Raw genomic sequence first — 72,089 nt, forward strand, 5'->3', positions numbered from 1 at the left:
GTGGAAAAATAACCAATTGTTTTATCGTTTTAATCGATTGTTTGACACTTAGTGTTTTTGAAACAGGATTGACAAAGCTTAAATTAGTTGACTTTGTTGTCAAGACAATTCAATATGTTGTTTCGATAATTCAACCGATTGTTTTTGAAAACTCTTAACAAAATCTGTTAAGTTGGTTAAATCTGTTTTAATTAATTCAAAACTGTTTTGGCTCCTTCATTAAATGCTTTTAACTGCCTTTTGGAGTTTAAATATAGTGTTTTAACGCTCTTGGCTAAGAGGATCTGAGATTAATCTTTTGAAAATAGTTTCCTTCAAGATTTACATCAAGCTTTGTTTGAAATTGCTAAGAGTGGAATAGGACTGCTATGTAATCTTTTGTGATTTAATCTGTATCAGGTGTGATCTTTTCTTATTCTCTCTTGATTTGTATTTTTGTAAAGAACTATGTTTCACAGAGTCAAAGGTTGTTCTGATCTACGGTGTGTTGTATTGCCAAATGAAGTGAGTGTTCTTGAAGGGTTCAAGATCACTTCTTTGGTGTGCGTGTGGTTATAATTTGTGGTTGATTACATAGTGGAATACCCAGTGGTTTATAGGGACTAGATGTAGCTCTTGGTGTAAGAGTGAACCAGTATAAATTTGTTTGTGTGATTCTCTCTTTCCCTAATCTCAATTATATTTCTTTTAAGTTGTTTTCATAAACTGCTAATAAAAACAATCGGTTGAATCGCATAAACAACCGATTGATTTCCTGGAAATCAACTAAAACAAATTTGTAACTTGAGCACTTTCATTCCCTTGGCTTTGATTCTTCATTGGCTCCCCCCCCCCCCAAATCTTGTTTTAGGCCTAACAATTCTAACACTATATATTCATGTTAATTAGATATTGCTTGTTTTACTTTTATTTTATTATATATGGGTAAAAATTAAGAATGTTACAAAGAATCTTCTTAGCGTGTCAAAGTTCTGTCGTGATAACAATGTTCTTTTTTGAATTTTCTTCTAACAATTGTTATGTTCTTGATCAAGAAACGAAACATATTGTTCTACAAGGTTGCCTTAAAGATGGATTGTATATTTTTTCCTGATCTTCATACCTTGCCTTCTTGTTTTGTTCATTCAATGTCTTTAACTATTGCACACGATACTATAAATCAATGGCATGAACGATTTGGACATTGTAGTTTTAAAGTTCTCAAAAAAGATTCTTACATCCTGTGATATACCTACTTCAAATAATAATATTGTGTTTTGCTCTGCCTGTGTGTGTGGTGAACTTCCCTTTTATAGTTTTGAGCATACCTATTCTCGTCCCTTAGAATTAGTTTACACTGATGTGTAGGCTCTTTCTTCTGTTTTGGCTTGTTGAATCAAGTGTGTTCAAGCTTTGAAGAATCCAATCCCTTTGAAGGTTGATGAAAGGCAGGATGTGCTTGCTGTTGCTGAGCTGTCTTTGGATAGGATCTGGGGTAGATTAATTGTATATATCCACTCTTGATTGAATCCAAAGCATAAGCATTCTCAAACCTTTTAATTGAAAAGTGTTTTTCAAACTAAGTGAAAAAAAACCTGTTGTTTTGTCGAAACAACCGATTGTTTTATACTTAGGTGTTTTTAAAAAGGTTGAAAACTGTTTTTGATGGTTGACTTGCTGTCAAACCAAAACAACCGATTGATTCGTGGAAACAACCGATTGTTTGTTTTGGGACCATAACATAAAACTGTTTTGTGCTTTGATTGAGCATTAAATGATTTTACTACTATTTACTCTCCAGTTTTTAATGCTTTGACCAATCTTTAAATGCAATTAATAGTTTGTTAAGATTATGCAACAAACAAATTTGTTTTAATACAGAAAAACAGATTTGAGTTTTTCAATAGATTTTGAGCATTTGAAAAAGTTGAGAATTGCTTAGAGATTGCATTGATCAAAGAGTGTGAGATAGGATTTTCATTTTGTATTAATTTCAGATCTTTTCTGTAACAAGTGTAATCCTTTGTACTTTGAAAGAAACTCTGTGTGTATAGCTGAGAAGTGTTGTGTGTTCTTGAGGGGATCAAGATCAGCATTCTTAGTGGTATTGTGCTAGACCAAAGGAAGTGTGTGTCTTGAGGGGATCAAGGTCACTTCTTTGGTTGTGTTGTAAGTAATCTAGGGTTGATTGCTTAGTGGATTCCCCAGTGGTTTCTGGGAAGACCGAATGTAGATCTGGGTTAAGAGTGAACTAGTATAAATCTCTGTGTGCATTCTCTCTATCATTAATCTCTTTAAATTCAGTTTTTATATTTGTGAACTGGTATAAACAACCGATTGTTTCTGCGAAACAACCGATTGTTTTTCTGGTGTTGTGCTTATTTGCTTTGTGTTTTGGCAAACTGAATTCTGATTCAAGTGTTTCTCGAAGTAATTTCATTCTTGGCTTAAAAGTTTGCGAAAAAACTCTTTAAACCATTCACCCCCCTCTAGTTTAAAGCCATACTTTTTAACATGGTTTTCAATGGAGCTCGTTATTATATCTCGTTTGTTGATGTTTATACCAAAATTACTTGGATATATCTTATACATCATAAGTCTCAAGTTAAAAATGTTTTTAAATTTTTTAAAAACCTTCTTGAAAATCAAATTGGATACAAGATTAATGTTGTACAATCTGACAATGCAAAAGAATATCTCTCTTTAACCTCTTATCTTCAAGAATGTGGTATTCAACATCGTCTCTCATGTCCATATACACATGAGTAGAATGGTTTAATAGAAAGGAAACACTGTCATATTATCGATATGGGGATCACCTTACTCACCACAACCTTTCTTCCTCTTAAATTTTGGGTTGAAGCCTTTGTTGTTGTTGTCCATACCATCAGTGTTCTTCCTACAGATGTTCTTAAAGGTGACAACCCGTATAATATGTTGTTTAAATGCAAACCTGACTACAAACAATTAAAGGTTTTTGGTTGTGTATGTTATCCTAACTTGTGTCCATATAATCAGTGTAAATTTACTTTTCGCTCTGCATGTTGCATGTTTCTTGGATATAGTATTCGTCATACAGGTTACATCTGTCTTACTCAAGAAGGAAAGACAATTGTCTCCCGTCATGTTGTGATTAATGAAAAATCTTTTCCCTACAAAGATCATACGGATAATTTTTTTGTTCCATCAGGTAATGCTAAGGTACACACCAATTTTACTCCCACTGTTACTCTTATTCATTCACCAAATACTGCTAATAGTTTATCTCTTAACAATCCTGCTTTTATCCCTCATGCTCCCTCCATTACTTCTTCTTTGTTGTCCTGTAACTCATCCACTATCCTTTCTTCTGAACCTTCTACAACTCCCACTAACACTACACCTGAACCTTCTCTTCCTATGATTCCTCATACAACTAATTCTCATCCTATGATCACTTGTGCCAAAGTAGGTACCCATAAACCCAAAGTGTATCATGCTTCAGTTGATTCTATTCCCCTTATACCCACTTCAGTTAAAGATGCTCCTTTATCTCCTGTTTGGCTCAAATTTATGCGTGAAGAATACAATGCTCTTCTTTTAAACAAGACATTGACCTTAACCTATCTTCCATCAGGATCACCTCTTATTGGTTGTAAATGGATTTTTAAAACAAAGCTTAATGCAGATGGTTTTCTACAACGGTCCAATGCTCGCCTAGTTTCCAAGGGATCCAATCAAACATCTGGAGTTGATTATGCAGAAACATTCAGTCTGGTTGTTCGTCACACCACAATTCGGCTTATTCTAGCGCATGTTGTGTCCTCTCGATGGTCTATTCACCATATTGAATTCAATAATGCCTTTCTAAATGGTGACCTCCAAGAATGTGTCTTCATGCAACAACCGCTAGGTTTCAACATTGTTGCACCTCACCTTGTCTATCGACTTAACAAAGCCATTTATGGGTTGAAACAAGCGCTTCGATCTTGGTTTCTTAAGTTAAGTACTACTCTCCTTTATTTTTGTACCGCCCAGGTAGTCGAAAGTGGCCAGCGCCACGTAGATCGACAGTGATGTGACCTCTTAGTCTTTTCGCTGGACAAGTCTTCGCTTAAGACTGGGGGGCTTGTGTACCGCCCAGGTAGTCGGAAATGATGACGTGGCATCGAGCTGTAATATAGGCGTGTTGAACGGGACACCTGGCTGGCAGAAGGGAAGGAAGTCGGGGGGCTCGTGTAGTCGCCGATCGTTAAGTTGGCGTGCCCCGATCCCTAGCATACCTAAACCGGCGGTCACCAAGTTCGTGTCATTGTCGCCGGATGCAAACCTAGGCGACCAAGTGATCAGAGATCGCCGAGAGGAGGACATCGCCGAAAGATCAGGAAAGCTTGTTCAAGGCTTTCGAGGGGCATGAGTACGAAGAATGAAGTTATTAGAAGATCATTCCCTAGCCAGAGGTTGAGGCCAGGGGACAGTTTGTCAGGACATGCGCAATAAAGCAAGTGAAGCAGATCATGATGGCGGCCGGCGAGACCATAGGGAAGGTGTGTGTGATGACACCCGTACTCGCCACACAGAAGAGATCGCGCTCCAAGGCAGCTATACATCGAGTTACTTCCTGCATGGGTAACTTAGTCAAACAGCCTGAGGAGTAAGAAGTGACGCTCAAGCAGAGGATGCTCTAGATGGTGACACGTGTACAGCTGGATGCGAGCCACGTGTTCAGATGTGTAACTGCCAGGAGAGAGAAGGTGCACAGGTATATAAGGGATTCTAACGAACTTCTGAGGTACGCGCGTTTAGAATACTTCTTTACGCTTGTGAGAACTTGAGCACGCTGAGAGAGAACATTGCACGGTTCCTGAAGTTCTTAGTTTTCCTCTTAGTATTTCGGTGGTTCAGTCGCTGACTTGGGCGTCGGAGCGCGATCGGCCGCAGCGGCGCCATTCTGTCTTTTGCAGGTTCTTGAGGTGAATCGAGGTGAAGGACGAAAGCTTGCGTGGTGCAAAGTCGATTCAGAGGAAGAACACCTTCGACGAGGTGAGGCTCTTGCGTTCTGGTCAACAGGCAGGATCATCAGGCGCCCACCGTGGGGCCGTGAAAAACCTGTCCCCATCCACAGCGTGAGGTCTTGGAGTTTCTGTAGTCTCTGTGTGGTTGTGTGCTGGTGCAATCATTTTCCGCCGTTCATTCAAGCTTTTGTTCGGTGAATTTGTGTTTTCCACCGTTCGTTCGAGGTTTCTACCGTTCGTTTGGGTTTTAATCGGTAGAGTGAGGTTTTCCACCGTTCGTTGAAGTTTTCGATCGGTTTTCTTGGAGTTTCTTGCTGTTCGCGTGGTTTTCAATCGGTTGTTCGGTGCTTTTCCCGTTCGATTGCGTTTCTGGTCAGTGCATCGGGAGCTTGCTGGAGAAGCGGTAGTTTCATGGTGAAGTTGCAGGTTTCTGTGAAGGTTTCGACGTTCGAATCTATCGGCGGGCTGTTGCAATTGCTTTTGCAGAGGTTCTTGGGAGTTTGAGAGTTTCTAACCGGTTGATTGCTGGATCGATCGTTGCTGGAGGAGGTTTTGTCCGTTGAATTTCGTTTCTCTAAGTTTTCATGAGAAAAATGAGAAGCAACCGTTCAAGTCCCGTTGTGCCAGTTGCTGCAGAAGGCACCATGACCATAGCACAGATGACGGAGATCATGCGTGCGCTGCAGGCGAATGTGGAGGCCTCGCGCATAGAGCAGGCAAAGATGCATGAGGACCTGGTCGCCTCTCAGGCCAGGAATGAAGAGCTCAGCAAAGTGACTGAGGAGTTGCGTCAAGCTCTTCAGGAGCAGAGAGGACGCCCGGTCGCTAAAGAGGTCGCACCGTCGTCGCCACCTCACGTTTTCCCTATGCCGTTTGCTCAGGCGATCACAGACACGCCTATCCCTGCGAGCGTAGTACCTGTGAAGGCTACTTTCACCGGCGTGGAGGACCCTGAGGCACATCTCACCATGTACCACACGTAGATGATGCTATCGGGAGGCTCGGATGCTGTATATTGCAAAATGTTTGTGAGCACGCTCCAGGGAACAGCGCTGAAATGGTTTGTGAGCTTGCCTACAGGTCACATAACCAATTTCCAGAAGTTTTCGAAGCTTTTCGTCGAGCAGTACATTGTGAACAAGGCGCCGCCCAGGGTGTCTTATGACCTGTTCGACATAAGGCAATACCAGGGAGAGTCCCTCAGGGACTATTTGAATCGTTTTGGAGCACAGATGGTCCGCTCGCCTGCGAAAGGCGAGGAGATGCTGGTATACGCCTTCAAAAAGGGCGTGCTGCCGGGTCCTTTCTGTGAGGCGCTAATTAGGGCTCACCCCGCCACGTTTGCTGAGGCTAGGCGACTCGCGGTGGCCCACATCGCCGACGAGAGCGAAGTCGTCGAGAAGAGAGGAAGCGTGGCCCCTGCTAGGCCACGTGCCCAGACCAGAATCCAGCCACAGAGGGTGTTGGAGACGGCGGCGGCCAAGAGGGATCAAAGGACTCGCCATTCTTATGATCTAAGAAAAAACAAGGGAAGGGGCCCAGGACGCCCCAGGGAGTACAATCGCCCGCCAAAGCATAAGTTTGTCATGCGGTTGGCGGATCTGATCGTCATTCCCAACATAGCAGCCAGGCTTATTGCACCTAAAAAAGTGGGCGACAAGGTGTTAGGACCAAAACCAGACGCCTGGTGCGAGTTCCACCAGAGTTTTGATCACACCGTTGATTCGTGTTTGGCACTGGGGTACCAGCTCGACGACCTAGTCAAGAGCGGTTTCTTGAATGATTACCTACTGGACAGGAGGACGGGGGGCGCGTCGAGCTCCTAGCCGACGGGTGGTGAGGCTCAGCAGCATGAGATGCCCACGCATGGAGAGATCCACACCATCGCTGGAGGCTTGTCGGGTGGTGGACAGAGGAAGAAATATGCAAGGTCTGTGATGACGGTGGACATGTTCGAGGACCACTCGCCAGATGTGGACATCATGTTCACGAAAGAAGATCTCAGAGACGTTGTGCCTCACGACAACGATCCCATAGTTATCTCGCTTGTCACGGCGGGAAGGAAGGTTCACCGGGTACTGGTGGACCAAGGAAGCTCTACAGATGTGATGTTCTGGCCGACTTTCACACAACTGCAATTACCCTTTGACCAGCTGAGGCCCTATGGAGGGTGCTTGTATGGGTTTGCTGGCGATCAGGTGGAGGTTAGGGGGTATATCGAGGTAAGAACTACATTCACGGATGAAGCGGGCTCGAGGACGGAGAAAATCAAGTACCTCGTCGTGAATGCCCCCTCAGCATATAACATTCTGTTGGGAAGACCAACACTCAACAGAATAGGAGTTGTGCCCTCGACCAGGCACATGAAGGTGAAGTTGCCGTCTATGGAGGGGGTGGTGATCACCATCAAATCTGACCAGAAGGAAGCAAAGAAGTGCTATGAGAATAGCTTGAAGAATAAGAGGTCAGTAAGTTACATCACGACCACCCCGCCTCCCGGTGTGAAGCCCAGGTCGACGGCGATGGAGGCGACCGCCAGCAGCGATGTCGCCATGGTAGATGCTGAAGCAAGGGGAGAGAACATCGATCGGGAAGAAGAGGCGAGGAACCGTCCAGAGGAAGCGAGGGAACTGGGAATCGCCAGGGCGGTGATCGCCAGGGAAACCAGATCTAAACCCGTCGAGGAGTGGCTCAAAAGGGAGATCGGGAGAAAGGTCTTCAAGCTGGGAAGATTTTTGGAGGCTGAGCTCCAAGACCAGATCGCCAAGGTGATAGAGCGGCATCTGGATGCTTTTGCATGGTCTGCTTCAGACATGCCGGGAATTGACCCCGACTTCTTACGCCATCATCTAGCAATGGACAACCAGGTCAAATAAGTGCGACAGAGAAGAAGGAAGTTTAACGAGGAGAGGAGGCAGGCGATCAGGGATGAAACACAGAAGCTCCTCGCCACAGGCCATATCAGGGAAGTCTAGTACCCTGAATGGTTGGCCAATGTCGTGCTGGTGAAGAAAAGCAATGGGAAGTGGCGCATGTGCGTTGACTTCACTAACCTGAACAAGGCTTGCCCGAAGGACTCGTATCCTTTGCCAAGCATAGACGCCTTGGTCGACAGCGCTACAGGGTGTAAGTTGCTGAGTTTTCTGGACGCCTTCTCGGAGTACAACCAGATAAAGATGCATCCCATGGATGAAGAGAAGACCGCCTTCATGACCGAGAGATCGTGCTACTGCTACAAGGTGATGCCCTTTGGGCAGAAGAACGCGGGCGCCACGTACCAAAGATTGATGGATAGGGTACTTGCACCAATGCTGGGAAGGAATGTGCAAGAATACGTGGATGATATGGTCGTGACCTCGCCGGAAAAGAGCAAGCACGTTGCGGACCTGGAGGAGTTGTTCACCACAATCGCCAAAATCAAGTTAAAGCTGAACCCCGAGAAGTGCATTTTTGGCTTGGAGGTAGGGAAGTTCTTGGGATTCCTCTTAACTGAAAGAGGAATAGAGGCAAATCCTGATAAGTGCGCTGCCATTTTGGCGATGAGGAGCCCGACTACTGTGAAGGAGGTGCAGCAACTTACAGGTCGGATGGTCGCCCTGTCTCGTTTCGTATCAGCTAGCGGAGAGAAAGGCCATCCGTACTTCCAGTGTTTAAGGCGAAACAATAAGTTTACCTGGACGAAGAAGTGCGAAGAGGCCTTCGTCAAGCTTAAAGAGTACCTGGCGAGCCCGCCGGTTTTGTGCAAACCCCTGGCAGGAACCCCTCTCAAGTTGTATTTTGCTGTGACTGAGAGGGCGGTGAGTGCGGTGCTCACCCAAGACCAAGACTAGGATCAGAAGCCTATTTATTTCGTCAGCAAGGTGTTGCAAGGCCCAGAGGTGAGGTATCAGGCTTTGGAGAAAGCTGCACTGGCTGTGGTATTTTCGGCGAGGAGGTTGCACCACTATTTTCACAGTTTTACAGTACTGGTGATGACCAACCTGCCCATCCAGAAAGTTCTGAAGAAGCCTGATGTAGCTGGGAGGATGGTGAAATGGGCGGTGGAACTGTCGGAGTTCGACATCAAGTATGAGCCCCGAGGTCCGATCAAGGGGCAGATTTTCGCCGATTTTGTGGTCGAACTCTCGTCAGAAGCAGCACGAGTTGAAGGGGATGATTTTCGTTGGGTGCTCTCGGTGGACGGATCGTCGAACCAGTAGGGTAGCGGTGCTGGAGTCATTCTGGAAGGGCCCAACGGCATGCTGATAGAACAGTACCTGAGGTTTGCCTTCAAAGCCAGCAACAATCAAGCAGAGTACGAGGCGTTGATCGCCGGAATCTTGTTGGCCAAGGAGATGGGGGCTAGGGTGCTGATGGCTAAGAGTGACTCGTTATTAGTCACGGGACAAGTAACAGGCGAGTTCCAGGTCAAGGATCCACAAATGGCGGCTTACCTTGAGTATGTGCATGAGTTGAAGGGTTCCTTTGTCTCGTTTGAAGTGGTGCATGTGCCCAGAGAGCAGAATGCCCGAGCAGACTTGCTAGCTAAGCTCGCCAGTTCGGGCAAGGGGGGTAGGCAGAGGACGGTGATCCAAGAAACTCTGAAGACGCCTAGAGCATTTGTGGCAGACCACCTGGTTCTTCAGATAAGCAAGTCGACGGAGAAAGCGGCGAAGAGTCACAGGTCCTTGACTCAGGAGACCTTGAGATCGCCGAGAATAAGAGCATGTCGGGGGGAGAGGGTGAACATGACGCAAGTCTGTGCCACGCATGAGCCAGACACATGGATAACCTAGTACCAGCGCTGCCTGGCAGATGGCCTTCTCCCGCTGGATCCGACGGAAGCTAGGAAGATAAAGAAGAACTCCAGCAAGTTCACGATGATTGATGGCGAGTTGTATAGGTTTGGGTTCACACACTCACTCCTGGAATGTATGCACGGGGAAAAATGTACAAGAATTATGGCCGAGCTCCATGAAGGGATATGTGGAAGTCAAGTCGGGGGTTGAGCCTTGGCTGCAAGAACTCTCCGTGCAGGGTACTACTGGCCAACAATGAGGGAGGACTGCAAGAAGTATGCACAGTGTTGCATACAATGTCAGCAGCACGCCGATTGGCACAAAGCGCCTCCCGAAGAGTTGAAGTCTGTTTACAGCCTTTGGCCGTTTCATACGTGGGGAATTGACATCCTGGACCTTTCCCATTGGCGATCAGGCAGATGAAGTACTTGGTGGTGGCGATTGAATATTTCACCAAGTGGATCGAAGCAGAACCAGTAGCCCAGATCACCGCACACAAGATCGAGAGTTTTGTATGGAAGAACATCGTGTGCCGGTTTGGTGTGCCTAAGCGCCTGGTGTCAGACAACGGGACTCAGTTTGCAAGTCACCTGCTGAAGAAACTGTGCGAAGAGGTGGGAATTCAGCAGGTGTTTGCATCCGTCGAGCAGCCTCAGACAAACGGCCAAGTAGAGTCCGCCAATCGGGTGTTGCTAAGAGGCTTGAAGAGAAGGCTAGAAAAAGCCAAGGGATCGTGGGCTGAGGAGGTACCCCGCATAGTTTGGGCGTACCACACCACCGAGCAGTCGGGAACCCATGAGACCCCGTTCAGCTTGGTCTATGGATGTGATGCAATGATTCCAGTGGAAATCCAGGAGAGCTCGCCGAGATTTTAGAACTTTGTAGCGGAAAACTCGAATGAAGAAAGAAAGTTGAATCTGGATTTGCTAGATGAGGTCAGGGAGGAGGCGAGAGTAAAAGTCGAGGCAGTGAAAAGGAGGATCGAACGAAGATACAACTCGAAGGTGATGCCAAGGCAGTTTAAAGAGGGCGACCTGGTGATGAGGAAGGCCCACCAGTACGAGATGGAAAACAAGTTATCGCCTAAGTGGGCAGGACCGTTCAGAATAACCGAGGCGCTCAGGAACGGCGCCTACCGCCTAGAGACATTGGAAGGAGGGGCGATTCCTCGCACTTGGAATGCCACACACCTCAAGTTATATTACAGTTAAAGCTTTGTAAGTAGAAACGAACATGAAAGGATTTGCAAGCTTTCTGTTAAAACAATTTAAAGGGGGCACTATTTTTTCCCTAAGGAGGGTTTTTAATGAGGCCACCCAATAAAAGAAGAGTTTTCAAGCTTAAGTTTTTGAGTTTGCATGCATGTTTGTGTTGAAAGCTTGAAGGAAAGTGCATGCTCTCAGTTAAAGTTTTAAAGTCCTCATCGTCTTTCGGCAATCGGAGGCACCAACAATGATTAAAGACCTCAACGCCCTCGCACGTCTTGAGGCGAGAAAGAGATAAAAGACCTCCTCGACTTAGTGCGAGTGCAGGCGAGAACAGATTAAAAGTCCTCAGTGCATCCAGGGAAAAGGAGATGTAATCCCTGGGCAAAGTAGAGGCACCAGGTAAAGACCTCCTCGACTTTGTGCGAGCGCAGGCGAGATCAGATTAAAAAGACCTCTCTGCACCCGCAGATAGAGGCAAGATTAAAAGTCCTCAGTGCATCCGGGGAAGAGGAGATGTAAACCTTGGGCAAAGTAGAGGCACTAGATAAAGTCCTTCTCGCCGTTGAGCGAGTTCAGGCAAGATGAGCTGAAAAGTCAGGGGTGTTTATGACCTTAAGTGGTGGGAAAGGAAGGAAATGCCTTTTCCCCTTTAAGCGAAACATCAATATTGATCCAGTAAGACCAGATCATTGTTCTGAAACTCAAGGAGGTAGAGAAGGATCCGAAAGGCGTCTCTACCTCCAGATGAGGGAACAATGATCAAGTTACGAAGATGAGAGGGGCCACACCGCCAGAATACAACGACGATCAGAAGAACCACAGGCGATGACAGGAGTAAGGGCCCACTTCAATGAAGCGGATCAGGTGAACTGTATCTTAAATATCAGTTTGGTTTGAAACTTGTTGTTTAGTAAGTAGTTTCACGCTGAAGTCCTTACCTTAAGTTCACGAGTTATTAAAATGTCATCGTTTGAGAGTTGATAAGTTGTTCAAGCTTTACTACGAGTTAACAGTTTGATGAGCTGTTATGAGGTTGATGGTTTGCTGAAGTTCAAAGTGCGAGCAAGAAGGCATATGAAGGTTGAAGAATGCAGAGTAAACAGAAAGACGAGGTGCAAAAGCAGAAGAAGTTATAATAGAAGCGGTACCAGTTCGAATGCAAAGGAAAGAAAATTACAAGTAAAGATCGTGCAAAAAGAAATAGGCGCTAAATCTCAGGAAATAAGTGATGGAGGGAAGCGATTAATCTTCAGAAGGCACGATCTTCCCATCCACCAATTCGTTGCATATTGACACCATGGAGAGGTCGAGCTCGGGGTACTGGCAAGCGACTTGTTGCAGGGCGGCGTCGAACCCGGCGGCAAGGACTTGGGCGGAGCTTTGCTCGAGCTCTTCGGTTTGTTGCTTGAGCTCCTCGGTTTGTTGCTTCAGCTCGTCAGCTCGTTTCTTCAGTTTCTCCACGAGCTTGAGCAAGACTTTCAGCAACCTTTTTGCCTTCGTCCCGCGCCTGGGCCAGCTCTGCAGCAGTTTTCTTGTTTTCCTCTCGAGCCTTGGCGAACTCAGCCACGGCATCGTCCCTCTCCTTCTCGACCTTTCCGAGGAGGACCTCCCGATCAGCCGACCTTTTTTCAAGGTTCTCCACCTTGGCTGCATCCTCTTTGATTGATGCCTCCAAGTTGGCCACCTTGAGCCTGTAGGGAACCAGCTTACTCTCCAGCTCGATTTTCTCTTGAGCTAGGAGGTGCAGTTTCTGGCGTAGATCGGAGGCCTCCTTGCGTGCAACCCTTAGCTCAGCACTCATGGCGTCCTCCACCCTTGAGTGATCGATTTCTGCCATCATCAGATTGCAAGACAGTTTTTCTGCCTCAATCCTTCTCAGGCAATTCTCCTCCTGGAGCGTTGAGATCTCGTCCTGAAGCCTCATGCTTGAGCACTTCACAACCTTTGTTATGATCGACGGGAGGTCCTCGGCCATCATCTTAGTTTAGCTGTGAAGGGCCACCAGAACTCTTCGATCGGGGGGGGGGGGAAGGCTTGCAGCTGTTGTTGGTGAAGGTGCTGAAGGAGCCTGGTGCTGACTTTCACCAGCACCCTCTTGAATTGGTAGAGCGAGGGGGGCTTCTTGGCGTGGTGGTGAAGTGGGAGATTCGGTTATGAGAATTGGTGAGTTGTGGGCACCTTCATCTCTACCTGGCGCGACCCCAGAATAGAGGAGGTTGAAGGAGGACCCTCTCCAGCAGATACAAACGGCGTAGAGGCGCTTGGAGGGTTCTCTATGAAATTGGGCTCGCTGCCTTCAACCACAGGGAGCGTGACCGCCAAGGGTGTTGCTTGGATTGGCGGTGTTGGAGCTGGAGGAGAGGGCGGTGTTGGTGTTGGGAGAGCGGGTGGTGAAAAAGGTGCCACCCTTTTTCTTTTGGTGACAAGGCCGTCCTCAGTCGCCTCGTCATCCTCATCCTCATCCTCTTGAACCACTTGAGGGCTTTTCCTCTTTGGCTTTCTCAAGACGAGCTTTTTTCGTTAGGGGCCGGCAGTGTTTCCGAAGGAGTTGGACCTTGGGGAGGAGATCTGCCCTAAGCAGCGGCGATCTCCACCACCGAGTTAGGCACGGTTTGGGAACCTGTCGCCAACTTATGGATTCGGGCGATCACCCTCAGTTCAGCTAGCTTGCCTTTGCCCAACATAAGGTCTGCACAGGGTAAAAGATAGATGAGTAAGCACAAAGCAAAATGTACGAGTATATGCACGAATAATGCAAACAAGTGGCACATAACTTAAAAAACCAAGACCAGTACGCAATAAACAAGACGCCCAACGATAGATGACAGAAATGCGAAATCAATCCCAACACAAAACGAAAACCTAAGTGTCGAGGTGAAGGCTAACCTATATGAGCTTCAAGTTGGCCCTCGAAGAACTCGAAGGAGATTATTGAGGAGGTGGGGAAGGTAATGTTGGCGGCTGCTACTTTCTTCCAGAAAAGGCATAAATCTTTGTTTAGCTCACCCATGGTGTCAGGACTTCGGGGCCTCCTAAAGCTCTCTTTGGCATCTTTGTTCCCCTTGTGTACCCAGTACAAGGGGAAGCCGTCAAGCAGAGAAGGATCTTGATCGTTGGCGCACACCTTCACAAATTTTCCCTTCCAATCTTTGTAAGATTGCTGGAAGATCGAGAGGATTAACCTCCCAGCAATCCCGTTTAGGCTAATCCAGAGGCGGTCTCCTGGATTCTTAGCTTCGAAGAGGAAGAGGAAAATGTCAACCGCAGCTGGCAGTCCCAAGTGTGCGCACATGATCTGGAACGCCCTTAAGAACGCCCTTAAGAACGCCCAGCTGTTGGGATGAAGCTGGGCGAGGGCGATATCGAGCTCGGTTAACAACTCCCTCTCGAAGCGAGTGAAGGGAAGTCGGAGTTTCACCTTCTTGAAGAATGTCGCGTAGAGGAAGCAGAACAGCTCGCCGTTGTTCGCTTTATCGTCGGCGCAGATCGGCTCACCGGGGAGGCAAGGCAGCACGGCCATTTTGTTATCATGCTCCTTATGGAATGAGAGCTCAGATTGGTCCCCTTTCCTCAGTCAGTGAACGCCCAACTCCGTGTTTATGGAAGAAGTTTCTTTCAACAAAGCTGAGGTAGCCCAAGGGTAGAGTTTTTTGTAGTCTTTTGGAGGTAGGGAAGCACCTCCGGTGACTGGCGGAGTTGCCTGAGCAGGGTTCGCGTGAGAAGTTGCGGGCCTCTCAGCCTGGGAAGAAGGGGCGCCAGATGCTCGTGTTGGGTCACGCGTCAGTAGAGGATTTGCCCCCGGAGCAACCCTGCGCGCTTGGGGTGGAGGGTTTCGCGATGAAGAAGGGGGGTTCGCGGTGGACTTTGTATGAGCCATCGCAGGAACTGCAAAGGAAAAAGGAAAAAGGATGAACAAAGGTTACAAAGAACGACTCGATTGAGGACGAAGAAAGGAAAGCGAACGAACGGGAGTTCGTTGGGACGAACACAATGGAAGACGAAGCCCTAAGTTACGCGAGGGAAGAAAAGGAGAAAACAACCCACAACGTATGCACCAGACAGATAATGGATGATGCGAATCGGTTAAAATGCAGCAAATATCAACAGAAGAAGTAAAAGAGGTACCTTTTGATGATCAGATGAGCGTTGAAGGGAGTTGGAGATTGAGAGAGTTGAGGAGCGTCGTGGGTTCGCAGAAAAAACTCATAGCGTTTGAGAATGCAGAGAGATGATGAAACAGTGAAAATGAAAGGGTTTAAGGGTTTTTCAAACATTTTTGGAAGCGCAAACGGCAGCTGAAGATGACCGTTGATGAAGCCACGTGTCGAGCGATTGGAAAAAGGGGTTTGGTGGAGCGTCAAAAAAGCAGAGGGTACGAATGTTTGGAATTTCGTGCCAGCGCCAAGTAGATCGGCAGTGATGTGACCTCTTAGTCTTTTCGCTGGACAAGTCTTCGCTTAAGACTGGGGGGCTTGTGTACCGCCCAGGTAGTCGGAAGTGATGACGTGGCATCGAGCTGTAATATAGGCGTGTTGAACGGGACACCTGGCTGGCAGAAGGGAAGGAAGTCGGGGGGCTCGTGTAGTCGCCGATCGTTATGTTGGCGTGCCCCGATCCCTAGCATACCTAAACCGGCGGTCACCAAGTTCGTGTCATTGTCGCCGGATGCGAACCTAGGCGACCAAGTGATCAGAGATCGCCGAGAGGAGGACATCGCCGAAAGATCAGGAAAGCTTGTTCAAGGCTTTCGAGGGGCATGAGTACGAAGAATGAAGTTATTAGAAGATCATTCCCTAGCCAGAGGTTGAGGCCAGGGGACAGTTTGTCAGGACATGCGCAATAAAGCAAGTGAAGCAGATCATGATGGCGGCCGGCGAGACCACAGGGAAGGTGTGTGTGATGACACTCGTACTCGCCACACAGAAGAGATCGCGCTCCAAGGCAGCTATACATCGAGTTACTTCCTGCATGGGTAACTTAGTCAAACAGCCTGAGGAGTAAGAAGTGACGCTCAAGCAGAGGATTCTCCAGATGGTGACACGTGTACAGCTGGATGCGAGCCACGTGTTCAGATGTGTAACTGTCAGGAGAGAGAAGGTGCACAGGTATATAAGGGATTCTAACGAACTTCTGAGGTACGCGCGTTTAGAATACTTCTTTACGCTTGTGAGAACTTGAGCACGCTGAGAGAGAACATTGCACAGTTCCTGAAGTTCTTAGTTTTCCTCTTAGTATTTCGGTGGTTTAGTCGCTGACTTGGACGTCGGAGCGCGATCGGCCGCAGCGGCGCCATTCTGTCTTTTGCAGGTTCTTGAGGTGAATCGAGGTGAAGGGTGGAAGCTTGAGTGGTGCAAAGCCGATCCAGAGGAAGAACACCTTCAACGAGGTGAGGCTCTTGCGTTCTGGTAAACAGGCAGGATCAATTTTGGTTTTAAATCCACCAAGAGTGATATATCTCTCTTTGTAAAATACACTCCTATTTTTTCTCTTTTTTTATTAGTCTATGTTGATGATATTCTAATCACTGGTTCATCTGACACTGAAATTTCATCTCTATTACTCAACTTCATTCTTATTTCATTCTTATTTCATATAAGATCGCAATGCAATCTTATATGATTCATGAATATAGCTAACATGTAAAAAATCCTGCAACTCAAGAAGATTGTTTCCAGCTTCTCATTGAGAAATTAAAAATTAAGGGTTCAAGGTGAGTGTGAACATATAATTAAAAAGGGAAGAAAGTTGTTTCTAATATCCCTCTCCAGATACATAGTATGGAAGTGTCTACTATACACTTTCTTTATAGTATTGTCATGATTTCAACCTATTTGTATATCTTCATAAATTAAATAAAATCTATAAAAAAATTCCTTCTATTCCAAAGTGGAATTTGATTTTGCCAAATATTCACACGCTGACTTGGTTAATCATTTCCAGATGGTTAGTTTTTGGAGTCAAATATAAATTTCTAAAGCGTTTAATTAATTGAGATAGAGTCTCTATCTAAGTACGAATAATATTTATGAAAAAAATGACTCTTGTGTGCACTGGTGCATCTAGATCATTGACTATCTTCAATTCTCAATATTAGAAGTGACATAAAGAGAGAGAAAAATTAAAAAGAGGATATAGAAATGGTAGAAAAAATAATAAATTAAAAATACGTAAAACTTAAATGAATATTAAAAAAAATGAAAACATTTTATTTGCTTGTATATATGAATGGAAGAGTGAGTGAAAATAAAAAAATAAATTGTATATTAATTGAGAATGAAATTTTTTATGGTATTTTTTTTCTTATCGTAAATATCATTCATTGTTTTTATTTTTAAAATACTTAATTTAAAAAAATTAAGATAACACTATATTTTGTCTTTTCAATTTCATGTCACTATGTTAGTGAAATCTTTTATATAAATGAGATTTAGTAAGAGAATATATTTCTTTATTTTCTCTTGAATAAATTATGAAAAATAATATATTTTTACTTCATTTTATTTTATTTTCTTCATTTATTTATTTTTTTAGAGAAAAGATAAAGTATAGGTGAAAAAAAGAGTAGAGAAGAAATAAGGCATATGATAATTTATGTGTACTTTCATTAATATGTTATCTATTATCTATATGTATAAAATGTATATCGATATTATTTTTATTCAAATTAAGAGTATGTTTATTGTGACTAATAAAATAAATACTAGCTTATATCACTTAAGAATATGTTTATTGTGACTAATCAAATAAATTAATTTATCAATTCAAAATTTATAATCAAAAGTTCATTCACTACCAACTTATTATCTATCCAAAAAAATATTTTGTCATCTTATTTATCAATTACTCGCTAATTTATGAATTACAAATTAATTTTGCTCAACATAACGTAAATATACGTCAGAAAAATTATAATCAAAGGGAAAGGGCGTTCTAGAAGCAAATAATTTACTAATTTGAAAAGAAAAGTGTTTTTGTCGTTTATTTTATAGTTTACTCTGACTTTTTTTATTTCTAGGTAGTTCCATTATTGTCCTTAATTTTTGTAAAGTCTAAAGTCACTGGGCAATATAATGTATGTTGAACTGGTTTTCTTTTTTTCGAAGGAGATTATTAACATTTTATAGTTAAAAAAAGTCAAATAAGATTAACATTTGTCCATAAAAAGATACTTATTTTAATAAAATAATACCATTTTAATGAAATAATACTATTTTTAATAATTTAATTATATTCATTTAAAAAAGGAATAACCCAATACGATTCAATATATAAAGTATGATTTTTTAGAAAATTGTACTCTTATACAGATTATTTCGACCGACCCATCAAGCTCACTTAATTAATCTAACCAATAACTCATTAATTTGTATTGATTTAATCTAATAACAATAATTAAGGACAATATTTGAGCAAATACTATAAATTCATATTTAATAAGAGCAAAGTTATCATTTTAAGTGGGTAGACGAATAAAAGACAATAAATAATCTTAAAATTAAATAAATATCTGGATTTTTAGTCTCTTATTATAAAACTTTAAAAGTTTCCAAAATTATGACATAAAAGAAAAACTTATTAGGCATATATAAGATAATAGCCTAACAAAAACTAGTATTTATAAACCAAAAAATAAGGTTTTTTCTTACACTAATTTTATTGATTCCACAACATTGATCAAATATAAAGATTTAACATTATTTATACATTGATAATAGTTTGTTACAAAAGTCAAAGATAAAGCTCCACTAAATTAAAGTAGAATTAAGATATTCAATTTATAATTATTTATAAAAATTATTAATCTTATTAGCAAACTACTCAATTATTGAGTGAGCCAAGAATTTTTAATCATAAATTAAGACATTTATATTATATTATATATATATATATAATTTTTTATTTTTTTTAACATTCATTCACCTGTCTTATTTATACCTTCCTTCGTTTCTAAATTTTTTTCCAGCCATTTTTTATGTTTCAGCTTTTTGAATTTTGTTTCCAGATTTTTTACGTTTTCCAATTTATAAGTAATAAGTATTTATAAGTCTCATTATTTTTTTGTCCATAAATACAGTTACTGATGAGAATCAAATAAAGGAGGCTTTTATTAATGGAGGAAGAGGACATCCACCCTCACATTTGAAGTTCTTCCTTCTAGTCTTCTCAAAATTAAAAGAAGACATAAAATATAGATGAGGCCCAAGCCCAAAGCCCAAGCCCAAGCCCAAGAAGGCCAAAGCCCAAAGAGCCCAAGTCCATCCCATGAGGGGCAAGGCCAAGCTTTGAAATACTCTTGTATAGTTTTAGGAGGTGTGGTTATTAAATAAAGGAGGGTGAAAATGTAAAATAAAGTCATATTACCCATGTGACTTAGGAGAGTGGTGTAGGTGTAGTTTTTGGGAGGTGTCATAGTAGAAAAAGGTCACACCTCCCATGTGACTTGTTTTTTGTGGGAATTTCAAATGAGTTTATTTGAAATTTCCCACCTATTTTTCAGCACCTTAGGCTATAAATAGAGGTGCTTCCTTTGTAAAATTCAGATTGGAATTAATCTAAGAAAACTCTACTCAAATTTTGAGTGAACTTTGGAGAGCTTTGAGCCTTCTTCTCTAGTCTTATCTTGATGGATCAATGGAGTCCTCAAGTGGCGGCATCACTCTCATCTAGGAGCATTCCAAACTTCTAGTGGCGAGATCATTCATCCTCCTTCCATCTTCATGAGCATTTCTTCTCTCCTTCCTTTCTCCTCTTTCTATTGTTTGTGTTAGCTTGTGTTCTTGAGTTTTGGTTAGATGTTCTTGCTGTTTTTATGAGTTTTTGGTTCGGCAGTTTTATATTTCTGTCCATTCATCTTGTTCCTTTGCTTTTCTTGCTCATTTGTTCGGTTCAATTTGACTACAATTGGTTCATCCAAATGAGTTTGGGATTTGGTACTAGTTTTTGGTGAGTTCTTGTCTTAGAACAATGATCCAACTCTAAGAAAAGTGCCTCTATAATGTCCAACTCAAGGTGATTCCTAAAAAGGTCAAGAACCTTTCTCTATATGGCTAGTGGAATCACATCATGTGGTATCATGAGTCTTAGGTTCTTCTTGTTTAATTGTTGAGTTGTGTGCACTTTAATTTCAAGAGCTCTTTAATTTTCTTGCAATTTAAGTTTCTGTTTTAGGTGTTAATTGAGTTTTCTTGCTGTTTTTCTTTTGTTACACCAAGTGCTTGTGAAAAGGTTTATGGCACTCATTATTCATATGAGTATGGTTGCTCTTTTGGAATGACATTCTCCTTCCTAGAGTTTACCTTAAACTTCCTTTCACTTGTTGTTAAAATTTGTGAAGTGTCTTTTAATTTTGTAATCATGTCAAGTTTTGTCTTAGTCATGTTATTCCATAATTGTCATTACTTCTAGTAGTACTTTTCTTGTTTTGATTGTTTCTTGCTTTAGTGTCATATAATTTTCTGAATTGATATTGATCCTTTGTGCATTTTCTTTTTAGATTTGAGTTCATACTTGTATTCTAGACCTATACAAGTTCCAATACATCATTTTCTATTATGTCTTTGCTAGTTCATAATCCTGTTTTTTATTCCTATTAGGATTCCTCTGTTTCTGAAAAAAGTGCTTACTGTTTTTCCTTATTGCAATTGATTTACTTACTGGAAAATTCTGAAATTCTGGATTTGAGATATTCAAAGTGTTAGAAAAGAATAGAAAAAAGAATCATTCAAAAATTCAAAGTACACAAAAAATGATAAATAAAATAAAAAAAGTGTACAATTCTGCCGAAAAGAATACGGTAATCTGGCAGCGATTTTTAAAAATTTATTTCTCTCAATTGGCTTACTGTTTTTACTTCGTTCCAGTGCCATTTTTGAGTTAACATCTTGAAGTTTCTGTGGTTTAAATTTCATAATCCAGTTCGCTCTACATCATTCCAGTTAAATCGGTGAATATCAAGCACAGTTTGCATTTTTAAAAAAAAAAATTCCAGTAGCTAATTTTTTTGTTTTCTTCATCTACTCTAGTGCTTTTCCTTAAGTATTCTTTTGTGTGCCTACTTTCTCATTGAGTTCTTTATTTTCTTGCTTGTCTTTCATTCTTACTTTTTGAGTTTGTCTTACATATAGTTTTCCTTTTGCAATTCCCTTTCCTTGCTTATACCTTTTCTTGTTTGTCTTTATTGTTTCATTGGTTTTGTGGTGGTTGCTTTTGAGATTGGTGTGCTTGCTTTGACATCTTTCATTTGAGGATTCCAAGGCCTCAAGATCAGATTGGTGCAAGGACATTATTTCTTTGAGAGTGACCTCTTTTTTCTGCCTCCATTCACTTCGGCAATTTCATTGCCAAGCTCACTGTTTTTGCTAATTTTGTTTCTTAACTTGTTTGCTGTTTTTGTGTGTTTGCTGTTTTTTATTTGCAAAATGGCTGTCTATTCAAGTGGTGCATCTTACAAACAGCATTCTCCTTCCAAAGCTTCAGTCCTTGGTGAAGAAGAACATAGAAGAAGGAGGCATCACCATCATTCTCATGAAGAGAGCTATAACCGTGACCAAAGATATCACCAAGTGTTCAACATTGCTTGTAAAAAAGTCCCTAGTTTTAATGGTGATAGTGATGCTAATGTGTATTTAGATTGGGAGACTAAGGTTGACCATTATTTTCATGTGTATAGGGTCCAAGATGACGATAAACTTAGGATAGTTTCTTCATCCTTTTTGGGCTATGCCAAAGAATGGTGGCATAAAATTGTAATGGACATTATATATCGCAAGAAACCTCCCGTGGTTTCTTGGAATGCTTTGAAAGAGTGTATGCGCGCGAGGTTTGTTCCTCCTTCTAGGAAGGAACACTTGTTGAAGTTCCAAAGGCTTCCTCAAGGACATAGGATGGTAGAAGAATACATTAAAGATTTTGAAACAACTTTGACTAAAATGAATATGCATGCTAATGAAGAGTCAAAGCTAAAATGGTTTGTACGTGGTTTGAGAAGAGATATTAGAGAAATTGTAGAATTAAATGAGTACTCTTCTTTAAAGAAAGTGTTTCGCCAAGCCATCAAGGTAGAATCCTATCTTTTGAAAACAACTTTCAAAAATACTCATGATTATAATTTCTACAACTCTTCTAGGAAGGATGCCAACAAAATGTCTACTCAAAATTGTCCTTCCAATTTTTCCAAACAAACCATGTTTCCAAAGAAAGTTTCTACTACAAATCCTTCTAATCCTAAGTCACCTACCCAACCTTCAAATATCAAATGTTTTAAATGTTTAGGTTTTGGGCACATAGCTCTTCATTGTCCACAAAAGCAAATCTTAATGATGAAAAAGGTAAAACAAGACCTACCTCACCCACCTACCACAAGTAAAAAAGAAAAAGACAAAGAAGGCCAAGTTGACATGGATCTAATCCTTTCACCTCCAAGGTGTTTTCCTTCCTTATCTTTTTCCTTACCCAAGGTTCCTATTTCACCACCATCTTGGTTAAAAACTGTTAGGGATAATTTGTTCATACCTCCTAATGGTTGTCACCATTTAAGAGGTCTTTTTCCAAAACATCACATCATTCCCAAACAAATTTTTCCAACTTGGTCGATTTATAGAACCTCCTTTTCTGAAATCCCATTATTTACAAATGCTAAGTCATGTTTACATTTTTCTTCCACTTTTAATTGTAAAACTAAACTGACTTTGATATATGCAGGGATTCAGAATTCGTGGACGAATTCTCTCCAACTCGAGGAGTATGATGAGAATCAAATAAAGGAGGCTTTTATTAATGGAGGAAGAGGACATCCACCCTCACATTTGAAGTTCTTCCTTCTAGTCTTCTCAAAATTAAAAGAAGACATAAAATATAGATGAGGCCCAAGCCCAAAGCCCAAGCCCAAGCCCAAGCCCAAGAAGGCCAAAGCCCAAAGAGCCCAAGTCCATCCCATGAGGGGCAAGGCCAAGCTTTGAAATACTCTTGTATAGTTTTAGGAGGTGTGGTTATTAAATAAAGGAGGGTGAAAATGTAAAATAAAGTCACATTACCCATGTGACTTAGGAGAGTGGTGTAGGTGTAGTTTTTGGGAGGTGTCATAGTAGAAAAAGGTCACACCTCCCATGTGACTTGTTTTTTGTGGGAATTTCAAATGAGTTTATTTGAAATTTCCCACCTATTTTTCAGCACCTTAGGCTATAAATAGAGGTGCTTCCTTTGTAAAATTCAGATTGGAATTAATCTAAGAAAACTCTACTCAAATTTTGAGTGAACTTTGGAGAGCTTTGAGCCTTCTTCTCTAGTCTTATCTTGATGGATCAATGGAGTCCTCAAGTGGCGGCATCACTCTCATCTAGGAGCATTCCAAACTTCTAGTGGCGAGATCATCCATCCTCCTTCCATCTTCATGAGCATTTCTTCTCTCCTTCCTTTCTCCTCTTTCTATTGTTTGTGTTAGCTTGTGTTCTTGAGTTTTGGTTAGATGTTCTTGCTGTTTTTATGAGTTTTTGGTTCGGCAGTTTTATATTTCTGTCCATTCATCTTGTTCCTTTGCTTTTCTTGCTCATTTGTTCGGTTCAATTTGACTACAATTGGTTCATCCAAATGAGTTTGGGATTTGGTACTAGTTTTTGGTGAGTTCTTGTCTTAGAACAATGATCCAACTCTAAGAAAAGTGCCTCTATAATGTCCAACTCAAGGTGATTCCTAAGAAGGTCAAGAACCTTACATAAGTATATTTTATACTAAATATATATATATATATATATATATATTTAATAATAATGAATTTATTTAAACATTGTGTAATAACATTAATATCATAAGTTTAAAATGGATAGGGTGCATACTTATGACCCAAAGATACAAAAATATATTTGAAAGACAAAAGCAACCTAAAAACAAAACTTCGGCCCAAATTTACAAAAAGCAGATTAAAATTATGTTAAACCAATCAGTTCAGGCCAATTCTTCATGCAACTCCATACTTCTTCCCTGCACCTTGATAGATTCAACTAAATGACCATTATACCTTTAATGGAAAAAATTAAAGTAATCTCACACCTATCTTCCTCATAGCCGCACATCTTCTTCTTCCTCCCAACATCTTCTTCTTCCTCGCCACGACCAGTCTTTCTCTTTTGAAAGTTCCTTTCCATTTTTCTCTTCTCAAGAGCAATATCCCATCTTACAACGCAATTATATAGAATTTGGAAGGTATTTTCTAGATTCTATAATTTAAAATATGTTTCTTAAAAAATATATTACGAATTATAGAATTTATAAGCTATTTTTGAATTTATAAATACTTTTCAGATTTTACAGTTTGAAATGTAGTTTTTAGGATTAAATTGTCTTTTCGCTTGTCCATGGGTGACAAAAGAACTATGGAAGTGTAGGAAGAAAATTATATTTAAGTTTAAACATTAGTATGATTGTTTGTTGATAGCTATTTTAAAGAGAAAAGATATATTTATATTAATTTTTTAGTAATTTATAAAATAAACACATTTAATATTTTTAAAATAGAAATATATAAAATTTACTATACAACTAAATATTATTCGACATACATTTGAATATATACATATTTATACCTATAAGTTGGAATAGGAGTAAACAACAACTAAGATTGGTATTGTAAGTGAGACAAGATAATGATGTGTTAATGTATGAAACAATTTGGAAACATGTTTTTAAATTGTAAAAAGTTGGAAATACATTTGTGTTTTCTATTTTGGATTGTTGTCAAGTTGAATGAATACATTATTATCGTTTAAGTAAGACCCAATGTGTGTGTAATAATTACACCCACTAATTATCATTGCTCGAGTGACATTGTGAGTGCTCAAACAATGGAGTATATCAATAAAGTCATATTGGAAATCTCTTTGTGTTTTCTATTTTGGGGTGCTTTAAGTTTGAATATTTTCGAATGACATGTTGTCACGTAAGTGAGACTCGTGTGGTGTGTAATCATTACAATCACTACTTATCATCACTAAAGCGACATTGTGAGTGCTCAAACGATAGAGCGTATCACTCAAGTTGTAGCTTGTAGTCTGAGCGAGGAAGAGGCAGTCACAACTCTCTTTCCTCTAGGAGCATATCAATCAAGTATTAAGTTGAACGCTCAAGCAATTTGCATGATTCTCAAGAATTGTGTTGAATGCTTAAGCGAGAAATTTGGCGATATGCATGGGTTTTAAATGCTTGGAGAACCATGCAACCTTTTTTAGGTGTTCATGAAATGTTCTATCACTTAAGCACTTGTGAAACACATGGAAAAACTTTATAATATATTAGAAGTATGACACCATGTGTACATTGCTCAAACATTAACATGACTTTCAAATGATGGACACTAAAGTGGTGAGTTAAGTGTTATAGTGAGGAGAGTACAACCTTAAACTCTACTCTCTGGTTGTATCTCGTTGTAGCTATGAGTGATCACTTAAAGAAGATGACTTATTCCTAATATGAGATGTGAGATTGCGCAAGTGAGAAGAACTCACTTAAGTGATGTAATACAGTGAAAATGCATATATATTGTTGTTATGCATGTGTTATAATATTAATTATTGTCGAGTATGTTGTATATAAATTGATGGATTAATTATTTATATTTGAAATATATATATATATACATATATATATATATACATATATATATATACATATATATATACATATATATATATACATATATATATATACATATATATATATACATATATATATATACATATATATATACATACATGTGTATGTTGTACATTGGAAATGTGACTAAGGATTTTGACATCTTATTCATGATGTTTCGTTTAAGTTGTTATTGATGGATACATTTATCTTAATAATATAATAGTGTAATTCACATGTTGTGGTGTATAAACAATATGTTAGATTGAATCGCTTAAAGTATATTACCTTTGTTTGGTTTCTGAATGAGTTATGATTTTAATTGTAATTATGAACGTAATTATTATGTAGACAATGATTTTTAAGATAATTTATAATTAGTGTTATAAATCTATATATTATAAAAAAATCTAACTATCACCTAACACAAATTTTTGTTCATAAATACTTAATATTTATAGATGAATATATGAAGTGAGCAAGTCACATGTTAAAAACCCTCCATGTTTAAAAAAAAAAGTGATTTCATTTTTCATAGGAACAAGCATTTACATACAAAATGAGTACATTTTTATAACTCATAGTATAACATTTTCCATAAGTATAAATTTGGTGGGAAACTTAAGAAAAGTGTAAGTAAATGTGAATGAAAAAAAGTAAATATTTTTCTTCACTCACATATACTTACATATACTTATTTCACAGTGAATCTTTACTACTTAGATATTAACAAGAGTCTCTCTTTACTTAAATTTAGGCTTTAGTATTCGATTTATAAAATCATTATGTTACATTTTTCATACATTTTATAAAATTTGTTTTATACATGTAATATAAACTATACATTAAATAATATATTGAATCATATAATTTAAGTTATACACTACCTGGTGGATCAGTTGTCCTCACACTTACTATATTTTAATATATTATTTATTGAATTAACACATAGATTGTGAGAGAAAATTTGAGCACATATCTCCTCACAATTTCTTTACATTTCTCCTTAGTTTACACAATCAAACTCCACTCTTCTTCACCATTAAATATTAGTGAATCCTTTTTAATAATTACGCATTGATCTCGAGTACAATTAAAATATCTCACGCGAAAAATATGTGAGATAGGGAAGGATGTAAAGTAAGCGGAGGGACATCTTGGTCATTTCGCCAAACAGCCAATCCCTCATTTCTTTAAAACCAGCCAATAGCGACAGCAAAAAAAGAAAAAAAAAACCATACTCAGAGATGGCGCGGTTGTTGCTACTGGTTTTCGCGTTCTGCGCCGTTGTCATCGCCGTCGCAGGCTCCACCTTCGACGAGTCAAACATTATCCGGCTGGCGTCGGACTTGAACTCGCGCGTGCTCGACGTAATCGGACAGAGCCGCAACGCTCTCTCCTTCGCGCGCTTCGCTCGACGCCACGGCAAGAACTACCACTCCGCCGACGAGATCCGGCACCGGTTTCAGATCTTCTCCGATAATATCCGACTCATCAGATCCACCAACAAGAGGCCTCTCACTTATACGCTCGGCGTAAATCGTATGTTGCTAACTGATTCACTATTTCACTCTCTTCTCTTTCCTCCTTTTCTCTCCTCGATTACAACTTGAAGCGAGATTGTAAATTCTGAACTCGCAGATTTTGCTGACTGGACTTGGGAGGAGTTCACTAGACACAGACTCGGCGCTGCTCAGAACTGCTCCGCCACACTCAAAGGCAACCACAGGCTTACGGATGCTGCTCCTCCTGAAGAGGTAGTTTCGCCAACTGTAACTGTTGCTGATTTTTAACTTCATTTCGTGAAATTAATTAACGAGTTAATCATCATATGAAATTAATATAGTGCCTACTAAATCATGCGAGCATCTGCGTACACAGAGACTGTGTACAGAGGAGAATGTGGCATAGTTTAACCTAAGAATTTGTTGCCTTGATTGATGTTTTATTTGGAATCGGAGGGTATGATGAAAAATTAGGAAAAGAGAAAGAAGTGGGAAATAAAAGAAGAGAAAATTGATAATATGTTCGTAAAACTAAGAGTTATTTAAAAAATTATAAGAGATAAGAAAAATATTTTTTATTTGATATTTTATTATTTATGTATTATTATTATATTAAAAGATACAAATTAATCAGATAATTAATTATATAATCTCATAATCTATTATATAACTTTAATTGTGAAATGATTTAACGAAATATATAATAAAAACAACATAATAAGTTATATTATGTTATTTAAATTTTAACAAATTTCATTTTACATTTACATTAAAAATCTCACACATTACTTTTTTTTTTCAAATTTCAAACTTTCTACTTTCTTCCATAAAAAGTAACAAGTGACACCCTTTCACCAAGATTTATACACAAGTTTATTCCGTAAACAACTAAAAGGTTCCTGTTATTTACATTAATTGTTTTTTAAGGAATATTCACGTTAATTATATTAATATTAAATATTTCATTTATTTCAAACTTTTTTACAACAATCATTATTCTAAATAAATAAATCATTTTCTTTGTTACAAATATAAATAGTAATGTATTTTTTAAAATATATTAAAAATTCAATACTTTATTATATCAATTAATATGAGATTAAAACAAACTACCATCATTCTGATAAGGAAAAAAAAGTATGATTAACCTACCACTTTCATTATTTAAAATTTCACTTCACTCTTAATCTTTGGATAAATTTATTCATGGTAATTGGTACATTTGTGTAAACTTTTTTTTAAAGTATTTATAAGACAAGTAAATAAAAATATTAAAATAAATTATTTTTTATAAGTTTATTTATAAATTAACTTGTGAAAACATTTTATTTAACTTCAAAAACCATTAATTAAATTGTATAAAAAATAATATTTAATTTATAAAAGAAATTAAACTTATGTTTATACTTCTTTTAACTTTAAGTACTTTTGAAAGAAAAGTATCCGACATTAGTAAAAGAAATAAATATAGCAAATAAAAAAACTAGATAATGTTTTTCTGAGATAAGATTTTAATAAAGTTATTGAATAAGAAAATAAAATATAAGTTAAAATTAATTTATATATCAATTAAAAGTAAGAGTTTAGAACATGTTTAAACCAATGGTAAAGTTATATAGAAAATGAATAACAATAATTTTTTTTAACTTTTTCATGAACAAATTAGTTTATATACAAATTAAAAAAAAACAGTTAGAGAAATTAGGAGAGAGATAATGCCATTAAAGTATATAAAAGTTAAATTTAATTTATAAAGAAATTTACGTTATATTTATGGTGTGTGATTATCAGGGATTTCTTTTACATAATTATTGAATCATTCCTCTTCTTTGTGTATGATTGGAAAGAAAATGTTCTTTTCTTGATTCTTTATTTATTTATTTTTTGTTGTTTATTCAAGCTGATAAAAACATGAATAAAGTTTATTCTGAGACGTGATGATTATTGTCAGTAATGACTTATACGTGATGTATTGTAGAAGTCTCACAACATACAAGAGCTTCTCAAATAATATCGAAAATATTAAAACTAACAAGAAACTATTAAAAGAATAAGAACCTAGTATACTGAAAATATTATAAAGGGAAAAGAGAAAGGAGAGGAAGGGAGGAGTAGCCGTGAGTCTAATTTGAAGTTGTGTAAGAATCTTTATAGAGGGAGAAAAGTCAAAATTGCCGCAACTTCAGAACCTTATTTCAGTGGCACCGCTCCATGGATTTGGCTGTCGGAATTGGAACAAACCGCTGGAGAAGGAGAAGTACCTATGGGAAAAGAAGAGTCAACCATCTTAGACTTATGGAGAAAGTCCATTGCTAGTGAGACCGAGACTTCTACAACGTTTTGTAACCTTCCGCAACATTCTTCAGTGTTCCAAGATCTCTTTCGATAGATCAGGAGTTCAAGAAGAAGCGAAATGAAAAATCCACAAACAAAAAAAGGCGCTAACCTCTTCAAGGTCCACGATCTCTGTTTTCATTTTCAACAATATCGTTGGCAATACTCACAAATTTACAACAATCCCCACATATTGCAAAAGATAGAAAATAAAAGGAAAAAAGAAAGAAAATATTGGGTTCATATAAGATATAATGTGTCAAAACTAATATAGCAAGCTATATGAACCAGTCCCAAGACAGTTTTTTCAGTTGTCTTGCATATATTAGATGCATCAATAGACTTAAAAAAGACAGTTCCCCTTTGACAATTTACCAAAAAAATAAGTATAGTCCTCCTCTTCCTATCGGTCAATCCATCTGTCATTATTGTACATATAATTTTTTCCAAAAAACTTTATGCTGTTCTAGAATCAGATTTGTCTTCTCAACCTCTTGCTTCAAAATATTTCACTCTTGTTTCATGATATGATTGTAGTTTTAATTCGGGACCATGACTACCAATTAATTTAACCATCCTCTTAAATTCCTCACTCTTTACTACATTAAAAGGAATAACACTATTGTAGAAAAATTGAGCAATCTCTTTGACATGCATCCTCTTTATCACTTTTCTTGAAAATGACAATAATAGTACTTTGAGTTCCCCCTCTTTTGAAAATAGTTGATGAGTCCTCAATCTCTTCTTCATTTGGTATTTTTTCTAGCACTTTCTGAATAACCCATAGTGTGTCCCACACTACTCTCTTCTCTAGAGATCGATTTCCTTAACAAATTTTACTGCGGAGTAACAACAGTATTCAACATTGATTTCTTAACATCTTCCAGCACTGATATACATGCTCCCACGTCCTTTGAAGTCCCTACTAAATGGTGTTTTAATCTGTATACCCCTTATGGCAATACTTTCTCACAATATTTACATCTTAAGTACCTTGTTTTTCCATCAACAAACACACAATGCTTCCACACAAGATCAATTCTTCCACTTTCCGCGCAATTATCACCCAAATGAAGTGGAGCAGTGGCTGAGCGGAGCACGAGCAGCATGCGTGAGCAGTGGTGGAGCGGAGTGAATCGCTCGAGCAGTGGCGAAGGTGGTGTGGCGGTTGTGTGTAATGGCAGAGGCAGTGCGGCGGTGGTGCGTAGTCGTGGAGGCAAGGTAAAGGGGAAACGCAGTGCTAGCGGCGACGACACGTAGTGCTGGTGGCGGTGACGAAACGGCTAGCACGAACGACGATGAAATGACACAACAAAGGCACATGTTATTCAAATTATGGTTAGGTTCTCATATTAGGGTTTTTGGGTATTCAAATTAGGGTTTCTAGGTTTTATTGGGTTTAGGGATTTTTTTTGGGTCACGTCATGGATTGTGGAGGCTCAAGGATCGTCCGGTCCAACCCTTGGATCGCCGAATCGCTCTGATCTGGAGAGAATCTGATCCCACATCATAACCAACCCGTTTTCTTCTAAAAAGATCACAAGATCAAAAGGTCATCGATCTAACTTGCAATCTTGACAACATTGGTTTGACTTGTAGTTCATTTGGTTGTGCGCACAATTGGAGTGTGTTTGAAAGGATAATCATTTAAATTTATGAGCTCATTTTATAATTAGAGGCTAATATGATGTTATAATTAATTTTATAATTAGTTAGGTCCACACCAAAAAAAGAAATTATTTACACCAGAAGACCATGAATGATGTAGTCTTTGTGATGACTAATTCAAGATTGATGAAGAAGAAGGATGTTAGGAAAACAAAAGACTACAACATTGATGATCTTGCCTTTCATGATGAATGGACTATGGAAGATAATGATGCAAATGATATTGAACCTATGGATGATTTGGTTGAAGTTGGAGAAGTTGAACTTATGGATGATTTGGAGGTTCCTCCAACTTCATGATGTGGAGGATGATGAAGGTCATGACATAGATAACATTAATGAAAATGAAGATATTGTAGAAGAGGGTGATGATTATCCTTCAATTAATATGAATGATTTCCTTGAATAGTTTAATTGTATTAAATATTTGTGAACTTAGTTGTTTTCTCGTATGAACAATTTATTATTTATGAACATGTTTCCACTTGTGTTATGTATTGAATATTATTTGCATATGTGAGTAACTATTAAGAGTCGAGTTACAATCCTCGATTTATGATCTTTTATCTCCTTCTCGATCGTCGAACGAGTTATGAGTTTGACAACATTGATTGTACCCTTCTAGCACAATGAGAAATTTACTATATTCAATGGCATAATCCATTGTACCTCTTTAGTATTTCATGAGTCTCGCAAGCACACCTTAATGATTTTGACTAGGACATTGAGTGTTCCTACTCAGTCTACCTATTGCATAAGTAATATCTGGTCTAGAAAAGTTCATTAAATGCAATAAGCTCCCACTTATCTTCTTTAATTTAGAGTTAGCATCATAAGGGGTGTTCACTAACTTAAGGTCATAGTAGTCAAACTTCTTAAGAAGTTTTTCAGTGTATTGTTCTTGGCATAGTAATATACTATCACCTTTCCTTATAATTTTAATTCCTAGAAACACACTTGTTTCACCCATGTCTTTCATCTCAAACTTAGATCCAAGAAAAAGTTTTGTTTTAAAAATAATATTATCACATGTACAAAAGATTAGCATGTCATCCACATATAAATATATAATGACATATTCACCATTTTTAGATCTAGAATACACACATTTATCAATATCATTGGTAGAAAAACCTTCACAAAGTAAAACATTATCAAATTTTCCATGCCATTATTTTGGTTCTTGTTTCAATCCATACAAAGATCTTAAAAATTTGCACACTTTTTCTTCAGGTTTAGTCATATAAATTTCTTCTTCTAGTTCACCATTTAAAAAAGTTATTTTAACATCCATTTGGTGAATGACTTGCTTATGGATATATGTTAGGGCTTGCAACACTCGGATAGAGGAAATCCTAGTAAGTAAGGCAAATGTATAAAAGTAATCTATGTTAGGTTTTTGAGTAAAATCTTTCGCTACTAATCTTTCCTTATATTTCTCTTTGGATCCACCATGATGATACTTGTTCTTAAAGATCCACTTACAACCAATGAGTTTGGCTCCTTTAGGCATATCTACTAAGGTCCAAGTATTGTTTTTGTTAATTGAATCAATCTCAATTCTAATGGCCTTATCCCAAAATTTAGCATCAAGAACACTAGTAACTTCTGAAAAACTTATTGGATCATTTTCAACTAGATAAGTGTAAAAATCATCTCCAAACGAGGTTTCATTTCTTTGTCTTTTACTTCTCCTAACATCCTTGCTTATGTCATCACTAACACTATCTATATGTTGTTTAGATGTACCACTACTCTTTAAAGAAAAGATATGTTCTAAGAATTCAATATTTTTCATCTCTACTGTAGTGTTACGCTCAATTATATCACTATTAAGAATAAGAACCTATAGGCAACATTATGTTTTGCATAGCCTAAGAACATATAGTTAGATGTTTTAGAACCTATTTTCTTTTTCTTAGGACCAACTAACATCACTTTAGCTAAGCACCCCCACACTCTTAGGTATTTCAGATTAGGTTGATAACCTTTCCAACACTCATATGGTGTTTTACCAGTTTTCTTATGTGGTATCCTATTTTGCAAAAAATATACGGTAAGCATATATTCACCCAAAAGGTTATTAGGAGCATTAGAACTAATAAGTTTGACATTCATAATTTCTTTTAGAGTTTTATTTTTCCTTTCAACTACTCCATTAGATTCAAGTGAATATGGTGGGGTTACTTCATGAATAATGTCTTCTTTAACACAAAAATCATTAAACAAAACATATTTACCACCTTTATCTGACATAATTCTTTTAATTTTCTTATTCAATTGATTTTGTACTTCCGCCTTATAAATTAATAACATATCAAAAGCTTCATCTTTATGTTTAATTAAATACACTTTGGTGTATAAAAAAAATCATCTATAAATGTTACAAAATAATTTTTACCACCTTTGGACATGGTCTGTTTTAAATCAACGGAATCAGTATGAATTAAACCAAGAAGTTTAGTTTGACGTTCAAAAGAATGACATGTTTTCTTCGTTATTTTAGATTCTACACATATATCACGTTTATTACTTTGTTTGTGATGCATTCACATGTCCTAATCTAGTATGCCACACATCATACGAATCAACAATATAATCAAAAGATCCAGTTTCATTAATAATTTCATAAATGTTTAATACAAAAAGACCTTGATCACAATATCCCTTCTCCACAAAAATATTATTTTTTGTCATAACAATCTTGTCAAATTCAAATGACACTTTAACCCTAATCATATGCCTAGCAATGCTACAAAAATTAAATTCACTCTAATCGATGGCCCATGTAGCACATCACTTAAAGGCAGAGTTTTACGTTATGTGAGTTTTAGAAGAACCTTTCCTCTTTTTAAGACAAGAGTTTTCCTGGAATCACCAAGATAAAGTTGTTCTTCTCCATCCCCGCACTTGTGTAGGAGGTAAACACGTTTATGTTTGCATAAATGTATTTGGTAGCCTAGAGTCTACCACCCATTTACTCATATTGGCCACAAGGTTCACTATATTGAGTTTGAGAAATAAATTATCCTTTCTTCTTCTTTAATCTAGAGTTAAATCATAAGGGGTACTCACTGATATAAAGTCATATATAGTAACCAAACTTCTTAAGAATTTTCTCAGTATTGTTCTTGGGATAGTAATACACTATCTCCCTTATGATTTTAATTCTTAGAATCACACTTGTTTCACCCATGTCTTTCATCTCAAACTTAGTTCCAAGAAAAAGTTTTATTTTAAAAACAATATCATCGCATGTACCAAAAATTAGCATGTCATCCACATATAAATATATAATGACGTATTCACTATTTTTAGATCGAAAATACATATATTTATCAACATCATTGGTAGAAAAACATTCACAAAGTAAAGCATTATCAAGTTTTTCATACCATTGTTTTGGTGCTTGTTTCAATCCATATAGAGATTCACATTTTTTCATCTTTACCTAGAACTATACATGTTTCAGATTGAGTGATATAAATATCCTCTTCGAACACAAATTCATGGGGGTATTTTTCTTACATAATTATTTTATTGGTATTCAATCATTTCTCTTCCTTGTGATTGGGAAGAAAATGTTTTTTTGTTTGATTTTGTTTTTTCTATTAAACTCCTAATGTAGTTAATTAATTTATTCTTGAAAGTTTGTTTTTAATTTTTTTTGCCATTAGTATAGTCGTCAATATTTGTTTGTTTTTCCATTTTTTTTTTTTTTACTTTTATGTTATTTTTCACGTGTGTTGCATAGCATGAGTTAAAAGAAACTATTAATATAGTATTAGATACTTCGAGTCTAGTTTACATTTTCCCGATCTGACTGCAACTTGGTCAATGTCCTTGATTTGCTTTTTTCTTGAAAAATATTTGCGTCTGATTCCGAAGATCCTATGTGTGCATGCAGAAAGACTGGAGAAAAGAAGGTATAGTCAGCCAAGTTAAAGATCAAGGTCACTGCGGATCTTGCTGGACATTCAGGTTGCATTGTGAGCCAAAAACTGTTTGGAATGAGTTAAATATTCTAATTTATCACTCTTGTAACCGCAAAACTTGTAATATGCAGCACAACTGGTTCCTTGGAGGCAGCTTACGCACAGGCCTTTGGGAAGAATATCAGTCTCTCTGAGCAGCAGCTAGTGGATTGTGCCGGCGCTTTCAACAACTTTGGCTGTGGAGGTGGGTTGCCGTCTCAAGCATTTGAATATATTAAATACAATGGTGGCCTTGACACCGAGGAAGCATATCCCTACACCGCAGAAGATGGTGTCTGTAAATTTTCAGCTGAAAACGTTGCTGTTCGAGTCATTGACTCTGTTAATATCACTTTGGTAATTAAACTGATAGATAGGTTTCTGCTTGATGTGTGTGGATAATTCCTACTTCAACTACTTTTACGTGCTATATTTAACTGATTTTAGTTTTGTCTGGGATGTAGGGTGCTGAGGATGAATTGAAACATGCAGTTGCTTTCGCTCGGCCAGTTAGTGTGGCATTTGAGGTGGTGGACGACTTTCGATTCTACAATAAAGGAGTTTACACTAGCAACAGTTGTGGCAGCACGCCAATGGTGAGTGTTATGCAAAGAGTATACCTCATCCTTTCAAATCTAATGTGTAATGCAATTTTAAGAACAAAATGTTTAGATACAAGTTCAATGCATAGTTGTTTGTTCTGATGCATGTTTATAACTGTTGGCATCTGCTGTGACACTTGTTTATAACTAAAACAGCCATTCATTGGACATTAATAAAATATGAATTTTGGTGGCAGGATGTAAATCATGCCGTTCTTGCTGTTGGGTATGGAGTTGAGGATGGGGTTCCATATTGGATAATTAAAAACTCGTGGGGAAGCAGCTGGGGTGACAATGGCTACTTCAAGATGGAGTTTGGAAAGAATATGTGCGGTAAGGATCCACCGGAACCAAGTTCTTAAAGAATAGTTTAAAATTCATGCATTTCACAAGTTTGAAGGACACTAGTCTTACAATAATTAAACTAGGAGTAGCAAACTTTTTCTCAATCAGAAAATATAGTGTCATTTTTTGCACAATGAGTTTTTACTTTATCAAACCTTATCTATTGTAATAGAACAGTACATTTTCTGAAGTACTATTCTCACTCTTACACATATTTTCTCTTCATCTGTTTTCTATATATCTGAGATTGTTCTTTCTGTTAAATCCCGAGTTAATGAATCAGATCAGACATAGACAACCAACATTTTTTCTAAGTTTTTAAACAGAAGTGACCCGCAAAGTCCTTTTCTAAGTGATTGGGGAAATGTGACAAAGGCTTTTAGATGTGATATGGAGAGCAACTATAAAAATTTCAAACCCTTTTATGACTCGGAGAAAATTTCACATTCCTAGAGTTGTTGATATTGAGGGTATAATATCTGAGATCAGTCATTTTTCACTGTTAGTTTTTATAACCTCTTTGATTTCATTTCAGGTGTTGCAACTTGTGCATCGTATCCTGTTGTGGCTTAAATTGTAAGTGGAAAAATGCGTTGCCCAGCCTGTGTAACTGCACTTTCACCTCATGCTTCCTATTTTCCATCAAGGTGAATGTGCTTCTTTGGACTGTGATGATAATGTGTAGGATATGTTGATCTTCATTTGTAAAATAAGTTTGGATTTGGATTTCCATTCTCATTGAGCTGAATCACATAACAAAATCTTATTGTGTGAAATCTTGGTTCACCAACTTATCATCTGTTTTGTTTCTCCATCTTGTTTCAACCCAAAACGTATTTCTAATCCATTATATGGATCACCACTGCTGAGAATGAGCTGAGTTATGAGGTCACTAGATTATGACAAACCACACCAAATTTTATGTGGCATGTCATGATGACAGGATCAACACAGCTATATATAAAAGAATAAAACCATTACAAGTGTTGAGATTAGATCTGAATCAATCAATGAGAAAAATAATGATTAATATTTTTAAATCTTGTTATTTGATTTCTTTCTTAAATTAGTGCAATTTAAAGTTAAACTTTTGTAAATGGACAAATTTTTTTAATCTTAGAATTTATATACTAAATACGATTTAATTTAAAAAAAATCGTTTATCATCTGTACACGTTTGTAAAAATTACACAAAAATTGTATTTAGCAAATATGAGTTCTGTAGAATATTATTTATGTAAACATCATGTATTAAAAAGAAGATTTTAATTACAATATCGTACAATCCAAAAATATTCTTAAAAATTAAATTTAAAAATAAATCATATATTTCAAATACGTTTATAAATTAAAACTCGAATATACATTTTTTTTTAAAAATTGTTTTTTATAATATAATAAGATTTCTCTATTATCCATAACGAATGTAGTAGTTCTAACTAAAAAATTTGTTTTTTTTATAATATAAGATTTCTCTATTATAATAATGCAGTGACACTTTCTCTCTGAAACTTTACCTACTCTTTCTTTCGCTTCAGGAAAAGTTTATTTTGACATTCAAATAGTAAATAAATGTCTTTGAAAACCAATTATAATAATATAATAATATAATAATATTTTTAATTAAAAGTTAAAATAAATATAATTAAAATAATAATTTTTTAAGGTATTAAATGGATGTATTTTATTACTAGCACGGTTGATTATATACTGAAAAATTCAAGTACTTATCTAAAAAGGGTGTCCACCAAACACTAAACATTAATTCAATAATTTAAAATAATAATATTTATTTTATTTTTAATTTAAATTTAAATTTTTAATATAATTATTATATTATTAAAGTGGATTGTGGATGTAAGTAAATTATTGGAAGGGTGTAACAAAGAACGGAAGTTATTCTTATCTGCAACCTGTTAATTTCTTGGTAACCTCCCACTCTGAATAAATTTCTCAAAGTGTAGAATATAAATTACAAAACAAACTATTTTAAAATAAATGAAAAGTGCCTCAAGAAATTGATGTAATAGAAAAAGTTAGTCTAAAACTGACTGTTTAGACAATTGGGTACCAGTCTCACTTGTCATTTTTTACCTTTTCCTTAAAATTCAAGATTAAAATATACTTCGGTAACTACTTTTTATTGGCATACTATTTTACTGTAATAAAAAATATCGATAATTATTTTTATTATATTATTACATTTAGAAAATTATTGAAATGTGATGCTATTAATTATAATATATGATAAACTAAAACTAAATTTTAATATAGAATTGTGAAGCATGACACCTGCCACTGGAGGTACACATGGAAGATAAACATGAGAAGTATGTAATTTAAGTGGTGAAACCAAAATAGTGAAAAGATTAAAACTTCTCATACAACTGAGAAGTCTAAAAGCTTCATCAACTTCTCCAGCATAAACCAGACATTAAAATGTTGAAGGTGAAGGTTTCTAGACAAAAATGTGTTCTCATAAGTCTGGGTATGTCATGTGGAATACAAACATTTCTCTAACCTAATGGAAGTATTGCTTGTAGGATATATTCATGACATGAAGAAGAACTTGACTGTTGTCGAAAATCAGAAGTACAAAGATATTCTACAAAATCAAAACACCCATTTTCCCAAAATTGAAGAAAGAATCTATCTTTTATGCTGTGTGTATACTGTGTTTGATGGCAATACTTAGAAAGGCTTAGGGGTTTGCTCAGGAAACCCCATTATGGATACAAATTAATTTAATTTTAAATCAAACATTTTTAAGTGATTTTTTTTTAATTTAAATGTAGATTGAACAGTATAAAAGATAGTTTAGAAAAAAAGAAAATAAACATAAATTAAAAAAGGTGATTGTATAACTTCTGTAGAAACTAAGTATTCATATATACTTATAAAATACTAAAATAATAAGACGATATTTTATTATATATATATATATATTTATTTATTTATTGTTTATAAAACAAAATTAACACATAAAATTATTATAATATTAATTATTTTAATTACTTTCTAATGTGACAAAAGTGGTTATAATATTATGAGGATAAGAACAAGTTCAAACGTGATTACCATTATAAATGGTAATGAATATTATGAGGATAAATTTTATTTAATAAATAAAATAAAGTATTTTTGTTTTATTTTTTTTAAGTATTTTGTATTTAGGAAAAAATTGTCCCGTAGTTAATGAATAACAAAAGAATTATAAACTGTTTTTGTATTCATCTTATCTAAGTTGATTTGTGATATATATATATATATATATATATATATATTAAGAGTTGTAAGTGAAATAAATATTTATGTATCATATTTTCTTTAAACCTAATTTTAGTGTCAGAAAATTTGTAATGCCAGTCGTTCTAAAATGTATATTGAGTTATCTGATTATTGTTTTTACTGAAATTAGTTATGTTTTATTACCATAAGTGATTAAAGACTAATAAAAAGCTTAGATTATGTCACCTTCGATTTCATTTCATACTTGCGTTCGGATTGTTATTAAGAATTTCTGGACTTAAAAAGTGTAAAATTGGAGTAGTTTTTTTATCTTAAAATAATTGAATGTTTTAAATATTTATTATCAGAAAAATAAGTATTTTTTCTCAGTTATATACGTTATTATAATTGTTTCTTTTATCAACAATAATAATTAAATAAATAAATGCGAACCATCTCAGGAATGGTTCAACTCTTATACAAAAGATACAATAACCAACTTAACTAAAGCTACCAAACTAATAAACAAAAGCACTGTACTAGAAAACCTAAACTACATCAATCAACCCTTAAACATTAAGCATTGGTCGTTATTTGGACGAAATTGAAGGGAAGGAACCTCAAGAATTGGTCCCTTTGACCATTTTTCCATAAAGTTGTCTCGATTAAGTATCAAACTTAGTTATCTGGTTAGTATACCATTCATTTATTTAAAAATGCCCTGTATTATATTATACTTCATTTCTATTTACTTATTATTTCGATATTGTTGTAGGATCTTCCTGCTCCATTTTCACAATATATTTGACAAGGGAGATTCAATACTCTGCATGGTCTATTAATGGATGTGATGCAAGGTGTTGAAAGGGAAGTTTCCTTCTAAACGAATTAAACTTGGCAAAGGGTGAAAGAATTTATGTTGTCTTCATTCTTTTCGTGAAGGAGACAAGATTATCTTTGAATGTGATACGAGAAATCCTTCTTCTCATATCAGGGTTTTGTTACTTACTTCTACTCACAGTTTAAGCTATCATGGATAATTTCTTTTATTATTCTCTTAGGATAATAGTTACCAGTGCTTAAGAAAGCTCAAACATATTTATTTGTCTGCTTGAACTTTTTTGGAAACCTTATGTTTATATTATATTAACTATATGTTTTTGTTTAGTAGTATTTATATTTTATTTGTTCATGCATTTCTTGTAATGTGAATACATAACAATTGTCAGTATATTAAAGTCATAAAAATCTTTAATCATATTTTTTATCTTATATATTTTGTGTTAATATTATAGAATGCTTATATTCATTTTATTCTTTGTATATTCTTTATTATTAATTAGTCATTGAAGTATTAATGGTTGTTGTTTTTATCTAGAAACCTGATGATGCATATATATTTATTATTGTTGTATGGTTTTTAAGATCTTTAGTTATTTATATAAATAGTATTTCATTTTATTTATATTTCATCATGTTTTATTTGTATTATATTACATTTTAATTTAATTTATATGATAAAAGGTGACTTCATAATTTAATATCATTTTGTCTACAATATGTTTATGGAAGAAACACACATTTACTGATAGTTTTTTGCAATAATTGTACTTGGTATAATATAATGAATCATTTTTTTAATTGCAATAATTTTTCTCAGAGTTTTTTTGCAGATTAACTTACAGCATGAAGATAGCATGAGGTTGGTGAAGAGGACTTCATTTTCACCATAAATACCTTATGGGAACATAGTATTAGATAATTGTTTATATAATGTATTTGTTCAAATTATTGTATTGTATTGTAATGTATTTATTATGACATAAATTTATTCATTATTTTTTACTTATTTATGTTATGTTATATTAAATTCATTAATATACAAAAAAAAGTATGTAAACTTATGTTATTGCACTATATTTAATTTCATTTGATCAACTTTATAATTTATATATATATATAAATAAAATTATTAATTTTAATATTAATATTTATATATAAAATATTGGAAAAACTCCCGTGTGTTGCACGGGTCAACATACTAGTTCTCATACATTTCAAAAGTTCCAAACACCAACTGAAGAAGGGAAACGAAACAGAACGAGATTTTACAGAAATCCTAGATCAAACATTTGCTTGCATCATTGTACACACTTTTGACGCATCAACCACACTCCTATTGAAAATGATAGAATTCCTGTGATTCCATATTTCACCCACCACCCCATCCCAGATTGTGCTCCACACGTCATTAATCGACTCTGAAGATAAGCTCATCCTGAACTGAGAAAAGTTTGACATAGGATCAATGTGAGACACAAACGACACTTCCAGCCACTTAAAGCAAAAACACCAAACCCGTGCAAGCAAAACTGCAATCGAAAAACATATGGCGGTAAGACGTTTCCTCATTCCCACATAGACAACACAAAGAACTTTTAACCAACACCCCTCGCCTTTCCAAATTGATCCTAGTAGCAATCTTATTCTCCAACACCCTCCAAGCAATAAAAAATGCAGAAGACACGACTTTACAACTCCATAACTTACTGAAAATCGGAGAGAAATCCACCTCACAATCCCTCCTAACAAGAGAATATGCAGAGTTAACTGAAAACTTCTGAATACCCCCAACCTTCCAAATCCACCTATCCGCCTCTCCCAAATCCATCCTAACCTCATGTAAAGCCTGACACAACTGATCCACCAGGTTTCTCCCAATCGAAAAAAAAGGTCTACTTTAGGTTAAATGCCAAACCCAAACACCATCGGACCAAGACCCAAGCTTTGCTACCTTTGCATCTTTGGCCGAACAAAGAGAAAACAGTATCGGAAATACTCTCTTCAGCGCATCGCAACCAAGCCAACTGTCCTCCCAGAAATAGATATCCTTTCCATCACCAACTTTCCACTTGAACCCATCTTCAAAGCTTCTACCCCACCCCTCCAAAGTCCACACCTCTTTTAAGTCTTTCCACCAAAGAAAGCTCCTACGACTTTTTCCTTCCTCACTCAAACTTCTCCAACCACCATATTTAGAAACAATAATCTCCTTCCAAAGACCACCCTTATCCGAACCCAACCTCCAGATCCACTTACCTAACAAAGCCAGGTTAAAATTCTTTAAATCAATGATACCAAGTTCCCCAAATTCACGAGGCTTACAAACCTTTTTCCAAGAATCACAAGCGATCTTCCTTCCTTCAGCGCCCCACCCCAAAGAAAAATCATTTGGATCCTAACCAACTTATATACCACCCCAAAAGACAATTTAAATAAGAACATAAAGAATAACGGGATAGAAGAAAGAATAGACATGATCAAACAGATCCTCCCCGCCAACGAAAAGCACTTACCTTTCCACCAGCTTAGTCTAGCCTGAACTTTCTCTATCACCACATTCCAAAAGTCACCACGCTTATGGCTCCCACCAATAGGCAAAACTAAGTAAACAAAAGGAGAAACCATCACGTCACAATTAAGGATAACTGCAAAACACCGAAGCGAAAGTTGACTCAACCCTGTTCTGCCAATTCTACTTTTCAAAAAATTAACCCTAAGCCTAGAGGAAAGCTCAAAGCATTGCAAGATCGCCTTAATATTGAAAATGCTTTTGGTGTTAGCTTCACAGAAAAACAAAGTATCGTCTGCGTACTGTAACATATTAACCTTCACTTTATCCCTGCCAACCTCCAAACTATCAATCAAATTCTTTTCTTCAGCCATCCTTGACACCCCGACCAACCCTTCTGCCACAATAAGAAAGAGAAACGGAGCTAGCGTATCACCTTTATGGAGACCCTTCATAGGAAAAAACTCCTTAGTTGGGCTACCATTCACAAGAACTGAAGCAAACGCTAATTCTAAACAACCCTTTATCCAACGAATCCACCGTTCACAAAAATCCAACCTCTAGAGCATATAATAAATAAACTTCCAACAACTAACCGAGTCGTACGCCTTCTCATAGTCAACTTTGAAGAAAACACAACTCTTTCTCTTTCTTTTATACTCTTCCAAAACCTCATTAGCTACTAGCACACTATCCAACAAACCCATTCCGTCAAGAAAAACCAACTGTCTGACGTCAATAACTTTACTAATCACCTTTTTCAAGCATAGAGAAAGCGCTTTAGAAATGATTTTATACAGGCAACCAACTAAACAAATGGGTCTAAATTCACCGAGCTACTGGGGTTTTCAACTTTTGGTATTAAACAAAGAAACGAAACGTTTGTACCTCTAGGCCAATGACCATTAACCACAAAATCCTTCACCGCCGCCATCACATCTTTTTTAATGATATCCCAATAAAATTTTAAGAAACCAAAGTTGAAGTCATCAGGGCTAGGACTCTTTGAGCTGTCACAACTCCAAACCGTTGCCCTAATCTCTTCTTCAGAAAAATCACCAATCAGCAAATCATTGTCTGAATCCGAAATGGAACAAAACCTAGCATTATCCAGATGAACCAAACCTGACAAGCATCATTCCTAACAAACCTGTCTTCAAAGAACTCTCAAACCTTGTCCTTGATCACGTCCTTTTCCTCACACCATTTACCGTTAACAAAACCCCCATGCAACTGATTCCTTGCCCTTTTCCATTTAACAGACGAGTGAAAAAACTTTGAATTAAGATCCCCTTGTTTTAACCATCTTTGCCTTGCTTTCTAAAACTTAATCGCCTCCTACTTAAACTTAACATTATTAAGTTCATTAAGGAGAGCCTTTCTTTCTTCTCTTTCTGACCTTAGCTAACAACAATCCTTACTAGCAAGATTCACATCTCCGAAGACTTCTTTATTCCATATTTTTAAATCTACTTTTAACTTTTCAATTTTTCTTTGAAAATATATATCTTACCTCCTACGACCTTATATGAAGACCAACTCAAACTCACAAACTCCTTAAACCTGCTATCTCTTTGCCACACATCCAAACACCTAAAAGGTTCTGGACCCCAACTCTTTAAGTATAACTACACAATGATAAGATATTGATATGCTTAACACACGAGTTGTTGACAATTTGGCCAAAATTCCAACCATTCCTAACACGAACGTTATTATATTATAATTGTGATATCTTGTTTTTTAAGTTTAATAAAGATGTTTTCTTTGAAAAATATATATTCAAAATCTAAAATATGTTTAATATATTTATATATTCTAAAATTTTAACTATTCAGTTTTATTTCTAAAATTTTATTATCTCTCTGAACTTTTTTTGTTTTAAATTTTTATCTCATTTATTTATAAGATTCTAACATCAATTCTTCAAATTTTTACCTCAAAATAAGTCATAGTTGAAAGATTAGTAAACAAGTATAACAATTTGAATAAATTAAGTTGGATTTTTAAGTAACTTTTTATTTTTCTCATGTTTTTTATTCTTTGGGTTCGTGAGTTCTTTAAGAACAAGAAAAACAAGTACACATGAAAACTTAAATGATGTTAAACTTTAATTTATGTTTGTAGTAATTGCACAATTTCAATTTAAAGTAATTTTTTTCAAACCAAACAATTTCCTTTAAAAAAACAAGGGAATACTCTTTCAGTTCTTCTCAATAAATATCGTATTCAAGTTTTTTTTTTATATTAAATTTATAATTGTTTATCTTTATATGAGTGTTGTTTATAGGTGTTGTTGTCTCTCTTATCGATGTTACCGATAAGTAGTTAGAATCAAGTAGTTAAATTGTTATATGAATCTGAGTTTAAGTTGTTTTCTGAGTTTATATGAACCAACATTTAAATTTGTAAAAAAAAAATCATTTTGAGATTTTGTGTGTGGTGTATTGTGTATTGTGTGTAAAATAAAAATATATTTAAAAATAATCAGCTCATTATCTTTACTTGATTTATAATAAAAGAAATTTAAAAATTATATTTTATTAAATTATTTAAAATGAACTTAATTACTAATAACATTTTATTTTGATTTTTGTTACTAACAAGTTATTATAACAATGTTATTTTGATTTTTATTATTTACTTATTTTTTGTAAATACTAAACTACTAATCAACAATATTATATAAAATGATGCAATATTATGTTTTAAATGATTGTATTAGTTTACTTTATGCATTTTCTTCAAAGAAATAATAATTATACTCAATTTATTTCATGTATAAGCACGACTTAAACAGTAATTAACTAACTGTCTTTTAAATTAACAGAAAATTAAGTAGAAGAGAAAATAAGTATAAGAAAAAAAACTTTTGATTTATTCAAATTTAATACTCAAATTAAATTTCAATAATATTAAATATTATGTATATTTGATTTTTTTCAAAATCAGGTTAAAATTCAGTTTTACTTTAAAAATTATAATGTATTATTATTTTTTAACTTAATTTACTTTTCAATTTGAAATTCACATACACATTTCTCTAATATCTTTGACACCGTGATAATGCGGTTACATCTCTCAATTTCAAATCTACTAATGCAAATGGATTTATATAGAACAAATTATTTATATATGATTATAATTGAATTATATATTATATTGGTGCTTTTTAAATTTCTTAAGTTTTAATTATTATTATTATTATATTGTCCTTTTTTTGTAACAGGTGCAGTCCAAAAGCAAATCGACAAACTTGAGAAAGAGGGTAGTGGGTTCACCATGTCCTTTGGTCTTAGGGACAATTTATATGTGGTCTTGGGACACTGGACCCAAAAATTTGTTTTTTATATCTTTAATCGTTTTTATTATATTAAAATATACAATTTTATAATAATTTTTTTAAAATTTTTTAAAATAAGAAATATTGAATCATTTATTCTATTAAATGAATTAATAAGTTGCTTTTTTATTTATTAAAAGATAAAATTATCTAATTAAAAAATGATATTAGAAAATGTTAATAAATAATGTATCTCTATATATATAAAATATAAACTATAAAATTCAAGAACTGCACAAAAATGAAAAAAAAAAAGGAGAAAGTAGGTGAAATATGAGACACTCAAATTGTGCCGCCATAACAGAACCATGGAGAGAGTAGTATCATGGCCCTTCCTTCATCAGTGACCATGAAGTTGTTGCGGTCTTATCCAGAATGAGTTCCTGAGACACGTGGCTAAATCTCTATTTCTGAGAGACACGTGGCATAATCTTTGTGTCTGTAGTCTCGGGACAAGTTCCCGCCGGCCACTCTCTGTCAGCAACGTGCTACCCTCTTTGTTGTTGATGTTTCCACCGTATACAAAATTTAAATAAATAATATTATTTATTATCAATTTAATAAATAATGACAAAAGATGTATTACACTATTATTCGGACCAGAAAAAATAAAATAGCTTTTGAATCTGAAAGGAAAAAACAAACTAAAACATGTTTTTGCAAGGACTTTTATAGCAGGATTAATGGATTGTGCAATTGGTTGTAAGAATGTCAGTTACAGGATCCTTAGGGTTAAGAGAAATAGAACTTTGATTTGAATATATAGAAAGTTAGTGGGATGAAGTTTTTTATTTCTTAATATTTAAATATGTCAAAATTTGTTGGTTTTGTGAAAAAGCCAATAATTAGAATCAGTGAGTAAGGGCAAATGGCTTAAGAGAATATATTCTATAATTATTCGTTATTAATTAAATATTAAAGAAAAGGTAAAGCAAAAAGGAAGGAATAAACATGAAATGGTGAGTAAGAAATGTGGGATCCACCTGATCCATTTCCAAGATTATATCCAGTTTCTAATCAGACGCCCACAGTCAACCATTTCTCTGTCCTCACCAGAAACATTCAATTAAAAAGTTTTTATTTTTCAACAGGATAATCTTCTATCTTTTCTGCACTAAAAATTAGGTTAATGGAATGAAATTATAAATAAATAATATTATTTTATATTTATATATTTGAAGATGTGGTAGGAAGAGACTTGTTATGTTGGGCATGTTGTTATTATTATTCAAACCAATGAGGATAAGATGTCACCGTCCTTAGTCCTTTGTTAATCTTTATTTATTTCCTACACAATTCTTATGAGTTAATTTGAAATTGAAAACTTTAGGTTTAAAAAAATGATATGATTTATCAATCACTGTTCTCTTTTAGGTGCAATGGACTATGGAAAAAAAATCTGATACCCATGTGCACACACCAGGTATTTATATATTTATACCCCACAACTCATCCCACGCCTCTCTTTGCTGTTGCCTTTTCTGTCTTTCATTTCATTTCACACCCAACCATTCTTCTCAAGTTTATGCCCAAACGATGCCGTTCGCTCTGCAAACTAACGGAGGAGTTAGCATCGGACTCTCCTCCTTTGTCCACTGCGTTGCGATCTGCGATCGGGATTTTCCGGCCGATGATTCAGACTCCAGCTCCGACTCCTCCATCGGGAGGAACAGCATCTCCTCGGATGATTCCTCTGACCATGAAGATGCCGCTGAGGTTGAGGTTCAGAGCTCCTTCAAAGGCCCTTTGGATACCATGAACGATCTAGAGGAAGATTTACCCGTCAAGTAAGTTTTTTTTATGTGTTTTCTGAACTGGGTGTTCTTCAAGCTTCAATCTTTTCATGTGGGTAATAGAGCAGCTTTGATTTGGTGTCTTTGTTTTCTTTTTACTCAATTTCTATTACAAGTAAGGAGCAGAAGACATGTTTTTATTTTGTTGTAGCAGTTTAGAAATTTACTGTTTTGCCCTTGAGGGTTTGGTACCAGTGTTGGTGCTGAGTGATGATGATTGGGTGCACTTATTTATCTTGAGTGACTTAACCACTATGGAAAGGAGCATCTTTAGAAAATTCCATACAGTTGTATACTATTTTCTTCAACTTAGATAATCCATTAATTAATCTAGAGATCTGCTTTTATTGTTGGAGTAAGTGGTTTAAAGAATATATCTGGTTACTGACCTTTGCTTAAAAGGATTGTTGAAATTGATTGGCATAATGGATCTCCACCACCAAAACCAAAAGATTGGTGAGTGGAGATAGGGCATCTTTCTATGATGTTCGAGTATTAGTATTGCACAATCTTGTTCCTTGTAAAAACAAATTAAACAACATTGATGTTTAAAAAAAATGTGGAGCAGATCATGAAATTTAGAGCATATTATATTTATCACATTCAAATGCTATACCCGTATTAAAAGTCATGTAGTGCTACAATTTTTGTTTACTCTATATAACAACTTTTCTCTTCTAAATAGATGCATTTAAAGTTTCCTTTGTCCAACCATATTTCTGAAATACTCCCTCCCTTTATTTCTATTTTGACTCTTGGATTTTGAAAAAAATGTTTCAATTTATTTGTCATTTTCAAAGTTTAGGAGATTTTCAAAATTGAAAACAACATTAATTACTCTTTAATGAACAAGGGTAAATTAGAAATTTTCATGATCATTTTATTAAAATCAACATAATTTATTACAATTTTTGGATTCTCTATAGGAACTTTAAACAGCACTTAAGAACTTTAAACACCAGTTAAAAAGTAACCTAGAGAGTGTATGCATATGGACATTTCTTTCTTCAAATACTCCTCTCTCTCATCAGTTTGGTACCAACTCTGAAATAAATGCATCTAGACTCATGATCTGTAATTTCTATGAACTCAGTCAATAGTAAAAAGTGTATTAGAAGGTGTGTATTGAAAAAGCATTGTTGGACAATTGAATTGCCACCCTTCTAAGATGTCAAAAGGAAAAGTATTGTTTGACAAAAATATAATGTTGCAATGCAAAATGAACAACCCTTAATTGTGAAGTGTTACCTTGGTTTATTCATGTTTTTGGCTATTAGTTTCACATCAAGTCAAGATTTTTTTTTTATCGAGATTTTGGCTATTTATATATATGCATGGGTGGAAAAGAGAGATTCTAATAAAAAAGTAGAAAACTATGCAACTGAACATTTAAACTAAACATGAGAATGAAATACGAGTAGAAAATGTAAGTGCAATGATAAATTTTACTGCACTATATTGCAAGCATGTATATTGCACTAGTGCAATGACAGTTTGTATTAGCTACTAATGAAACTACACATGCTCCTATTGTGACTGTTGTTATCTTTTGTTGAAAAAGAGAAATATTATCGATTCATTAGTTGAAGATAAACCAAATCACAGAACTAGTGATGCAATTTTTTTTTAAAAAAAACATTTTTATTAACCTGTCATTCTGTTCTGTGTAATTCAGGAAAGGCATATCCAAGTTTTACAGTGGCAAATCAAAGTCCTTCACAAGCTTAGCAGATGCTGCAGCTGCAAGTTCTATGGAAGAGATAGTGAAGCCAGAGGACCCTTATGCAAAGAAACGCAAGAATCTAATAGCTCGTAATGCATCAATTGAAAGGAGTCGCAGTTGTGCAAGTAACATTGGTGGAATATCAAAGCGACCCTCAAACATCGGTCGAAGAACATCTTGTCTCAATTTGGACAGTAGCGGAGAGGGTACCAGCTCCTCATCCATATCTCCTCCATTCCCTCTTCCTCCTCTTCATCCTCGTGCCAACAATAGGTCATCACTGCCTCAACCTTCTTCTGCCACACGAAGTTCTCCTTGGAGGTCCTATTCTTGGTCTGATCTCAACGCCATAGCTGAGGCTCATGATATATCTGGTTTGGCTATTTGTAGTGGAAACTAAATTTTTGACACTAAGATGTAACCTTTTAGTTGGTAGCTGGTTCCCAGTGATGAGTTTGTTTGTGATGGCAAAGTACTTTGTGAACTCCTCAATGCCCTATGTATACCCAACTGACTAGAGTGTTGTATATTATTATATCTCAGCCTTTGGTTATTTTCACTCCTGCTGTAACCCTACTTATCAGGTTATGAATAATTACAATTTGAGATAATCTCAAGATTTCATAATTGGATTTGTTATTCTTGGGTACATATAATTGGATTTGTTTTGCAAGACATTTCTCAGCACTCAACACTAGAAAATGAAAAAGGGTTTTGGAAGATAGAAACATTTTTTAAGTTGATTATTAATGACAGAGATATACTTAATTCTTAATTCCTGTATGTTGATGGATTGTTTCTGTTTCTTTCCTTGCACAATGATAAGTTGTAAAAACTTCACTGAGCATGTGTATATGTGCATATATTAAAGAAAAGATATGTATTAGTTTATGTTTTATTGGTATATTTTTAAAGTTCATGTTCTATTAACTAATATTGAGTGGCATTTGTATAAATTAATAGTTTTGTTAAGACATGAATATTTTAAGAAAAGGTTTATACATATTTTATTAGTATATAAATTAAAATAATTTTTAGATGTTATATTGATGAGGGTTAAAAATAATATTTTTTATTAAATTAAAAAGTTAATTAAAGTATAAATGAGTTAAACAAGTTAAACTTAAGTTTACTACTTTTTAAGAAGTCAAAGTTAAGCTTCTAATTAAACTTAGTTAAATAAATGAGTTAAATTAGAGTTAGTTTCATTTAGTAGTCAAACTAATTTCTCCATTATTTAATATTAATATAAGAAAATTCAAGTAATTTTTAAGTATTTTGTATTAATATAAAAAAATAATAATATAATAAATTGGGAAAAAATACTTTATTTTTTATTTTTAAAAAATGATAAATTATATTCTGGTTGTTTTCAATTTGTATAATTATATGCTTTACATGTTAATATATAACATCAAAATTAACGAAATCATCCAAACAACTAAGATAATATAATTAATTAAATTATATAAATAATAAGTATACTAAATATGTTCTTTCACTACTTAAAAACATTAAGAAATCATTTAAAATAGTTATAAACTTTGATCAATTATGGAAGATATTATTAATATAAGGGACTAAAACTAATACATGCATATATTATATAGTACTACAATTTCAATTTCAATTATGTAAAAAGATAATTTCTCATATATTAAACTATTATTAATAACTGATCATTCATTCAAAATAGATAGTAAACTTCCATGACTTTTCAATATATTGATTCATTCAAAATAAATAGTAAGAACTTTCATGACTTTCAATATAATGATATATGTGATTGAGGTTATTAGTAAAACTTAATTATATCACCCCATATTTCGCAATTTAATACTTTAATATATTATACAAGATTGTATTATCTTTTGAATACTAGTATATCCATTATAAATTTCATTTAGTTTAATATAAGGTGTTTATCCATCAAATTCTACAAAATTTCATTATAATCATCATCAATAGTCGGGGAAAAGCAAGTAAAGGTGAGCATGCTGCAATACACAGACGACACTCTATTCTTCTGTTTTTTTTTATCAACAAAGAATAAATAAAATAAAACTCTATTATTCTATAAAGCCTCAATCTAAAGTGTTGTGACTCTAAAAGCTATTCTGAAATGTTTTGAACTTGCTTATGGTCTTAAGGTGAACTATTCCAAGAGTAAGGTTGGTGGAGTGGGTGTGAATATGAATCAGATGTCGATTTTCTCCTCTATACTTAATTGTGATATTATGAAGGCACATTTCAGTTACTTGGGGGTGTTGGTAGGTGGAAATTATAAGAGGTGTGCATTTTGGGATGGTGTGATCACTAAGATACGGAATAGACTGAGCGCGTGGAAAGGGAAAACCCTCTCTTTGGTAGACAAATTATGTCTTATCAAATCGGTGCTTACGTCCTTACCGCTCTTCTATGTCTCCATATTTTGTATGCCGGCAACTGTGATGAGGGAATGAAAATGATACAAAAAAACTTTTTTGGGATTGGGGTTCAGAGAACAGGAAAATTGCTTAGGTGACATGGGATAAGATTTGTCAATCGAAAGATAAAGGCGGATTAGGGGTCATTGACATAGAAAAGTTTAACTTGACTCTACTAGGAAAATGGATTTGGAGACTTAAGTCTGAAGAGGGTAGTTTATGGAAGGATATTATAGAGTCAAAGTATGGTGGGTGGAGGGGATTAAGATCTCAAGATTAGTCTTGTAAGGAGTCGATGTGGTGGAGGGACCTTAGGAAGGTATGGTACTTAGAGGGGTGGGGAAATGATTTTGAAGACAGAGGTCGGTGGGAAGTAGGAGATGGGAAAGAAATAAGATTATGGGAGGATAAATGGTTGGAAAACATCCCTCTACTACACAAATTCCCAAGGCTATTTTCAATTTCCTTAGATATTGGTTGTACTCTCTCACAAGTTGGGGGTTGAAATAATAATATTTGGTCGTGGAAGCTGCAGTGGAGAAGGAATCTTTTTGTGTGGGAATCCAGTCTGGTTGATCTCCTAATGCAGTTGTTGGATAACAAAAGGTTAACAAGAGAGGGTGGAGTTAAATTCGATAGATGGCTCTGGAGGGACGTGGATTATACGGATTTCTCTGTGAAGGCAGCCTATAAGTGTCTCATGGGGGAGGAGCCCGTAGTGGGGGAGGATTTGTTTGCGAATTTTTGGACTCTAAAGACCTTACCTTCGGCACATTTTATGGCTTGGAAGGTGTTACGTAATGCCATTCCTACTAAGGACAATCTTTCGAGACGTGGCATTCCTTTGACGAGTGATCGGTGCCCCCTGTGTGGTGTGGAAGAAGAGTCGGTAAGACACTTATTTTTTGAATGTAAGATATCTTGGAGAATTTGGGGTTTATGTCTCACTTGGCTGGGGCTCCCTTTGGTGCTTCATTGTGACGCACAAAAGCATTTTAGGATGTTCAAACCTATTGGTCTGAACCACGTAGTTACTAGGTGCTGGGGGGTATTTGGGTAGGTATTGTGAGTGAATTTTGGAATCACAGGAATAGGGTTGTGTTTGAGAATGGGTGGGTGGATCTTGTGGAGGTTTTTACCGTGGTACAAAGGAAGACTTGGTCTTAGGTCACAGTAAAAGAAAAATCGGTTGTTTTCTCTTACTCAGACTGGTGTCTGAAACCTCTTTGTTGTATGAGGTATTTGAAAGTCTGATTTTTTGCGTTTTTAACTAACATTTTTTCAGTCTTGGTAGTCGTGATGAGGTTTGTGCAGGTTTCATCGGTAACTCCTATCTGGCAAGGTTGGACTGAGGCTTGGAAGGTATTGCGTGGATGTGCAGGTGTCTTGGTCATTCCTTTTTTACAGGGTCAGATTGATGACTTTGTTCTGTGCTGCAGTAAAGGAAGTGTTTTTGTTGTATGCTTTTTGATTTGGTGCTGGATTTTTTACTGTGTTTGAATGTGGCAAAAGCTTATGTGGCGTGTTTTGGTTACTACTGTGGCCAGTTCGGGAGGATGCTTTGTGTATTTTGTAGGGTCTTTTGGCTTACGTATCTTTCTTATAAGTATCGATTTGTCATTGTTAGCAATAGGGTTTTTGGTACAACTTAGTCGGTTCATAGTTATGACTTAGTTGTTGGATGGTGTGTATTGTATTGGTTTGTTGAGTTTGTCTCTTGGGTAAGGTCCTCCAGCTTGATGGCAAAGACCTTGTTTAGTTGTTGGATGTATGCTCTTGTTTGAGGGTGTGACCTCTCTGGTGGGGTAATATAACTGTATTTGTTGGGTTTATTTACCTTTGTTTGGGATTTTAGCTTGATCTGTAGTACAATGTTTGTTGGATCTTTAGTTGGTAAGATTCTAGGAAATCTGTTTTTGGAGTTTTGTATAAGGGTTGAGACACCCATGAAGTGTCTCATTTTATTTTATTTATTCTTTACTGATAAAAAATAAAATAAAATAAAATAATCATCGTCAATATTTTATGAAATAAAGTATTCAAAATATATAATATATTAAGGATTAGGATTAAAATAAACACAACATATTTTAGTGAATAAGGAAGTATTTCTTTAAGTTAAATAGTCTCATTTAAGTAATATTTCTTTAAGTTATTTCCAACAATCAACTATCAAATTATGAATAATGAGTGACTTTTTGAGTAAGACACTGAGGAGATTTAAAAATAAAACATTGTTCTTAAGTCTATATATCATTTATGCAAGATAGACATTTTTAAAAATAAAACTAAAAACTCAAGTAACAAAGATCTAGAAAAAAACCAAAAAAATTTAATTATAATTTTACCACAGACACATTTAATTAACTCAAAATTATAATTATGTTTTAAATTCTAAAAAACTCTATTTAGTAGCAAGTATCATCAACTTTCAACAATAGTATTTACAAATCAGTAAATAAAACTTATACCATTTAGGATCTAATAACAAGAGAATTGCATCCAAAGTTATAATCATAATTCACATCTTCTCTGTATGACTTAACAAGTTCTTATCCACACATAAGAACAGAAAATTAGTTCAATCATTCATATAGATTTTTAAATAGTTTAACAACATTAAATTTCTATTTTTCCTTCAAAATTTTCAACTTAATCCGTTATGAACAGTTCAAGAACCCACCAAATTAATATATAAATAATATTCTCCTTTCATTCTAAATGCAAAGTCCAAAAACTTTAGACATAACCATCACTTAACTTGCATAATAACTCAAAGTAACATAAAAAAATTATAATATATTTTCTTACCACAGGTTTTTTAATAGTCTAAGATATATAAAGATTAAAAAAATAGTGAAGCAAAATGTACTAAAAAAACTTACTAAATCACATCAAATTATTTTTTTATCAACAATAAAAAATTAATAAATAAAAATTACTTTAGGAGAGATTCAACTCATGTACAAAATCGTACAGAAATGAACAACACCTCCTCCATAGACTTGTACTCACTTCCTACTAGAATAATTATTAAAAAACAGGTATCTAAAAACCGAAAACCTCATGTCTCTCAAAACAATTAACTAAAACAAACCCCTCACGCAAAATCCAAAAAAAATCTAACCGACCTAAATAAATCACTTATATTTAATCGAATATACATGCAAACCAGGGATCAAGATACCAGTCAGAAAAGAAAAAACAAGTTTAAGGGACTTTAGAGGTTATATAGGATTATGCCTTTAATTGATTCATGGAGAAAATTTCAAAATGATCAATCACTCCACCTTTAAAGATGTATTTATTCATATGCCTCAAAATCTCACTTACTATCGCGATCGAAACACCTTCCAAAATTAAATTAACAGAAGTAGGTGCTTCATGTAAATTAAACTACAGAATATGTGAGATAGAAGCAAGATGAATCGAGTTCGACCTTAACCACTCGAAGCAAAGGTTCCAAACTAGCCAAACAATTCTACAACCAAAGAACAAATGACTTGTTGTCTCCTCATTCGTCCCACACAAGCAACAAAAAAAATTCTAACACGACCCCACGTCTCTCCAAGTTGACCTTATTTGCTAAACCCTAAATCTCAAATTGTAAATCTAACCATTAATCATCACCAAAAACCAATTAGAAGTCATCAAAATTCCATTTCTATTAATAATCACATGTTAAAAAATGAGTTTAATCATAACTCATAATCATAAAATGAGTTTATAAGGTGATGATTGTCCCTGCTTATATAGTTTAAATTGATCATATTTTTAGTCAATGCTAGATTTCTAATATACCCTTCCACATCGAGGCATAGACATCTTATACATAAAACTAGATATTTGTGGATAGTTTGTAGCGACACAATAAACCTAACAAACCTTGTTATGATATATTATGATATAATATTAAAAAATGAGTTTAATCTTAATTCATCCTCACAAAATCGATTTTGTAAGATAATAATTATTCCATTTATATATTTTAAATTGATCTTATCTCTAGTTATCTCTAACACGTATGTATATATATATATATATATAGATTAAAAGGAAAGATGAGAAAAGTTACCTAAAGTTATAACTCCCCACTTTTTTATGCTTAAGAAAGTTTCTTGACACATGCATATATCATTGTGTAAAAGGAGAAAAAGAAACTTGAAGAAGAAAAGAAAAGGAATGTAGTGGGGAAGTGTTTGATATGTGAAGTTTATAAGTTGTATTTGTATCCTATGTGAAGTAAACTAACCTCCCACCTTATTTTCTTTCCAGTTAAAGTGCTATACAAGACCAATCCATATATTTTATTCTCAACACCTCCCCTGACTACTTTTCTTACATCACAACATCAAACCATACCTTAAACACATAATTAAATATATTAAAGATTTAAACATATATTAATCTAATTATCACTTGTAAATTTAATACATATTTATATTAAGGCATTAAAAGAAATCCTCACAAATATATATAAAAAAGGATAGTTTATCTCCATTGGTTATGTAAAGCAAGAGTTATATATTAGTGAACAAGTAATAATGTGAAAATATGTTATAATAAGTTATCTGTGATCAATTAATTCATTAGACAACTACACGTAATTACTTATTATTTTTTATTCATGTACATTATTCACCCTTGTTTTAAAGTTCAGGAGAAAAATAAGTAAAGTTTGTTCAATTGTTGTTTTTGAGAAACTCGGATAATATTCAATAGATTTGAACTTATGTTCAATACATTCACCACTTATTTTAAGGAAGAAATATTTTGTGTGTCTTACCAAAAATGTGAATATTTCTTGCCTTGTATTTTCATTTCTATCAAAAACACATAATGTGGTATTCAATCTGAAAATCACCTGATCATGGATGTATTGTTTGGTTCTAAACCATAATAAGGTTTTGAAGTTGTGTTTTTCAATTTCATTTTTGAGTCTTTTCAATGGCAAATGTGTCTCCAGTCCATTTCAAATATCATTTCTTATTGAGGAAGAAAATAAAAAATATATATAAACTGTAAATTTAATGAGATGTTTAGAGAATGTCTCTATTTTATTACTGAATAAATGATAAACTAAAACCTTAAAAATGTAATTTAATCTTAAATATGGAAAAAGTTATATTTTTGAAATAATTGATTTTATTATTAAAATATAATTTTTAGATTAATTTAACACTAAAATTTGATATCATTTTATCATTAAATTAAAATAATTAGAGTTTAATTTGTATTTTTAAATCTAATTTCCATTGTTTCTTTACTAAATTCATGTAACCTTATAATTTAGGGGATTATTTGGTGATTTGCTGTGCCATCATGTTTTTCCTGTTTCTGTTTGTAAGAAATTATTGTTTTGTATTTGTTATCCTTTTTATACCTTAATTGTTACTTATGTTAATCATATTTTACCAATCTCCCTTTAATCATTTTAGTCCATAAATAATAAATGTTAACATAAATAATTTCTTTTGAAGATGAAAAAATTAAAGAGTTTATTTTTGAAAGTTGAAACTTCATTAATGTTATTATCTCTTCATACATTAATTAATTATTTAATGTTACTCTTGGAAAAATGTTATAATTTTAGATAAATTGAATATTACCAACTAATAAGAGTGAATTAGTTATCCACGTCTTGTATTTAGATACATAGAATGTAACTTTGTGATTGCAAAAAATAATCCCATTCTTACCTTTATTTCTTTGATATTTTTTTTACAATTAATATTATCTTTATCAATTTGCTAGATATGAATGACTAGAAGACTTGCAGGACTGAAAACTGTGATATATGAAAGGTTCTTAACCAATGCATTCATCTAATTAACTATATATAATGTAATCTGTGCTTCCTAACATAACTTTGAAACCACTGTAACGTTTTGTAACTCATTTTTTCTTCTGATCTTGCACATGTGTCATTAACAGTTTAATTCATTGTTTAACACTAAAAAAGTTATCTTACTGTCACCCTCTTTATGATTCCATTGATTTCTGGTTAGTGTTTCTGTGTTCCTCACATTCTTCTCACTGTCTATGGTTGAGGATCTGAGTTGGCCAACCTTCATATACTCTTCTTGAAACTGATGACAGTAAATAGAAACGAGTTTTAAGTGTCATAACTCTCAAACCCTCTCACTGAACATGCATGTCGACACGTGCCATGTGTCCAATGGTTGTGCCGTTTCGTTCCACCAAAGAGGTCTAATTTACATTCACAGTATTTATATGGGATTGACCACCTTAGTGCTAAGGAACTGAAACACTCAAACTCTTGAGATACTTAGGAACATATCATAGTGTTTTTGATGGATTTGGAGTCTTCTTCTTTCTTCGTCACCCAAGAGGAGTTCAATCTGTTCCACAGAATAGACAGACAACTCTACAAGATCCTTGTGATGATCCTCTTCCGTGAACCAGGTGAGTGCATGCAGGTCCATGCCTTGTGGCTGTGGTTGGAAAGGGTGGGGTTTCGCAACGTGGTGAAGAGGGTATTGGCCTTGCCCAACATCTTGATCAACGAGGTTGCAGACGAAACGGTTTTGTGCCTGAACTGCATTAACAACAGTAGCTTCACAGCACCTCCTTCCTCTTTCGAGAACAGTGAGATCCCCCTTCTCCAGAGTCTAGTGGACAAGGAAATCTCGCTTCAGTTCCTGTATGAAAACCGCATCAGCGCACTCCAAGGCGTGGCCAAAGTGATGCAAGATGTGTGTGTGAGGGCTTTCACTGACATTATGCAGCAAGCCATCATAAGGAACTCCAATGATAGAGTGGTGGAAGCTCAAAAGGTGGTGATGAAACCAAGTTCAGAGAAAGAGAATCAGAATCAGAACCAGAACCAGAACCAGAACCCTTTGTGGTTTGGCTCAATTGGACCATCAAATTCAAGGGTTGAAGTTCCTGCTGATGATAGAACTTTGTTTGTGACATTCTCAAAGGGGTATCGCGTGGAAGAGTGGGAAGTTAGAGAGTTCTTCACCATAGCTTATGGAGATTGTATTGAGGCCCTGTACATGCAGGAAGTGCAGTCAAATGAACAAGCACTCTTTGCTCGAATTGTTTTTCGCATTGCTTCAACCATTGACATGATTCTCAGAGGAGCAATCAAAGCCAAATTCACCATCAATGGGAAGCATGTGTGGGCTCGAAAGTTCGTGCCAAAACGAATTGCTACAAGGAGTATGTTGACGACGATCAACAACTTTTCCGGAGAAACCTCGATCACAAGATCCTAGACAAAGTTGCTTTCATCATGCAGTGATTGTTATTTTAATTTTTCCTGTTTCAGTTTTGTAAGTTTTCCTGAGATATGTTTTTGGATTTATGTGAGAACTGAAAACAAAAATGTCACATGCTTATTACTTTAGACTTTGAAAAATATGACAGTATCCATTCCTAAAAAAATAAAAAACAACAATTCTATAATTCTTTTTAACAATATAACAGTATATATATTAGTACTTTAAGTTCAAAAATTTAAAAATATAATTAATACATTAATTATCGAATAAATATTTTTTTAATGTCAAAATATCATCATTATACTAATAATAAATATTTTTATCACATAAGTTATCTTATTATATATATTTTATTCATTCATTAGAGTACATTTAACATCTCTTGAATTGTTTTTGGCACAAATTAAAACTATGTTATGAGAAATTAAAAATAATAATTTAAGAAATGATATGAGAAAATCTCACAGTGAAAAAATTATTTTTATTATTTTATTATTCTCCTAAATACATTTTATTGACCAATGTACCTTATACAAATCGTTACAATTACATTTCTCAAATCTTACAAAATCTCTCTTGTAACTCGGATAACAAAATAAATTCTATTAATTAAAGCTAATATGTTGAAAAAACTGGAATTGTATCCGTTTTTATTTATAATCATTAATAATGAAATTAAATTTTATATTTTTGTGTGTACACTTTTATCTTTTTTATTTTTATAATTTTTATAAAAAATAGCCATAAAAATTAGAAGTATTTTTATTATATAATTATAATAAATATTTTTTAAATTGATATTAAAATATTTTATAATAATAATAATTATTATATATATATATATCTTTATAAAAAAAATTATTTTGGTGGAAATTTATAAGTATTCCTATTATATAACTATAACATTATACAAATTAATAAAATAATTATGATATTATAAATATAATTTGTTTTATAGTTTTAATTAATTTTATTATAATAATTATTTTTCATTTATATTTATTTTATTATCATAAAAAATATACATGTACGTATATGTTTTCATTAATATTATATTATATTATATAATATAATTATATTTTATTTTAACTACTATTTTTCTATTAAATTATTTTATTAATGATTAAAAAAAATCCTAAACTATACTCTTTAATGTCATCAGATAAAAATTTTGTGAGAAAACATAATATTTTTCCACCAAAACCATGTCGTACTTTCAACTTCACCACTCAAAGATCTTGTTATGTTATGAGTGTGAAAAGTATTTGTTATTTCCTTCACAATCATTTTACTAAGTTTGTAAGAATCAAGAAGAAAAAAAAATTATAAGAACAAGTGAATTCACCATGTATAAATGTACTTTTTAATAAATATTTTGTTAATTGATAACATTGATTCTGCAAAATATAATATTTATGCATTTTTAATGATTCCATATATATATAAATTTAAAATTCAATCACCTAATATAGGTCAATAAATCAAACATTTCATTTCAAGGTAACTAGTACATCTAATTTAAAACAATAACACCACTTTTAATCTATTTAAATTTATATATATATATATAACTATTAATTTACAAAAAAAAATATAGTTAAGTGAAATAAAATATCATTAGCAACACATAGATATAATTTTTTATGGAATAGTTAACCACAATAGATAAACTTTACATCAAACTACTTGTATAGACAAAGTGAGCCTAGATAGTACCTGGTTGTACAATTGTCGAGGTGTTGGTCGTTCGGTCACTCTCTTGCTCTTCACTCTAAGTCTCCTTTCTTAATTTACTGGTATTTGGTCGAGATTGACCTCCAAAAGGTATTCCGACGATCAAGTAAGTACTCAATATTCATAGTATATATTAAGAACTCAATCAAAGAGTACCTTACTCTTCTGTAGAGAGTTTATTGATAGTGTTTGGTCATGAGATCCTTTGTTATAATGGGTCGAATCTATCATATATCAATGTTAGCTGATTTTTAGGGAATGTTCTATAATTTCTTGAGGTGTTATCCAAATTTGGTGAGATGTGTTCTTAATTTTCAAAGAGTCTTTGCAATTGCCTTAACTACTATGTATTATAACTGCTTTAAATATGTCTTTGATCGGTCGATCGATCACCAAAACTAAGTGAGATGACTCGTCCGATACCGACTGACACACAATCTAAGTAAATAACATAAAGAATTTATGTATACAATTAAAAAAAATTATAATTATTTAGTTCCCTTTAATTTAAATGATAAGGATTTTATTTCGAAACAAATTTTTCTTTTAACAAATTTATAAAAAATAAATTAGTAATAACTGAAAAATACTTCTCTTAGTTGACAAGTAAAATTAATTGTTATTTTTATTATTATTTATTTATTTTCTTTATTTTTGTTGATATATTTTTTTTCTAAAATGCTACTATTTCAACAAAAATAATGGAAAAAAATAGTTTCCAAAATTTTCAAAATATATCACCACATCTCAGAAAATTCTTTTAGCAGGGTTAATATTTTAACATTTTTAGAAAATATTTTTTAAACCTATTTTTTTTAAATATCAATTTTTCTTTGAGTTGTTATATACTTATTACGCAGAGTTTGACTCTCGGTATCATCTTTGTATACTCAATTAGATGATAGGTATTGTCTAATTAAAAAAATATTTGTTGGATTTTTGACAACTAAAACATATTTGTGTATATAAATTTTTATTGTCAATTTGTATAATTCAGAATTATATAATATATAGATTCATGTTCCTGTGTCTTACATTTTAAAAATTATACATATCTCTGTATGCGTATACTAGATGCAGATTAATATGTTTTAGTGATTTTTGAATAATTGTTATATCATGTAATTTAAAAGTTATAGATAACAGAACATAAAATTATTATAATTTAAGTGCAACGCATTAGGTAAAACCGCTGTTATTTAATTATAAATTATTATATAAAATTAAATTATTTTTATAATTATTATTTTAAAGTCATACTTAAAATAATGTTTTAGTGTTTTCTTTACCGAGATAATTTTTATATTATTATTCCATCACATTATTTTTGCACCCATACTTTGTAAAATGTATTGTACTTTTGATAAGAAAAAAATACATTTTATTGGGATTAAACATTAAATATATAAAAAAAATGGAACAATAATTTACTACTTTGTGAAAGAAAACTATTTTTTCATAAACCTAGTTACCTATCCTTATATTTAGATAATTAACTTTAAAAATAGTGAACATGAGAATTATATAAAGTGAAAAATATATTTAAAAGAGTACCGATATTTTGACACCCCTAAAAGTTGTTGTTCCAAATTACATCTGGGTGACATGGACTAAGTGATTATGTGACATGATTGGTAGTTCTGAAAAGGGCAACATGGCAAGTGATTCTGAAAAGGGCAACAGCCCAAAAGGCTTTCGATTTGAAATTTCTCAAACTGCAAGCATACCAACAGTGGCAAAGGTGTGCGAAACGTTGACGGCAGAGACACGGACACGTAGTTGGACGGTGACGACGGCGAGGTAGTGCGACGTTGACGGCGGCGAGGTAGTGCGAACGACGACAACGTTGTAGTGCGAATGAGCGGTGGTGTGCGGGGTATGTGACAGGGTTCGGTGTTGTGCATAAGGTGCGCGAATCGTGTGCGAGAAAGGAGGAGAAGGTAAGTGTCTTTATTTTACTTTTTCTGGCATTTTAATTTTTAGGGTTTGATGTTTGTGATTTAGGGTTTTGGTGGTTTAGGGTTTTTCTGTAATGCGTTATAATTTGTATCAGTTGTTGTTGTAGGATATCTGGAAGATGATGGATGAGCATCAAGGAGTGCGTAGTCGCTTTATATCCTCAGTATTGGCATACCACCAAGTAAGAATCACATATGAAGCAAGGTGATGAGAATCAAAAAGATGTTATCAATAGACAAAATGGACAAGGGCCAAAGCATTTAAAGTTCTTCTTATTAGTCTTTGCAAAAGATGAGGCCCAAGCCCAAAGCCCAAGCCCAAGCCCAAGAAGCCCAAGTCCAAACAATGAGGGGCAAGGCCAAGCATTAAATAAAAGAGCATCATTTGAATGACTCTTGTAGGAGGTGTGGATATTAAATAAATAGGTGTGAATGTATTAGAGAGAGTCACTTTGTCCATGTGACTTAGTAGGGGGGTGTAGGTGTAGTTTTTAGGAGGTGTCATAGTAGAAAAAGGTCACACCTCCCATGTGACTTGTTTTTTGTGGGAATTTCAAATGAGTTTTATTTGAAAATTCCCACCTATTTTTCAGCACCTCTAGGCTATAAATAAAGGTGCTTAGCTTGTACAATTCAGATTGGAATTTTATAGTAGAGAGACTATACTCAATTTTGGAGAGAATTTGTGAGTTTTGAGTCTTCCTCTTCTTTGCCTTATCTTGTGAGCTATGGTGAGCTTCAAGTGGTGGCACTCCATCACTTATCTTGGTTCAAGGTTCCAAGTGGCGTGAATGGCTTCTTCCAATTCTCAAAATCCAGCAAGCATCTTATTCTATAAGTGTTCTTCTTCCCTTTTCTTCAATTTTCCATTCGGTAGTTTTGATTCCTAGAGTTTACTTCTTTTTCTACCGTTTATTTTTGTGTTTCCAGCATTGTGTTCTTAATTCTGTTTTGGTTCAGTAGCTATCATTTAAATTATGTCCAGTTTTAATTCTTGTTCTTCTTTCCTTTTGTTTTGATTCAATTTGACAATACATGGACTTCAATATGAGTCTTGGTTGGTGCTTAGTTTTGGTGAGTTCTTGAATTTAGAACATTGATCCAATTCTAAAGTAAAGTGCCTTTCAAATCCAGCTCAAGTTGTTCCTAAGAATGTCAAGAATCATGTGTTCTTGTAGTTACATTCACATCACAAGGGGATGAAGATTTTTGTATGCACTCTTCAATGTGCACACCCTCACTGTGGAAGCTTTGGCAACTTCTTCCACATCTAACCCGATTAAACAAATGCAAATTCTCACTATAGACACCAAATTCAGTACTTTGGATTTCAAAGAAAAGACTATATAGCTTCTTCCATGTGCAGTATATGATGCACCTGTAGAGACTGGAATTCCTCAAAGCATCTTACTAGTAATTTACACTTAGTTTGTCTCTTGGTTTATTTCTATATTTTAATTCTATTAATAGTAATTAATTCTCATCCTTGTCTCTTTGGTGCCAGTATGTTGTTCTGTATCAGATAGTTATTGTATTATATTGGATTCGACCAAAGATGAAGAAGAGGTTAGTAGAATCATTTTTGGTTAAAATGTTATTTTATTTTCATCTAATTTATTGAGAGTTTAGTTAGCTGAAAATTTGGTCTACATTTGACTCATTTGTATTCTACATGCCTTGTGAAAAATATTTGAAAATATCATAAACTTTTGTTGCCCCAATTTAGTTATTGGTGTCCTGAAAAGCCTTTCGTCATTGATGTTACAGGCCTTCCAGTTAGAGTGAAGATTCCATCATGTACCTTTTTAAATTAGTTTTAAATTATTCTGTTATTCGGTTCTTAAATTGTAAACGTGTTGAAATAGTTATTTAGTTTTAAAATTTGCAACTATGTTGAAATTGCTATTTGGTTCCTAAATTTGCAATTGTGTTAAAATTGTTTTTTTTTCCTATCTTTAAGTTGAAATGGTTGATCTGTTTTTGGTACAGTTGTTGATGTTTACACTCTTTTGGCTTCATAATATTGATCATTGCTTCCATCTTTATCTAGAAAAAAATTTATGAATTCTAACTTGTTTTTTAACTTGAAAATTAACACATTTTTATTTATTCCAGGAACTAAATATTGAAGTAGTGCTCTATCAACAAACCAAAATATTATAGGAAGTGGAGGCACCAAGACAAATATTATACTTGACTTGTAATATGTTCAAATATGAAACAATTGTTATTTTGACAATTTAATGTTATCATTTTAATTTACTTGTAGTTTGGATTACTTTGACATTATCAACTTTGTTCTTTCAATGAATAAATGAAGTCATTTACCTTGTGATGATATAAAAACCTTGTGATGGGTCTCCACTCATTTACACATGGGTCCCCACTTACAGTACAGGGGTCCTGTGACCACCACAACATGTCTTTACCCACTCAATTCACGTTCATACCTTTCAACTACTTCCCTTGAAACACATCATGCACTGCCTAGTTCTGAATCCCAAAAAGGAACATGAAAAAAATAACCATACAGAAACCTTGTCAAAGGTCCCCACTTATTAACACATGGGTCCCCACTTACAGTACAGGGGTTCCTATGACCACCACAACATGTCTTTACCCACCCAATTGACGTTTATACCTTACAACTACGTCCCTTGAAATACATCCTGCACTGCCAAGTTCTGAATCCCAAAAATGAACATGCAAAAAAATGAACATGCAGAAACCTTGTCATGGGTCCCCAATTATTTATACATGGGTCCCCACTTACAGTACATTGGTTCCTATGACCACCACAACATGCCTTTACCCACCCAATTGACGTTCATACCTTACAACTACGTCCCTTGAAACACATCATGCACTGCCAAGTGCTGAATCCCAAAAAGCAAGATGGAAGAAATGACCATGCAGAAATGTAGTCATGGGTCCCCACTTATTAACACATGGGTCCCCACTTATAGTACATGGGTTCCTATGACCACCATAACATGCCTTTATCCACCCAATTGATGTTCATACCTTATAACTACGTTCCTTGAAACACATCCTGCATTGCCAAGTTCTGAATCCCAAAAACCAAGATGAAAACAATGAACTTGCATAAACCTTGTCATGGGTCCCTACTTATTTACACATGGGTCCTCACTTACAGTACATCAGTTCCTATCAACAGTTAAAACAACACTCAATATCACTCTATTTATGAAAATATACAAGTTAACATTTTTGTCGTCCAATACACATTTCTGCCTAAAATATGATATATAACAATACATGTGGTTTGCATGTAGTTTTTTTGGTGTTTTGAGAGTTGAGATGGCAATCTAGTGACCTCTTTGCAAGTTAGGCAATTCAGTAGTGGAAGAGTACCTTCAATTGTGGTATGTGAATCTAAGTGGGGACCTTTGAAGAACTTTACGCACTGTCATGTAAGCCTCCAAGTCAATGCTTGCATCTCTCCATTTTTTGGTGTTGTGAGGATTGAGATGGGAGTCCAGTGAGCTCATTGGAAGTTAGGCAATTCAATAGTGCAAGAGTAACTTGAATTTTGCTATGTGAATCTAAGTGGGGACCCCTTTGATTTTCAGCGGGGACATGTGAAGAACTTTATGCAGTGTCATGTAAGTCTCCAAGTCAATGTTTGCATCTCGTTTTTTGGTGTTGTGAGGGTTGAAATGGGAGTCCAGTACACTCATTGGAATTAGGCATTTCAATAGTGCAAGAGTAGCTTGAATTCTGCTATGTGAATCTGAGTGGTGATCCCTTTGTTTTTAAGTAGGGACCTGTGAAGAACTTTATGCACTGTCATGTAAGCCTCCAAGTTAATGTTTGCATCTCATTTTTTTGGTGTTGTGAGGGTTGAGATGGGAGTCCAATGAGCTCATTGGAGGTTAAGTAATTCAATAGTGCAAGAGTAGCTTGAATTATGCTATGTGAATCTAAGTGGTGACCCCTTTGTTTTTAAGTGGGGACCTATGAAGAAGTTTATGCACTGTCATGTAAGCCTCCAAGTCAATGTTTGCATCTCGTTCTTTTGGTATTGTGAGGGTTGAGATGGGAGTCCAGTGAGCTCATTGGAAGTTAGGCAATTCAATAATGTAATAGTAGCTTGAATTCTGCTATGTGAATATGAGTGGTGACCCCTTTGTTTTTAAGTCGGAACCTGTGAAGAACTTTATGCATTGTCATGTAAGCCTCCAAATCGAGGTTTGCATGTGTTTTTTTTTTTTTGTGTTGTGATGGTTGAGATGGCAGTCCAGTGAGCTCAATGGAGGTTAGGCATTTCAATAGTGGAAGAGTAGCTTGAATTCTAGTATTTTCATCTAAGTGTTGTCCCCTTTGTTTTTAAGTGGGGACCTGTGAAGAAGTTTATGCACTGTCATGTAAGCCTCCAAATCAATGTTTTCATGTGGTACGTGCATGGTACACGATCACATATGCATAAAAAGGCTACAACCAAAGAAAATAGCACCAACCTCTTTGCAGAGAAACGGGGAAGTAAGACGGGGAAGACAGTGGCAGTGCAGTTGAGCTCTAAGGAAGACTGTGTGCGGTTGAGCTTTGAGGAAGACAAGACGGTGGTAGTGAGGAGGGAGAGGTTTAAGATTGAGACAGAGTTTTAGGACACTGAAGGAGAAGGAGAGCTTTAAGAAGAGTAAAGAAAAGTAGTGAGAGAAAAAGAGAAGGCAGTGGTGAGAGTGAAGTGTTCTGAGTGTAGCAGAGTATTGTACGTAATTCATTAAAATAATTATTGATTAATATTTTTTTGTACTTAATTTCAATTTGGTTTGTCTTACTCTGCATGTGCTTTTTGATTTCTTCTTCATCCATCTCCGCTACGTGCAAGTGTCCTTACCTTTGCAAGTTCTCATTTTAGCTTTGTTGTTGGATTAGGTAAACGCAATGATTTGATTTGAGCAAGGTGGGGTGGATGTTTTAAATGATTATTTAGAGCGTGCCATTCGAGGATAAGGTAAAGGAAAGGATAACACGTAACCTTAAATTGGAACACGTAAATAAATGTTATATAATTTATGCATGTGCTGCTGTATAGTTTTGGTGAAGTCCATTCTAATGTTTTTATGCAAAATATTATTTTATTTATATTGAAATAAATTCATCTTTTTCATTAACACTGTTCTCCTTTATTAATATTTTTTTTTATTCACATTCATTTTCTTCATCATCATTTACTTTTTCTTTTCTTTTTTTTTCCTTTTATTGAAGATGGTTGCATTACAACCAAAACTTTGTTTTTTAAAAATATTGTCCTTAGTGTTAACTACATCGATTCAAATTAAATTAACATTAACTAAAATATTTAATCAAGAATTGTTATATTTATATAATACATAAAAAGGTAAAAGATAAATAAAAATAACTGATACTGATAGAACACTTACAAAAATATGAATGTTTTGTATTTAAGTAATAGTTTGGATATTCTGCTTCTCTATTATACTTAAATAGTTTGGATATTCTATTTAAGTAATAGTTTGGGATTTAACTTAGTTGCTCCAGACTTAATTTTGTACTGTCATAGTGGTATTGATGATGTCTGTCTAAATAAGGGGTGATGAAAGCATAAGTTTGTGCCCAGTGGACGAATTATGCATGTTTTGAATCGAGTATTTTGTAAGAATCAGGATGGATTGGTGGACATATTGATGGTGGGTTTAGGATTTCGCAGTGTAATTTTCCCATTCCTAGTTGGTGACGGGTTATCTGATTGTCATTGGGTTATCTCACACAAAAAGTGGAAATGAGGGCATGGATAAGTGGTCATTTGTGTAATACTTTTTGCACACAGCAGATAATGTTTTTTAATTTAACTTAATTTGGACCAGGCTTTAGTTTTTTTACTGTAGAAGTGGTCATGGTTTGTGGTGATCCCTGTCTATATAAGTGAGGATTACAGTGTACGTTTCTGCCCCATGCACGAATTATGCCATTTTTTAAGTGGGTATTTGGGAGAACCATGATGAATTAATGGACCTATTGGAGGTGGATGGATGGTCTCAAGTTTTTTTTGCATTCCCAATTGGTCAGGGGTGATGTGGTGGTTATTGGGTTTTCTTCCATAAAAAGTGGGGATGAGTGCATGAATAAAAGGTGATATGAGTTATAGTTTCAGCACATAGCACATAATGTTTTTGAATTGAGCTTAATTTTATCCAGACTATAGTGTTTTTACTCACATTGGTCATGGTATGTGTTGATCCATGTCTATATAAGTGGTGATCACAATATAAGTTTGTGCCCCATGCACAAATTGTGTAATTTTTTAACTGGGTATTTGGGAAAAGCGGGATGAATTGATAGACCTATTGGAGGTGGGTGGATGGTCCCAAGGTTTTTTTTTGCATTCCGAGTTGGTCAAGGGTGATGTGGTGGTTATTGGGTTTTCTTCCATAATAAGTGGGAATGAGTGCATGAATAAGTAGTGATATTAGTAACATATTTGGCACATAGCACATAATGTTTTTCAATTGAGCTTAATTTTGTATAGACTATAGTGTTTTTACTCACATTGGTCATGGTATGTGTTGATCCCTGTCTCTATAAGTGGTGATCACAATATAAGTTTGTGCCCTATGCACAAATTGTGTCATTTTTTAACTGGGTATTTGGGAAAAGCGGGATGAATTTATGGACCTATTGGAGGTGGGTGGATGGTCCCAATGTCTTTTTTGCATTTCCAGTGGGTCAGGGGTGATGTGGTGGTTATTGGGTTTTCTTCCATAATAAGTGGAAATGAGATGAATAAGTGGTGATATGAGTAACAGTTTATGCCAAGAGCACATAATGTTTTTCAATTGAACTTAATTTGGTCCAGGCTATATTTTTTTACTGTCACGGTGGCCCTGGTATAGTTTTCTTGTAATCATGCTCAAGTAAACTAAAGAAGATTGTAAGCAGATTGCAAGCTCATAAGGTTACTTTTTTTTATCAATAATTAATAAATATATTAAATGAAACTGATAAGTTAAGGATATTTCAAACTTTTATAAGCCTAAATACAAGAATTGTGTCCAAAAAAAATCTTATAATGCAGTTTAAATATGGCTCAACAAGCTGTGAAAAAAATTAAGCAACACATTTCTTGAAGATTAGGCTCATAAAGTTACCTTTTCTTTAATAGAAGGAATTGTAACTCATCTATGAACCGTATCTAATACATATCTTTAATGAGACAGTATTACTTAAATTATCACATAATTACCGAAATTATAAAATATTACTTGATTTATTGCATTATTTTGTATTTGATAATTTGGTCGGCCGGTTAGTGACGTGGTTACCTTTGACCTATACACTATTTATAGAGAAATGTTGGATTGGAAAGACTAGTATCCAAACCAAGCAGGCATTTCACTTTATACATTCCACATTGTCATTTGTCCACTCCAACGCACTTTTTCATTATGGAAATGGGGTTATGGTCCACTCCATCCATACAATTACGCACCTAAATCTCTTATTTATTAGACCATACCTATAATCCTTTACTTTCATTTCTGCTAAACATTTTATAGCTTTTCACATATACAATTGATCCTAGTACAAAATATCAATTTTCATGAGTAAAAAAAAATATGTGAACAACACTTACAATCTTGAAGAAACTTTGTCAAAAAGATCCTTTTTTTAATAAGATATGCAAACCTAAAATTCATCCACTCCATTTTTTTCACTAAAATGAATCTTTTGCTTTGATACCTCTTGATGAGAAACATGAGGGAAGAAACAAAAAGATAACTAGTTACACAAAAGAATATAACCTCATCTTCATCCAAAATGTTAAGAAAACATAAACCTGAAAATTTTTTCACTTAGATATACTGCTGAATTTTTCTGTTCACTTAGATATATTGCACTAAGGTAAATTATTTATTTAATAAAACAAATAAAACAGAGAACAGAATATAACACAGAGAGAACAACTCACGTAACAAAAAAATCTAAATAAACCCTAAACCACAAAAGCCACAAGCACAAACAACCCATTCAAAATCCTAAAATGGCAAAAGACCCAAAAAAAAAACTCACTTACCTTCTCATCGGTCCTCGCACTCCGACCACAAGTCCTTCACACTCCGGTCACAAGCTCCTCGCACACCACCGCAAGCTCTTCACACTCCGGTCGCAAGCTCTTCGCACACCACCGTAACCACTTCGCACACCACCGCAACCACTTTATTTCACTCTTTCTCACTGATCCTCTCTTCCAAAGAATATCACGAACAGGAGACTTGAAGACCGGTTTTGCAAATTAAAATTTCTCCTTGCATTGCTATTTTACAAAATTGCCCCAGCCACGTAATCAACTTAGTCACGTCATAAAGTTGTATTCTGGGGTTTATGGGTGTCGAAAAATCATTTTCCTATTTAAAAAAAATAAATTAACATGTATGAAATTGGAAAATGATTATTTGACACTCATTATTCCACCCTACACCTCACCAAATATTAATTTTTTAATTTTTTTAATTTTAAAAATTATTTTAACATTTTTCATTTTTTTTATATTTTTCACTAATAATTTTTTTTATTTATTTTATTTTTATAAATATTAATATTTTATTATAGATAGTAGAGTGAAACAAGATATCAAAATATAATTACCCTATCAAATTTAAGTGTTTGGTATAAAATTTCAAGGATTGAATTGAGCAGCAGAAGGGTTTTTGGGAGCTATTAGGTGAGTGTCTGAGGGAGTGAAAATGGTAGAAACAAAAACAAATCCAATTACCAACCCTTAAAGAAAATAGCAGTGGGAGTTCCAGAGTCCTTTGTGAAATTGCTTCTCTTCCATCTCCGTGCAGTGCAGGTTTTGGAGGTAAACTGCTTTTGGATAATCAAAATTGCAACATTATTATTGATTATTGGTGGGTGATATTATTTATACATTGAAGTGAGTTTTGCAAATTTGTCCAAAAATGGAATCGGTGCCAAACGGGGAGGAACCGACTTCGTGGGATGAGTTATACAACATCAATTTGATGCCTTCCGAGTTGTTCTTCAAGTTCCGAAAAGAACTTCAGGGCATTCGAGTTGGTCTTAATATGGAGGTTCTTTTCTGTTCCCTTTTATGGCTATCCATTCTTGTCAAACTCATTCATTTATAGTTCTCTCTTTTTATAATTTACCATTTTTTTTTTACATATGTTTCATGTAAGTTATGTTTTCGTTCGGACTAAACTGTCATCTTTGTATTCCTAAATTTGTGGGGTGTTATGTTAGATAATAGTAAGATATATTTTAACC

At 34.7% G+C, this 72,089-nt stretch overlaps 5 protein-coding genes across 10 annotated transcripts in view; 4 read left to right on the top strand and 1 right to left on the bottom strand.

The window, feature by feature from the left end:
* The first annotated feature begins 26,655 nt into the window (after positions 1-26,655).
* On the top strand, positions 26,656-36,785 carry LOC137807168 (pro-cathepsin H). Its single transcript, XM_068607647.2, has 7 exons — positions 26,656-27,123; positions 27,223-27,338; positions 34,996-35,069; positions 35,155-35,419; positions 35,527-35,658; positions 35,862-35,997; positions 36,545-36,785. Exons 1-7 carry the CDS (start codon positions 26,829-26,831, stop codon positions 36,580-36,582), a joined length of 1,056 nt encoding a protein of 351 aa, XP_068463748.1. The 5' UTR covers positions 26,656-26,828; the 3' UTR covers positions 36,583-36,785.
* Positions 36,786-41,977: 5,192 nt separating this feature from the next.
* On the bottom strand, positions 41,978-44,542 carry LOC137805562 (uncharacterized). The gene is made up of 6 exons (XM_068605507.1): positions 44,528-44,542; positions 44,103-44,217; positions 43,478-43,714; positions 43,261-43,367; positions 42,594-43,149; positions 41,978-42,336 (listed from the first exon to the last, which is right to left on the bottom strand). Exons 1-6 carry the CDS (start codon positions 44,540-44,542, stop codon positions 41,978-41,980), a joined length of 1,389 nt encoding a protein of 462 aa, XP_068461608.1.
* A 2,841-nt stretch (positions 44,543-47,383) lies between these two features.
* LOC137807170 (protein OXIDATIVE STRESS 3 LIKE 2) lies at positions 47,384-50,075 on the top strand. The gene is made up of 2 exons (XM_068607648.2): positions 47,384-47,719; positions 49,401-50,075. Exons 1-2 carry the CDS (start codon positions 47,469-47,471, stop codon positions 49,846-49,848), a joined length of 699 nt encoding a protein of 232 aa, XP_068463749.2. The 5' UTR covers positions 47,384-47,468; the 3' UTR covers positions 49,849-50,075.
* Positions 50,076-58,151: 8,076 nt separating this feature from the next.
* LOC137805563 (uncharacterized) lies at positions 58,152-59,223 on the top strand. Its single transcript, XM_068605508.2, has one exon. It carries the CDS (start codon positions 58,189-58,191, stop codon positions 59,116-59,118), a length of 930 nt encoding a protein of 309 aa, XP_068461609.1. The 5' UTR covers positions 58,152-58,188; the 3' UTR covers positions 59,119-59,223.
* A 12,243-nt stretch (positions 59,224-71,466) lies between these two features.
* The window catches only part of ORG4 (OBP3-responsive protein 4 (ORG4)), a 4,529-nt gene continuing 3,906 nt past the window's right edge, over positions 71,467-72,089 (top strand). For 3 of the 6 annotated variants that reach the window (XR_016519702.1, XR_016519704.1, XM_090300704.1), the window contains exon 1: positions 71,471-71,893. Coding sequence is in view for 3 of the 6 variants with exons in the window: in XM_090300704.1 (XP_090156830.1) it covers positions 71,762-71,893 (132 nt within the window). In the remaining 3 variants the exon portion in view is untranslated. Of the gene's footprint in view, positions 71,894-72,089 lie in introns of all 6 variants that reach the window. The other 3 variants (XR_016519703.1, XM_068607651.1, XM_068607650.2) reach the window with 2 other exon arrangements.

Source organism: Phaseolus vulgaris, chromosome 3 (genome assembly GCF_051622355.1).
Source record: "Phaseolus vulgaris cultivar YP4 chromosome 3, ASM5162235v1, whole genome shotgun sequence".
NCBI lineage: Eukaryota > Viridiplantae > Streptophyta > Magnoliopsida > Fabales > Fabaceae > Phaseolus > Phaseolus vulgaris.

Excerpts from the sequence above, each read along its gene's own strand:
- LOC137805562 (XM_068605507.1), bottom strand. Across the intron at positions 43,715-44,102 it reads TTCATATAAGGTCGTAGGAG|GTTTGGTTCATCTGGATAAT; the intron begins GTAAGATATATA and ends GATGCTTGTCAG. Across the intron at positions 43,368-43,477 it reads TAATGGTCATTGGCCTAGAG|CGCTTTCTCTATGCTTGAAA; the intron begins GTACAAACGTTT and ends TCATTTCTAAAG.
- LOC137807170 (XM_068607648.2), top strand. The coding sequence starts at position 47,469 with ATGCCGTTCGCTCTGCAAACTAACGGAGGAGTTAGCATCGGACTCTCC. Across the intron at positions 47,720-49,400 it reads GAGGAAGATTTACCCGTCAA|GAAAGGCATATCCAAGTTTT; the intron begins GTAAGTTTTTTT and ends TGTGTAATTCAG.
- LOC137805563 (XM_068605508.2), top strand. The coding sequence starts at position 58,189 with ATGGATTTGGAGTCTTCTTCTTTCTTCGTCACCCAAGAGGAGTTCAAT.
- LOC137807168 (XM_068607647.2), top strand. The coding sequence starts at position 26,829 with ATGGCGCGGTTGTTGCTACTGGTTTTCGCGTTCTGCGCCGTTGTCATC. Across the intron at positions 35,420-35,526 it reads ACTCTGTTAATATCACTTTG|GGTGCTGAGGATGAATTGAA; the intron begins GTAATTAAACTG and ends TCTGGGATGTAG. Across the intron at positions 35,659-35,861 it reads GTTGTGGCAGCACGCCAATG|GATGTAAATCATGCCGTTCT; the intron begins GTGAGTGTTATG and ends TTTTGGTGGCAG.